A 72,089-nucleotide genomic window follows, 5' to 3' on the forward strand; every position below is an offset into this window, starting at 1 on the left:
ATATGTATACAAAAAGTTCACTTTAGGAAGATGTGCAAGATAATGTCCAAAATGTACAGTATATATATATATGTATTGGAAATAAACAAGGAGGAACTGAAGCCTACATAAATAGTATGTTGCACATCTCTTTTTTTGTACTGAATACAAGCTCCAATATTCCAACTACTCTTTTACTCATACAATGGTGTCACACATAGAATATAGGCGATCTTCAAGTTCACAGTGTGAGCTTGTAGATCAACTATTTTTGGCGCATGATACCTTTTTTATTCACAGAGACGTAGATTCATTGTTAAAAGAATCCATCCAAAGATATTACAATGATATCTTGGCACAAAGAGGTCAAGTTGATAAATACAAAGCAGTCGTTATTGCAATAATATAAGTTATTAATGCTCAGTTGCACAGCTTGTAGCCATGATGCAAATTGAGTTTTATTTGGAATTGGTATGCTTTGTGGAAGTTATACTCACCTTGTGAAGACTTTCATAGCCTAAGCCGTGAACCAGCAAACCAAAAATACCACTGCAATGCAGTGCAGTTGTATGTGACCTTGCACTACTTGGTCAACAGTCTGCAACTCTCCTACAAATTTGCATTACAGACAAAATAGAGATTCTATACTGATTTCATTGTGGTTGTCATTGCAATCCTATTTCTTTCCTTATCTTGTTGTAATTGAAGTCAGATCTACATTGAAGTATTTGCCAGAATGCAATGTGACAAGTGGGAATCTGTTCTGTAGGAGTTAAATAACTCCAGTAGGTGGCGGTAATGCAACGCTAAGGATGCAAGCTACTGGTGAAATCCATAGAAGAACAAGAACAACGTTGCCATGTCTGCGGCTTCTTTTGGGCTTGTTTTCAAAGACCTGGTTACTTATTTCTCTCACACAATCAGGCAACATTGAACAAGAAGAACAAGACAACACACGCTGTGGAACTTAGCCATAGCATGCTAGCAGCTGGCTAGCTAACTTTTACAGTCATTTAGTGTGTTTATTGTGTCGTAAGGAGTCAAAATGCCCATAGTCAATGGAAAACCGAGCGTCATGTTTGTAAGTTGTTTCATGTAGAACTTAGTTTGCTGCGTACCTGTTACATTTAGTTACGGTTAGTTACGACAGTGTCTTAAACGTTGAGGTAACGTTAAGGAAGCGAGTTAGCTCGGCTAACACGTATCATTCATTAAAAGTTGGATTTTTATTTTGGCACACAGTCACACACCGTCACTCTTAGCCAAGTTAACCACATTAGTGCCAAATTGATTGATTGAATACTTTATTAGACAGAAATGTAAACAGCACGGTACAGTCATACATTTGAGCTAAAAGAATAACATTAAAAGTCCTGGGGACTTGTTTCCAATGTGGTGTATTCATTTCAATTAGTCTACTTAGCATAAAAATAACATACAATATCATCAACAAATGTAAAACACTATATGAACAGAGTAGGGGGGGGGGAAAGGCCGTGAATGCCATCTCCGTTCTGTGGGAGAAGTGAGTTTGCCTCCTTTTCTTCCTGAGAGATGGATTTCTAGGCCTGATTTGAAGGAAGCCAGAGATCCACATTTTAAGGGATGGCGTCAGGGCATCACTTTGCACTGCCACACTTTGGTGGCAGTGCAGTAGAAGGAGAATTTACCCATGTTTGTTCTATAGGTGGGTGGTACCAGATCGTTGTTGTCGCTCCCTGAGTATTGTGGCTGTGGGTGTCACTCACGTTGGTGAGATAGTTAGTCAGATATGAGGGCAGAGCCCCATTGACTACTATCTTGACCATCAACCAATCCCATTTTTACTTGCTTATATAACGTAAAGTTGGTGAACTAAACTAAACAGTTATTAAACGTTGTTTTGCTTGTGCGCAATTAATATGGCGATTTGTTTGTCCCTTCCTCCACACAGGAGGAAGATGATCTTCCATATGAAGAGGAGATCATCAGGAACCCATACTCGGTCAAGTGTTGGATGCGATACATAGAGTTCAAACAGAATGGACTCAAAGCCACCCTGAACATGATCTACGAGCGGGCCCTCAAGGAGCTACCTGGAAGGTATGGCAATGATGGAAGAAGTAAAAGTATCAATACTGCAATGTGGATGTTCTCTGTTACAAGTGGAAGTCCCGTATTAAAAAGATTTCTTGAGTAAAAGTACAAAATTATTGGCATCAAAATATACTTAAAAGTACCAAAAGTGAAAGTACTCATTGTGTGGAATGATTTGCTCACTCTTTCCTTTTTATTTTCTGTTTTATTTGTACAGTTACAAGCTTTGGTACAACTACTTGAGAGAAAGACGGAAACAAGTTAAAGGGAAATGCATCTCAGAGCCTGTATACGAGGAGATCAACAACTGCCATGAAAGAGCACTGGTGTTCATGCATAAGGTGAGGTGATGCTCCTCACTTAATGGTCAGTAGACAAAGTACATTATATCTGGTCTGTGCATCTAACAGTCTGTCTTTCCCCCAATATTAGATGCCGAGAATATGGCTTGATTACTGCCAGTTCCTGGTGTCTCAGTGCAAAATCACACGGAGTCGGCGAACATTTGACCGTGCTCTCAGGGCCCTTCCGGTCACTCAGCATTTTCGCATCTGGCCCCTGTACCTCCGTTTTGCCAGGAATCTGCCTCTGCCGGAGACGGCTATCCGAGTCTATCGCAGGTACCTCAAGGTAAGAGAACGCTTTGAAGCTCAACCCCAGAGGTGTCTGTTGAGTTGGACACACGTTAGACTCATTTCTGTTGTCAGCATAATGACAGTCATACACAGAGATCACTCAATTGCATCTAATGAAAATGTATTAGATGTCACTGTTCTTAAGGTTTATGTTTGGATTTTTTTTGCTTCATTCATATAAAGTCAGTGTAGGAAACCAAGGGCAGAGGGAGAGGAAAGTCGTGTGAAACAAGACAGGGGTTGGATTCAAACCCGTGCACTAAGTAGTTGAGGCACCAAACACCTCAAGATGTCACTGTTTTAATTTTTATTCCATGAAAAAATAAACCCATGATCTCAATCACAATGGAGTGAGCCTGCAAACGACAGAAATTGAAGAGAAGACCAGATAAAAAATACAAACATAAGCAGAGAAGCAGAAGCAAACAGGAAGGACTGATGTACATAAGGAGAGAGGTAGATTTGAGAAAGTTGTGTAGGTGTGTATGCTTATGAGAGTGTTGCGTGTGTCATGTTGTGTGCTTATGGAAGGAAGTATTGTGCGAGTTGGGAGTTAGCTGAATAGAATCCCCCAGGCATCGTCATATGTTCTGGCCTAACCATTGCAAAATACAGCCTATCCTGTTGAACACTAATGTTGGTGCGAGTGAGACATGTAATGCATTCAACCGTGGTAATGCAAGTTGAAAATGCTTTAAGACAGTTGTGTAATTAGTTTAAGTCATTATGTTGAGCCTTTTGTTCCATGCCCTCCTCAGCTGTGTCCGGAGAATGCAGAGGAGTATATAGACTACCTACATTCTATTGGACGCTTGGATGAAGCTGCTGTGCGACTAGGAGCAGTTGTCAATGATGAAGGCTTTGTGTCTAAAGAGGGAAAGTCCAACTACCAGGTAAGATTTTTCTCCCAATCCCATGCCAAGTTTGTTTTAGTGGGGCCTTTCACGAAAAAGGCTGAACAGCCCATTATTAACTGTGTTACTCCTTGTTCATCAATCTCTTGTGACAGTTGTGGCACGAGTTATGTGACCTGATCTCCCAGAACCCTGATAAGGTCACCTCGCTGAATGTAGGGGCCATCATTCGAGGAGGCCTCACGCGCTTCACAGACCAACTTGGCAAACTTTGGTGCTCTCTGGCTGATTATTACATCCGCAGTGGACACTTTGAGAAGGTGGGTGTTCTTTGAATTCTGTCAGTTAGCATTCAGTCCATAAGCACAGGATGCAGCTATGTTTAATTAACCCATTAAGACCTGGAACTGTGTCATTTTTAGATTTGAGCTAAAAAGCATTATTTTACACTTTGGGCTATTCAAAAATAGCAGATATACAAGCTCATAGCGCGGCACCGAGTGCCGCGCTACGAGCTTGTAGATCTGCTATTTTTGGAAAAATCGTGAAAATGTGTGCAAATCTTTGAATATATATATTTTTAAAGTGAACATTTTTAACTCAAATCTTTGCTTCTGGGGGGTCCCTGGAACAAAATATTTTGATGGGGGTCCGCGGCCAAATACATATAATTCTGGGGGTCCTTGACATGAAAAAGATTGAGCACCACTGATATAGAAACATAGGTTTTTCAGAATACTGTTGAGATTTAGGAGACATGTAGAATCGGCTTCAGGTCTCAATGGGTTAAAGAGACATTTTGTACTCCATCAGGCTTGTAATTATGCATCCCTACATTTTGTTTGATTTGAATGATTGAAATAATGATATATTATCTCCCATCAGGCCCGTGATGTGTATGAAGAGGCCATTCTGACTGTGGTGACAGTAAGGGACTTCACCCAAGTGTTTGACAGCTATGCCCAGTTTGAGGAGAGCATGATCGCTGCCAAAATGGAGACCACATCTGAAATTGGGAAGGATGAAGATGGTATATAGGGAATGTTTTTTTTTGTACAAATGAGAAGCAAAATTATTTGCGTTTTTTTACCATGCTGTTGGTCGTTTTTTGACCTTTGGTTCCTCTTTTGTTCCAGAGGACATAGACCTGGAACTCAGGTTGGCCCGTTTTGAGCAGTTGATAACCCGGCGGCCACTGCTGTTGAACAGCGTACTACTGCGGCAGAATCCTCATAATGTTCACGAGTGGCATAAGAGGGTGAAGCTGTATGAGGGCAATGCCCGACAGGTGAGTTTCATGATGATTCAAGTAGTCTGTTTCTACCTGACAAGACCTGTCTATGCATCTCCTTGTGCAATCATAATTCTTTGTCCAAAATTTCTCTTACAGATCATCAATACATACACGGAGGCGGTGCAGACTGTCGATCCAATGAAAGCCACTGGGAAACCTCATTCCCTCTGGGTTTCTTTTGCTAAATTCTACGAGGAAAATGAACAACTGGATGATGTAAGTCAAAGGTGGCATCCATCTGTGACTCTACTAACTACTGTATGAGGACAAAAGTTGTATTTTCTTCTCGCATCTGTTAGTGACTTTTTTCTTATTGGTTTCTGTCCTTTTCTTCCTTTGCCACTCAGGCTCGGACCATCTTCGAAAAAGCCACCAAGGTCAACTACAAGCATGTGGATGACCTGGCGGGGGTGTGGTGTGAATATGGCGAGATGGAGCTACGCCATGAGAACTATGACCAGGCACTCCGCATACTGAGAGTAAGACAACTGCACACTAGAGCACCATTATTTTACATTTTAAATATAGTCTACATGCACCAAGTCGTTCTTTGCCTGTCTAAATGCTTTAGTGGATATAGCAATAAGATGTAAACCATTTCAAATGTGTTTTAATCTAGAAAGCTACAGCCATCCCATCCAAGAAGGCAGAGTACTTTGACGCATCCGAGCCAGTCCAGAACAGAGTCTACAAATCCCTCAAGGTTTGGTCGATGCTGGCTGACCTGGAGGAGAGTCTCGGAACATTCCAGGTATGTTGTTCTAGAGCTGTTTTATATGTTTCAATTCTAAGAAAATTGTGTGGTAACTGCCACCATTTATTACCACTCCCACTACTTCTTTGGTAGTTAAGCTTTTTAGCCAGGGATGTCACGGTTAATCACTGTATCCAACTTTGAAGCTCAGGTGACGGTTTGTTCCAAATAAAATTGATAAATACAAATGTTAATTTTATAATGATTCTTCAAGTCAGCTGACAGTTGCTCTTATGGCCTTGGCTATAAAGCTCTGTGGGAAACCCTGGTCTGGTGGTTCACAGTGTGTCCTGATAAATCAAAGTCTTTTGCTGTACACAGATTCTGTCTAATGCCTGCTTTTTATTTTCCCTTTACTCCTCAGTCTACGAAGGCAGTCTATGACCGTATTATTGACCTCCGCATCGCCACACCACAGATCATCATCAATTATGCCATGTTCCTGGAAGAACACACTTACTTTGAGGAGAGTTTCAAAGTAATTATACCCATATTTCACTACTACACAAGTCAATCTTGTATCTCATTGTGCAGTGTTGATTCTTGCCAAAACAATTGTGCACCAACTACATTGCTCCTGTTTATTCATTTCAACTCTCTTTAGGCATATGAGCGTGGCATCGCTCTCTTCAGGTGGCCCAATGTTTATGACATCTGGAACACATACCTCACCAAGTTCATTGACCGTTACGCAGGCAAGAAGTTGGAGAGAGCTCGAGATCTGTTTGAGCAAGCTTTGGATGGCTGCCCTGCCAAGTTTGCCAAGAGTAAGTAGCTTTGTTACAATGTCTTGGAGGTACCAGCCAACTTGGTTATATTCAGCCTTTATATTTATGTGTAATATGTTCCATAGCTGAGGCTGAAAATACTTTGTCTTGTGCTACATGTTTCTTTGAATGAGGATACTGGATTCCTATAATGTATTAACTACATGTACTAAAGCCTTGTTGTGTTATTGTGTTGTTGCTTTCTAGCCATTTACCTGTTGTACGCTAAACTGGAAGAGGAGTATGGCTTGGCCCGGCATGCCATGGCAGTCTATGAAAGGGCAACACAGGCAGTGGATGCTGGTGAAAGACATCACATGTTTAACATTTACATCAAGAGAGCTGCAGAAATCTATGGAGTTACCTACACCAGAGCCATTTATCAGAAGGCCATTGAGGTACAGGCTCTCAAAGCATAATTATACATTACACCCCACATCAATTCAGTTTAAGTTAACATTGGTGCCTGCAACATGGTATTTGTTAATAAGAACTGCACGCTAAGCTGTTCTAAACATTAGGGGTTCACAAATGGCGAGGTGCACAGCACTGGAACTTCAGAGGGGCAGAGAAACATTTGCATGCTACATATCATTTATTTGTATATTGAGAAGTAGTTATCTCATAATGAGACTGGACACTGATAGGTGAAGATGTAGCCACCTTCATTGCTATTTATTGCTACATTAACATTTACAGCTTTAGCACTTAAGGAGCTTGCCCACTGAGCCCAAAATGTTCATCCATCATAAAGGTTTTCGGAAAAGTATGATTTTCAGCGATTTTCCACATCATCTTGTCTATATGTTGCGTTGTTTTGAGTCTGTAACCTACGCTGAAGAATGAAGCCTGAAGGCTCATTGCCTTACTACACACTTTTCCGATGGAATGATACTCAAGTGTGTGTGTCTACTGTCAGCTGCTGTTCACGATCACGGAATTGGTGGTCTTTTTTTTATGTTGCCCCAGCATAGCAAAGCATCAAACTGGGCCATGAAATAAACTTTGAAACTATTGTGATAATTCTGCAGCTCTTTGATCAGCAGCAGGTGAAACTCTCCTTTGTTCTTAAGCGCTCTCACAATTATCTCAGTTTAGTTCTGCGGACTCTTGTGTGCAAGGTGGGTGTGCGTAACGATTTTAATCAGTTGGTGGATTTAAAAAACGCATACAAAAATACAGACTTCACTGGGCAAGATCCTTTATTCTGATATTTGCATTCATAACCTGGTTCAGAGGTAATGAACCACCTTAACCACATAGTAAACCATCACCACAATATTTGTATGTAAATGTCATCGTCTTTTATACGTGGTATCGGGTTCTAACAGTTCTGTTCTTTCAGGTCCTTCCAGATGAGCATGCCAGGGAGATGTGCCAGCGTTTTGCTGACATGGAGAGTAAACTGGGTGAGATTGACCGGGGCAGAGCAATCTACTCCTACTGCTCCCAGATCTGTGATCCTAGGGTAAGATATCCATGATGACAGGAACATAGGCATGAACCCATATTAGTCATGACAAAGTTACGCTTAGTCATAATTAATTCCCATTTTTCCATTATAGGCTATATACTGTATGGTATGTGTACATATGTGTATGTTCTTTCATATATATTCATGGTTGTGCCGTCTTTTCTTTCAGTCCACCGCCTCTTTCTGGCAGAACTGGAAGGAATTTGAGATCCGCCATGGAAATGAGGACACCATCAGAGAGATGCTGAGGATCAAGCGTAGTGTCCAGGCAACATACAACACACAGGTTAACTTCATGTCTGCTCAGATGATGAAGGCCATCGGCTCCAACTCCACAGGTACTGGTGAGAGAAAGGCTTCCAGCCCAGTAGCATGATTAGTGTCTTTCAGTTTGGACACGCATAAATGTTATTACAACAACTGGTCCTAATACAAGTGTCTTATTGGGACTGATATGTCTGCCAGAAGGCCCACTCTAAGCTTGTCTCAAACACCAAGCATGATGTAGTATGATGATGTTTCCCAAACAGTGGGTTTTTTATGGGTCGTGAGTAAATACCCCTTTCATTTGTTTCCTACATTTTGTTTTTAATATTGTTTCAAGATTTTCCAAAAAATCCCCAAAATGTTTCATAAGTTATAAACAAATTCAATAAAAGAAAAAAAAAGAATTCCATAAAAAATGCTTTTAAGAAATAGTGAAAATAGCCGATCTACAAGCTCTCAACACGTCACATCGCGGGCTTGTAGATCTGCCATTTTCACTAGTTTGGGTCCCGGGGAGACATCAAATTTCCCTTTTGGGCCTCAAGCTAAAGTTTGGGAACCACTGATGTAGTATACTGGTCCACATTTTTGGTTTGTCTGTTTCTGTTTGTGTGCAGTGTCAGACCTCACTCCAGGCCAGATGGGGCTAGATGACATGAAGATGCTTGAACAGAAGGCACAACAACTTGCTTCTGAAGCTGAAAAAGACAAACTCAAGCCCAAAGAAAAGATTCTCTTTGTCAGGTTAGTAGTTGATACTCAACCCATCTCATTGCACAAAGTACAGCTACAGATTTTGTTGTTGTTGTGCTTTTATTGGTATTTTCCGCTTGGAATAAACCTTATTTGCAATAGAAAATGAAGTCTGAACAAGCAACACCCCTTAAAAAAAAAAAGAAGGAGCACATGTGGCTTAACCTGTGTTATCTCTGTGTTTTGACGCGTGCAGGAGTGACACTTCTCGCAGTGAGCTAGCTGAGCTTGCCAAACAAGCCAATCCTGATGAGATTGACATCGATGACGATGAGGACGAGGACGAGGATGAAGGACAAGGGCCAGAGGGTGAGTGACAAACACAATGACACATTAAAAAAAAAGAATCGGTGCACAATGGAAAGTAGTCCCCAGGACATTTTTTGTGTCATCCTTTTAGCCTAAATGTCTGACTACCTCGTGTTTACATTTCTGACTAATAAAGTATTCAATCAAAAACTTTGCTCATTGTCTTTTGTTCTTCTGTCCACAGAGGTGCAGCTTGAACAGAAGAGTGTTCCAACAGCTGTATTTGGAGGGCTTAAAGAAGAAGAAGAAGGGCTTAAAGAAGAAGACTAAATATGGAAATCCTATAACCTGTTTGCATTTGAAAACCACACATACATGCAACTGAAATTTGTTTTACTGTCTTAGTCAAAGGACTCTATTCGTTTTCAAACCCATGTAAATGACTATATTTTCCACTCTATTTCTGTAGGTGATGTTGTATTTGTACACAATAAATAACCATAACAATAGTGAAAGAGTTAGACTTTCTTGGTACTGTGGTATGCATTACTCTTATTTGTATTGTAGACATGGAAGAAATTGTCTGTATTAACTTTGGCCACAAGGTGTCAATGTTTCTAAATTTTGAAGTAGACCACGGTTCTAAAACCACTGACCAGTTTAGGATTCCTTTTTAGGTTCAGTAACTTAAGTTTCTTGAATTGTGGTCCATTTCTGATATTTTATAGTTGTAAATGAATTAATAGTGAAACATATGTTGGACACCTGTGAAACTACAGAGACTGAAAGGAAGAAAGCTGTGCTCCAGAGATATTGGGGAGGATTAAGGGAGCCAGCCAGAAGGAAACGGGAGCTGGGGGAGTACCATGCAAGACTGGCCTGAACTTGTGTTTTGTATTCTCACAAAACTTCTGTTTGTTTTATTTAAAGACCACACCTGTCATTCAGTCATAACTAACTATAATTTGAGATAGTAATCCAGTTGTACTTACTGGCAAACAATTCTCAAAACAAAGAATAACGGATCTAAACTTAGATTTTTAAGGACTGTAAAATAAGGATGAGGAAAATTGTGTTCTTCCCATAATTAGATTAAAATAGTTCCATGGTAATCCTCTTACAAATTTACGGCTGTGGGGCACTAAGAGAGCTCTTGGAGCTGTCGGTGACATCATGTGATGGGAGGTACTTCCAGAATGTTTTCATTACGGTAGTACTGCAGGAAGCAAAACAACCCCCCACTTGGTGTAATGGCATTCCTAATTGAGCACTGAGACATTTAGCTTTAGGTTATGTATTTTATAAGTTGGGACTTGTTTACATTGTTGTCTGCTTGTATTTTTTTGTTAGAAATTCTACTAAAATATATGTACCTTTGCCAGGCTGTTGAGCCAGAATTACAATTATACTTACTGCCTGGCTCCTTAGAGGCCAAATATTTGAAGTCGGTTATAAATACGTTGTTTTTATACTAGAAACTACATTACAAGTTATTCTGGATGAATGCAGCTTTTGTTGGCTGTGGTGTGTGATTGTTTTAATTGAAGTGTTTATAGTAATATTGTTTGTTATGTAGTTATTACTTATAAGCTTATAAATGGTGCGCACACATTTAATCCAGAAGAATCAATAGCTTAAAACAAGCAGAAATTAAAGAAACACACAAGGACATGAAAGGTGATGAGATAAGAGCATGTGGTAAAAAAAGTAAGCATTGTTAATGCAGTTTGTGTCACAATTCCCTTTTAATTTACACAGATGAGATGATGTAAATGTGTTTGGGATTTTCCATGTAGCCTACCGTCCTGTGTCACACAAACCTTTGGCATTGTGTAATTATTTTATATTTATTGAAATAACTTCCACCCTTTTCAAAGATCCATGAGCGATACTGGCATGCATCAGGGTGGGAATACAATATTTTAATACTAAATATAGGACGGTTCACCTTGTCTAGTATGCATACACTGCACCATAAAAAAAACTTCAAGGTTAAAGGACCATAAAATGACTTATTTTCTATATTACGCACCCCATGAAGCCTTGTTGAATTCATGGAGATTTGTATTGGCATTCCTAAGCCAATAATTTGATCGGTAAATAGGAGACTCATCAAGTTATTGCCTTAGGAATGTGATCAAAACAAATTCTCCATGAATTTAAGGCTTCATGGTAGTGTGTAATTGATTGATAGAAAATAAGTATTTTTGGGGGTGGGACATTTTATACATTTGAAAACTTGTGAAATGGGATATTCTGCATAATGAATACTTTCTACTTTTGGTACTTCAAGTACGTTTGTACTTTTACTCAAGTAATTTTTGAATCCCAGACTTTCACTTGTAACAGAGTATTTCTACATTGCAGTATTGATACTTTTACTGAAGTAAAAAAAAATGAGTACTTTTTCCACCACTGTCCACCTGCCACTGCCAGCAGATGCACCTGTCCCACTAACATACCTCTATACCTGCTGTTTGCATTCACACGGCGTAGGTCCCGCCCTCCCTGCCTCACTGCTCCATTCCCATTGGCCAGCCCGCCGCATGAGTGATGTCCGTCTGGAGCACCTGGGAATCAGTCATCTCTCTGGGCTCTCTCTGGCTCTACACTGAGCTGTAGCAGCAATGCGGATGAACAGGGCAAAACGAGGAATATTACGGCTTTATGAGATAATCCGATGGTTTGGGGGCTTCGCTAGGTTCTAAGATACATCGTTTAAACCGTGATATTGCCTCCAAACCCGAAGGCAGAAAGGATATCTGGGACTGGAACTGGAAGCAGCTCCCAGCCGGGCGGATATTTTTCCTGACAAAACGCTTTACACCACATCCGTATTCCAGCCCTGGCTGTAATAATATGGAATAGAGACTAACGTTACTAAAAAAGGATGGTTGCTTGAATCCTAGGCTGCCTATAGTAGCCTCCTTGTCGCTTGAATTGCTCCTATTTTTTGTACAATTCCACAGACAGACTCGCTATGGTGGACTCCAGTGCCAGGAAGACTTTTGTAGTACCGGACATAAAGCCATTGGATTTGTATGATTGCACTAAGGCGAAGATATGCGCAAGTGTCGGATGGCTGTTGGCAAAATCCTACGGCAATGCAGGTAAGGTCAGTTTATTAGGCTATAGTATAGGCTCTATAGCTCTATGTGGGCCCGATAGCTTTAACAACCTATTGATTCAGTCTGGTTGAAACCACTATTGTTTGGACCAGTCCAGCATTTCTGCAGTATCCTAATGAAAAGCGTGTGTGTGTGTGTGTGTGTGTGTGTGTGTGTGTGTGTGTGTGTGTGTGTGTGTGTGTGTGTGTGTGTGTGTGTGTGTGTGTGTGTGTGTGTGTGTGTGTGTGTGTGTGTGTGTGTGTGTGTGTGTGTGTGTGTCAGTCTCTCTCTCTCTCACACACACACACACACACACACACACACACACACACACACACACACACACACACACACAGAGCTCAGCGGTTTTGAGGCACACAAAGAGCAGCACATGAAAGGTGGACCATGCACTCCTATAATAATAACTCCTATACATCTCATTCTCACTCAGATGATCACAGTTTTTTTTTGGACATATTTGTGTCAGAAAACAGGCCTCTCTGTTCGCCCAGGCGTTATCCATTAGGGGCTACTACAAAACGTCAAAACAATAATTATATGTATTCTAAATTCAGTGTAGTTTTAACATGAATGGATTTGCTAGCCTGTGGAGATGTTCTTTAAAACGCCTTTTGACCCCTGAGCGTGGACAGCTACTACTAAAAAGAATGTAAACATCCACCTCCCCCAGGCTGCAGAAAATGCCCAAATACCGTGCCTTTGTGTTCCTGTGTAACTCACTGTGTAAATACATTGTATAGGATATATAATTTGACTTTCCAGACACTATGCAGCCAACACAAAGCTCACTCACGAGCCAACCACCTGGCATGTCATGATGATGCGCAAACACACCCACATGAGGAGATCCTCCTTTGGATTGAAGACCATAAGCTAATATCATGGGACAGGTTTTGCCTCGGGTTTCAATAGTATATCCAGCAATATTGTCTGCTGCAAATTTGAAGGGACATCTAGTTATTAACTCTGTTCCCTCATTCATTTTGCATACTGTGGTGTGTGCCTACTGTATATCCCATGATAAAACAGCCACATAGGCCAATACAGACCTCATAATGCACTGGTTCTCAAAAAGTGGGGTCCGGGGATCCCCAGGGGATTAATGCAAGTTAATGCAAGCTATTTGATTGATTGGTTAGGAACCAAATGGACCGCTACATGACTGTAACTCCGAGTGTATGAATGGAACTACATTGTGGTTGGTTACATTTATACCCTGTCAGAGTTAAATGAACTCTTAAGTTAAGAAACATTGTGATAGAGAACAGGTTAAAGCATTCATGAGGTCAGGTGTACAAGTAAAAGTCCTGGATTACCCAGCCTCTCTGGCTCTCTAAGAGCTTTTAATCATATGCTACACTCAGCTTAAGTTCAGAATTGGGCGAGGTGAACTGGATTGTACTTTAAACAAAGTATGTGTTATGCAATCTCGGGCCATGGGTCCAGGACTCTAGGCTGCTGTTTGTCTACTCCCTCTCTCTCTGTGTGTGCTCTGTTTAGCACCTCAACCACGCCCACTAGTCAATGTCACCCTCCCTGTCAGTCCAAAGGACTCTGAGGGCTGAGAATGGCAGCAGGTTTTTGTGTTGGCGTGCCGTGCAGACAGTGTCCCTCCTGATCGTCAGCTTAATGGCCCTGCTGCTGAGCTCAGTCTCAGTTGATTTTTATTCCCGTTAAGGCAAAATGACATCATCATTCCCTTCCCAGAAACTCATCTGGTAGGACAACACAGCACATCAGGAGTCAGACCAGATTGCCTGCTCCTCAGGCCATCAGTGTCATTAATCCTCATCATGACACAGTTGCCAACAAGGTTAATCTCTGAATCACTGTATCAGAAACTGTGTTTTCATGTGTTCCAGATTTAGCTCAGATGTTTTTGGGGGGTATAGTGGAGTCGTGGACTGTACTGTATTCCTGCAACCATACGGTTGCTTGCAGGGAGGGCAGGCATTCTATTTAGTAGGTCAGGTTTCTGTATTCCTGTCCCAGAAAAAATGAATAGAGAAATAAGTATTCTGTTCAGCCTGACTAAGTCTACCAAAGCTAGAAACCAGAGTACTGTCAGACATCAAGAAACTAACTGAGCATTCCTCTGTTGACAGTTACTTCAAGAGTGGACTCATAAAATGCTACTTTTATGAGTCCACAGCTTACCTTTCCATCAAAATGTCCCCACAGCATCTTCATTCTGACATTATAGCCTTTGGGAGAAATGTATGAACCATACATGTGGATTCTGTTGTAGGATTCCCCTTTAGGGGCACTCTGGCCGGGTCCTTTGTGCTTGTTTGTGAAGTATCTGAGAGAGCAACCAACAATTATGAGTGAGTGGTGCTCATTTTACACCCCCCATTCTCCGGTCATGTAACTTTTTCCGGTCCCTTCCTGAGAACATTCTGGAGGTGAAATGGAAGTTCCATGTCTACGGGCGGGGGTTATAAAAAACGTGTGTTTGTTTTGCACAGCCGAAACCTGTTGCATTAGCTCCACCTGGCTACAAAGCTGCTTGGATCAGTGTGAAACCCTGTAGGAATAATTACTCATCCTTCCTCTCCCCATCAGTGTAGCTGAGAGTCAACATAATTATGACCAGGACCTGAGAAGGATGCTGGCCTGTAGGGCTGTCCTCGACTGAAGAAATTCTTAGTCTAATAATAGTCTTTAGGAATTTGTCGACTAATCGATTGTTGATATAGTCAGCAAATCTAAAATTGTGTTTGCTGAAAGCATACAATCTTGTAGGACCAGCCTTTTCAGGTTCTATTGTTGATTTTACGGTGGGTTCTGGCTATTGAAAGTATATAAAGGGTTTTAGAGATGTGCATGGAAAAAAGCACACAAAAAGCCCCAGGGGCTTGTTTCCATTGTGGTCCATTGTACTCAATTCATCAGTAATACATATATTACTGATTACTGACAAATATTATTAACTGACAAAGAGGGGATAGCCCACTGACTTGTTTGACTCTGTCTTATTGTCTTCTATTGGAAGGCTGGGGTGACTGGATTGCTGTTATCCCCATAATATGAAGCCATGTCATCTATTTCAATATGGTTGGTCTTAATTTGTAAAAGGACGTCCTATTCCCAGTTAATTAATGGGCTTAACTTGATTACTTCTCATCTTGGGATAATTTGGGAACGTTGGGAATCTTTCAAATGTTTAACTGTGCACATTAAATCTAATGTGTTTTTCTTTAACTGTCCCAAGTTAACTCTCACTGGAAACTGTAGGTGTGTCAAATTCAAGCTCAACTTGTACCCAGTTTAACAGATTAGCATACTTGTTTGACTAGGACAACAAATTACTACAAGAATGAGGCTTTTAGTAAGGCCTGCAGACACAGCAGACCTGAAGCACATCCCAGACAAAGGCAATCACTTAAGAACATTTAACTTAACATTTATTACCAAGGTTGATTTGGGGAAAGTGCTGCAACGTAGGATACTTTCACCTAGGGCTGGGAGATATGGATACAATCAAATATCACAATATTTTTGTCCTAATACTTCAATATCGATATTGTGACAATAATATCACTATTATTGTGGGGATGTCTATTGGTAGTATTTACGCAATGCCATGTTTTGATAAATAAGCATCAATAATGACCATATAATAACAAAGTGGGTTATAAGCTAATAAAAGAACAGCTATAGTAGAACAGTCACATAATTTAAGAAAATGTTATCACTTTACTGTAATGCAGCCTAAGGCTGCAACAACTAATCGATTAATCGATAAAAAATCGATTACTAAATTAATCGAATCGAATTACGAATTTGATAATCGATAATCGAAAAGATTTCAAATCAAGGAGTCAGAAGAAGATAAAAGTTACCATAAGGTTGCTTTTATTTATTTTGATATGTATTTTATGGGTAGTAGCTTAGTCAGCAGCTGAGCAAAATTGTATTACATGTACTTTTTAATTAATTATTCATCTGTATTGTCTTTATTGTTAGATAGAACATGCTAAAACAACCTAAAATCAAAATTATAAGGTAATTGCTAAATAAGTGCGATAATCCGATTAATCAATTAATCGTTAAAATAATCGACCGATTCATCGATTATGGAATTAATCGTTAGTTGCAGCCTTTAACCACTTAAAACCGGGGATCGCTATTATGTTGCATGTTATTATCGGAGAAAAATATTAGTATAAAATATTGACTAAAACCAGGAAAATACACTTATGCCATATCATGATATTACAATATACAAAAAGCTAAATCCCATCCCAACTATTGTTTGTGTTTTAAGTACATCTGAACAGAATGCAAATATTACGTGACGATAAATCGATCGATTCAGTTATTTTCATTGAGTGACTGTCATACAACAAAGTAATTAATTATCTCTATCATACTGCAGGCTGCTAGCAGATTAAAGGATCATCTAATCATTCATTTCAGTTGATGTAGATTCTAGGTCGGCTATGTTTGTTACTCAGTTTCCACCATTCTGTTCCACATTGGGCCAAAGGAAAAGGGAAAGCATTTTTATTATTTTTTACAATTAAATTAGTTTGACCAACATACTTTACTGGTTCACTCAAGATAATTATTCTATGAGGGCTAAATGACAATGCAGCCAAAGATATCCCATGTCACACCAGACGATATTTAAAAAACTGCTGAGCTTAGGAAATATTACAGTTCTACATAACGTAGAACATGCCTACAGTACACTATCATCTACTGCAGTCCCCCCCCCACCCTCCTTACATCTGACACAAGATGTGCACACACACACACACACACACACACACAAATACACGCACGCAAGCATGCACACACAGACACACAAAGAAACAAACATGTTAACCACTTAAGCCCTATTTACAAACTCACAATGCGTTTGTAGATTGCCTATTTTCGTTTGTTTTGAAACTTTTTTGAAACCTCTGAAAATACTATTTAACCCATTAAGATCTGGAACTGTGTCATTTTTTGATTTGAGCTAAAAAAGCATTATTTTACACTTTGGGCTATTCAAAAATAGCAGGTATACAAGCTCGACGAGCTTGTAGATCTGCTATTTTTGAAAATTCGTGAAAATGTGTGCAAATCTTTGAATATATATATTTTTAAAGCGAACATTTTTAACTCAAATCGTTGCTTCTGGGGGTCCCTGGAACTAAATATTTTGATGGGGGTCCGCGGCCAAATACATATAATTTTGGGGGTCCTTGACATGAAAAAGATTGAGCACCACTGATATAGAAACATACGTTTTTCAGAATACTGTTGAGATTTAGGAGACATGTAGAATCGGCTTCAGGTCTCAATGGGTTTAAAAAAAAAATAGGATTTTGTGCAACATGTTTACAATTTTGCACTACCTCCAAACAGACAAGGCCTCATTCCCCCCTGTGATCTTTGGAAGCATCCCACGGGGGGCCCGCACCCCAGGTTGGGAAACACTGATCTACTGTATATTATACCAGTGGTTCTCATCTCAACCTTTTCAGGCCGTGATCCCCCAAAATAATCATATTTGAACTGGGGACCCCCCCCACCCTGATAAGCACTTGGAATTGTAGTCAGTTGAGGCATAACATTTAGTTTGACTCGGTTCGACGAATAAATATTGTGAAAATAGCCGATCTACAAGCTCAAAACGCACGTTGTGAGCTTGTAGATCAACTATTTTTGCCTCATTCTTATAATATTTGACAATTTGGCCAATGTTTGACCAGTTTTATAGTATAGTTTGTTGATTACTTTTGATGCAGTAATGGTCTTTTTTCATTGAATATCTTTTATCTGTATCAAAAAATGTCTTAGGGTCATCAGGGGACCCCCCCCCAAAATCATGTGGGGACTCCCCTGGGGGTCCCGACCCACAGGTTGAGAACCACTGTATTATACTACAGAGAGTTGGTGTTCTCTGCCAGGCTTGTGGGTGTAGTCTTTGCTTTGTACTCTCTCGTATGCCTATTTTTTCATCAAGGTGCCTGGGATTAAGGACTTGAGGTCACATGTAGGCTAGAGAACGACACGCCTCCTCTCTCACTGCTGCCATTTTGGAGCATTATAACAAGACCTGGCTTTGTACTAAAACCAGAGCATATAATCGTCTCTGTTTGATACCTTTGGCCACGTGATGAAGCGTTTTGTAATTCCGTGTTCCAGGACATTCGCATAAGCTACAGCCAATAGGCATAAAACCAAAGGTAATTTTTAAAGTATTCCATCTGTAAAAGGTTTCCCAAAAAATGTTCAACGAGGGATAAAAACAACTCTTTCAGCAATCAGAAGTTTACAATAGTTTTCGGAGGACATTGTACAGGTTAACAAATGCCACTTAAGTGTAGAATAACCAAGCCTTAAGAATAAAAGGGACATTGTTTATTGCTAAGGATGACATTTGAGCCCCAGCTTCCTCTGTCTGGATGCTTAGTTTGCACACTTCTGCACATCTGAGCTCTTATGCATTATTGAATCCGCACCACCAGGGTTCCTGAAGGGGTTCTATCACACAGCCAGGCAACTCGCATTGTCATCAGCTCAGTTTTTGCAGACGGCGGTGCCACTTAATTAATACAAAGAGCTTCTTAATGTTCACTCAGTTACCATGGCGACCGGCTCAAAATCCAATGCTGCACGGTCAGTCCACTTGGATCTAAAGTGGAAGGAGGAGGAGGAGGGACAGGGGTTTTAACCTTACTGATTAGGGGTGAAACAGTTCAAAGAAAATAATACATTTTGGGGGAAACCAAAATTTGTAATTTGTATTTGGTTTGGGAAACCCTAACGCCAACCCTCCCCTAAAAAGAAAAAAATATCTGATCTAAAAGCTCACGATGCGTTCAGACGAATCGATTCAGTCAATTATGAATTTGATGATCAAAGCATGCGTCAAGAAGAAGCTTCATGCTAAGGAAATAATCAATAGTCGCAGGCAGCCCTATTACTGATTCTCCCCGAGGAGCTACAGTACAGGAGCCTGGTTCATCGCACACTGCAGTTGTTTTCAGCAGCTGACCCTTGTGTTTGGATGCGTTTGTTTCTTTGTGTCTGGTGACGGCTGCCAGACACGTGTGTGTATAATGTTTGTGACATGACCAGCATGCTATTGCTAACTCAATCAATCAATTAGGTAGAGGGACACAGCTATCTCCAGCTATCGGGCCTATCAGGCCTGCAGGTCAGCAGCGATAGATACTGTAAAAGCTTACACAGCTGAGCTCACTGAAGCAATGTTGGCAAATTGAACATGTTATCTGCATTAAATCCATTACCTACAGTAGTCTCTGTAGTAGTAGTTTTACAATACATACAGTAATCATCTTCATTTATTGTTATGTTTTAAGTCAGTCAGCAATTTCTATGTTGTGGTGTGGTCTGTGTTTTTTAACCACTCAAGCCCTTTGTGGTACGATGAATGGCTAAAAAAGCTCCAAATCATCACGATGCGTTGTGAACTTGAAGGCCTGGTATTTTTTGAGAATTTTTAAATCGTTAGACTTTCTTTCTTTTTTACTGTTATTACTTACTATTACTTACCTATTATAAAATGGGGATGGCAGGTTGCAAGTGGTTAATAATATGGCTGCAACAACCCACTCTCCAGAATTGTCTGCAAAGACACATTTAACCTTTGCCTTAAATGTTCCTTTAGCCCAACAGATAGACTCTGAACCTCTCAGACATGACTAGTAATAAGCAGGCTGCCTGCCGCTTCACTTAGCTAATTTCTGCACGCAGACACAAATGTTTGCTATCTAAATACAGTACGATCCTGTGGGTGTGTGGTGGTATAAACATTCAGGTGATGTTTTCTTTTCTTCTTATGCATAGATAGGCTATAGGCCTCCACCATCTGTCGTCGCTCTTGTCTTGCTCTATATTTCCTTGAGATATTTAATGAGAAAATGGTTTGGTCTGGATTTTCACCCTGTTTTGTTTTTGCGGTGCGGCTGACACACCAAAGTCATTCATAGCTCCACTTTCCTGTAGGGAAATGATGCTCCTATCAACCGCATTAATCTCTGAGCTGTGTCATTTGCATCCGGCTTTACATTTTCTTTTACTTTTCTTTTTCTATTTTAACACGTCATTATCGGTATGTGACAGTCATCAGTTTTTTTCCTCGTATGTGTTATTTTGTGTTGGCCACTTTCAACCTGTTAAAATGTTCAAAACATTTTGAAATAGGCCTTAAGTGGTACCTGAACCCTAGTGACTGAAAGTGTGAACATTTGTAAGGGTTTTTCCATGTGCCCCTAGCCTGCCCGTCGGAGTTGAAAGGCACACAATGGTGTGTCACAACAAAATGGGCCATGTGGCCTGTGTGAGTCACACAGTCGTTCTGCCACCTATAGTCATCAGGCAGCGAGAGGGAGTACGTGGACACTGTACTCTCTCTCTCTGCACACACTGAGCGTGTCATGCTTTTTGTCTTGTTGTATTGTCTGATGTCAATGGATACATTACAGGAATGTCATGAGGCAACAGCAGCATGGCCATATCTCACCTGTGGTGGTGATCCTTTAGTGTTCCCTCTCGGTAATGCACAAAACACAAACACAGTTGTTGAAGTGGTTAGTATTTCATCAACGTCAACGTTCGGCTGTAGGGCATTTCAAAAGAAGAGCAATGCTGAGTTCAGTGTGTTTGTTTGTTTACTCATGGCGGCTCCTACAGTGGTTCTCAACGTCGGTCCGGGGACAACCAGGGGACCCAAATGGACACTTGCAAGACAAGTCTGTACGGGTTCCATATTTGGTTCCATTTGTACACTCTCAGAGTTAAATAAACACTGAGGATTTTACAGTGCAGATTGGGGTCCCAGAGATAAAATCAAATCATATCAAATGGGGCTCTGTGATCTAAAAATCAGACCAAATGGGGGTTCGTGGTCTAATATGCATATCAAACTGAGGGTCCTTGAAATTCAGATGGTTGAGTATCAGTGGCCTATTGGATTTTGGTGCTGGCTTGGTTTTGTCAGCTCTGAATGCAGTGAAACCAGTTCCCCAGAGGGTGTGTCAGTCAGGTGTGTGTGTTTTCAGGAAAAATATTTATTCTGGTCTCATTTACTGGCAAAAAGAGAAGAAACAGTCCAACGTTTATTTAGCATACTAATAGCTTAATTAATTGCCTACTCCTCAGCTTGTTGCGAATTAAGCTACCACAGTGCATAGCATTGATATACATGTCCACTAGGCTATTCAGACATGGAATTCAAGTTTTCCCTGTTTTTACCCGGCTCCGGCTATGATTCACTCTGACTACCTCGCTTTTATTTAACAACACAAGTTACATGCAGGTTTTTACATTTGGTTCTTCTGTGGTGATCTGATGTCCCAAAACACAGCAGCAGATTATCACAGGCCTTGAAAAAACAAGTGGCATTGCATCTGGTAATCCTCAGACGCTAACCTTCTGGGCCACCATGCCTCGCTAGCCCTGACGCCTGCTGATTACTGGATGTGTTCACGATAGCTGTTGACTGGCTCTGGATAAACATGTGACCCTGATGGGTCCTGGAATGCACCGTGGCATCATATCTGTGAGAGGGAGAACTGTGTAGTTTGCAGACAGAGGGAAATACATAAGACTTTACTGTAAGGAAGGTGAAATTGGACCCAACTCGTCATCATATCCACTGACTGCCTTCAGGCCTTTTGACTTATTTACGGGTGATTTAAAACAACACACACACTGTATAGTTATACTCCTCTCACTAGCTCTTACGACCCCTTACCTTATCTCTCACTCTAGCGCACACACATACACAAACAAGCATGCTTCATTTAACCCCTGCTAGGCTCACTCACTCGGATGATTATAGCCCCAGGGTATAGACCAGTCACCAGTTGTCTCAATCTGCCTGTGTAGCGTGCTGGTTGCACACACAGCCATGGTGGTTCTTCCATCATTATAATTTGCAATTTAGGCATTTAGCAGATGCTCTCTTATCCAGAACCACTTACAAAGGGCAAGATCACAAGACGCCCTCCTCTGCTTTTCTTTGACTGAAGAGGTTAGTACTTGATGGTGTCATGTCGCCCGCTCCCTAATCTATCCTATTTACAGAACACTCAGAGATTCTGTTTATCATCTCCATTCTCCGCCCTTCAATTGTGTTTTGTTGCTTGCAGTACTAACAGTTATCTCTCTAGCAGTAACACTACTCCCAGGCATCTCTCTGACGACAAACATCTCTGTGTTTTGTCTCCGTGTAGAGAATGTCCCCGTGGAGCTGCGTGACCCCTTCTACTGCGACCAGTATGAGCAGGAACACCTCAAACCACCCGTCACGCGTCTCCTGCTGTCCTCCGAACTCTACTGCCGCACCTACAGCCTGCTGCTGGGGGCAAGCGGCGCCGATGCTCCCCCCAAGGACAACGCTGCCCTGCTGCAGCTCCTTGATAAGAGGGGCGTGGTCCCCGATGACCAGGGCACGCCGGTGACCGACGCAGACCTCCGGCACAAACCCATCAAAATGGTAAGGATGTGTGTGTGGTGTTTATTTGGAAACTTCCTTGGTTAGAGTAAACAAACAGGATTGAAGACTTACCGGTAACCTATTCCATACCAGTTTGGCAGCTGTGTGCTCGCTGACCATAATAAATTAATTTAAGGAACGGTTGATTTAGGTTGGCTGAGTCTCAGCATGCCATTGACTCGACTCATAGGGACCCATGTGCTGATCGTCCTCAGCCTTGAGAGCCGCTGACCAGGGGGGCTATACAAGAAGGGGTAGGATGGCATTAGTTGTGGATGTGTGAGGCCTGTTTATGCTTTGATTTGTGGGATTAAAGAACATCAAAAAGACCCCCACCCCCCACCCCCATCTCATCCCAACACCCAGAATCCCCACCCCACCCCCGCTGCCCCAGCTGATCCCTGAAGCTGAGTGGATGGCTGCTGGGAGGGTCGCGGCAGTCTGGTCTGGGTGACATGGGATGAATGCCGCCTTTAATACTCACAAGTGAGGTGGGAGGGAGGGAGAGCCTGGACGGGGAACACAATAGGTGGTCCAGATCAGGTGGGGAACAATGGCGGAACAGTTCCTAGTGAAACTGGAGATGCTGTGTCGAGAGAGCACTCTGCTCCCTGTCTTATGTTCTTATTATGCTCTTGCAGGCTGTGAACAAGAGAAACTGGTTTTTCATCCTAGCTTTTGACATGAATATGTGTGTCTCTCTCTCTCTCTCTTTCTTTCTTTCTCTCTTCCTCTTTCTTTTCTTATTTTTTTTTGGGGGGGAGGGGGATTTTTTGGGAGGATTACGTTTGATGCAGTGGTAGTAGTCGCATTGGTTGCAGGTGATGGTAAAGGTCTGAGAAAGAGCTACCAGGCTAGGGAAACCATATATTCAGCCCCTCAAACCGGGACCCTTAAATCAATGCGCACGTTCGTCGTGCACGCGCGCGCCCATTCATGCACGCGCACATGTATACGCACCATAGGTGTTGCATACCGGCAAGGACTGATTGACAAACATCAGTCTCAGCGTTGAATTCAGACACGCAAACGCAATGCATTTGTTCATGTTTTCTGAATTGGTTAGGTGAGCATGTTTGCATGAAAAGAACATGATAATTTTTTTTTGTGAATGTTGAAAACCAGGACATGAGATATTTGTCGCAGCTTGAAATCGGGACAATCCTGGCCAAACCGGGACTTCTGATCACCCTATCCACAAGTTTCCTAGGGCATTGTGGGCGTCACTTCCTGTCGATTTGATCCCTGATCAAATCGACAGGAAGTGATGCCCACAATGCCCTAGGAAACTTGTGGATACCAGGCACAAAATGTCCAGTGTGCGGACTATTCTTTTGTGATGTTTGCTTCGGCCCAGCAGCTGGCTTTTTAAAATTGGATGTGCTTGCTTTATTCACTTTAATTCATTTAATGGGAAAGGGGAGAATGGGAAACGCTGGTGGTTCAGACCGAGAAACGACTACATTTCTGACCTACTTGTCAAGGCAGGCAAGTTCACTGTAACCCAGTTTTTAACCAAGCATTTTGTAGAAATCCTTCCTTCATCCAATACATTGTCTTCATTATGCGACGGCAAAGCCCTGCAAAGCCCAGCCATCTTCATGCACACACAGGTTGTGTTTTGAAAGCCAGAGAGGAAATCTCTTGGGATCTGTAGAGCCGGAGTTCCCCTTGCAGTCAGTTGAAAGCTGTTCTCTCCATATGCTCTCTAGTGGCCATTGAAGCAGGTCAGGTGTGTTCCTGCCAGTGCCATGGTGATGATGAGCTTAACCCATTATAACCGGGAAAGCATCTGTGTCATGTTTATAATTTAGCTTTTAAAAAATGGCAGATATACAAGCTCATAGCACGTCACTTCGTGAACTTGTAGATCTGCTATTTTTGTAAAATCGTCGCATTTGAATATATATATTTCTTTAAAGTAATTTTTTTTAACTCAAATCTTTGCCCCCATCTCAAATATTTTGAGATGGGGGTGTCCGTGGCCAAATACATAATTTTGGGGGTCCTTGACATGAAAAGGTTTTGAGCACCACTGATATAGCAACATAGGTTTTTCAGAAAACTAAGAAGACATTTGTAGAATCGGCCTCAGGTCTTAATGGGTTAATGGTGCATGTGCTTCTGCTGTGTGTGTGTATGATGATGTAAACAAATATAAAAAAAGAAGAAGAAAAAATAGCTTAGTATCGCAGTTTGTAGGGCTATTATCTGAGAGCTACTCAATCTGTTAAACAATTTCCCCTCGCTTTGGATATGACTAATACATTGCTTTGGATGATTAAATCAATTTGTACACCATAGCCCGCATGTTGTTGAGGTTAATTTTATTCACCTTATTGTCTAATAAACAGTCAGCAGAGCTTCTGTTGCCTTTGATCATAAATGTTCACGTTTTGTAAGAAGTAATTATGTAAATAATTACAGATTTTAGATTTTATAAGAAACGGCAGTCTTAATTTTTGGAACTGTAGGGCAAAGGTAGCGACTTGTATAACATAACATAGAAATCGTAGTATAGTTTCACCTGCTGAATGCTGCTGCTACCTGTACTGTGCAATACATGTCTCGGCTCAAGGTAGAATTTATTTGCTGGTAAAACCACTAAGTGGTTACAACATTGTGGCTATGTATCCCACAGTATGCCATTAGCATGGTATGGCAGTAATGTGATAGGCAAATTGTTCAAGCTTTTTGTCTGTGCATGACAGTACATATACTATACTCTATGTGCATGTGTGCTTGTGTGTTTGTGTGTGTACATGTCATGACTCATGAGTGTGTATTTTGTCTCGGCTATGGGTGATGCTATCAGGTCAGACTACTTCAAGCTTTTGGCTGTCAAAGGCCTTGCACTAAACTCCAAACTTGCCTATTAGCAGCAGCAGCTGCATTTGCAGTGCTATGTAGGCCTGTCGCAATGATTACATAATCGTCTGATTGCAATTATTTTATTTTGCATAATTGTCAAATTGGCTGTCACTGATGCTGCAGCTGCATTTGCAGTTGGTTGCAGTGCTATGTGAGCATACCAGCTAACCCCCTCAAGGGTCCTTGAGGTTCCAGGCGGTCCTCCTGCTATAAAATTGTTAATATTAACATCATAAACATCTTGAACATTTAAAAAAAATAATTAACACAAATCTTGTATGGCGATCCCTGGCACAAATTATTTTCAGATGGGGGTCCGCGGCCAAATACGTATTCATTTGGGGGTCCTTGACATTTGAGAATCAGTGAGCTAACAGCCTGGACCTAATGCGTGTGTGTGCTGGTGATTGGCAGTGTGGCAGGCCAGGGCAGAAAAGTGGGTCATGCGGCAGCAGAAGCATTAGGCGGATGGACCATCAATGTGGGCCTTGGCCAGTAAACCGCTTTACTTTGCAGCAGCAGGAATCTGCTGCAGCGCTGCTTTACTGTATATATCAAAGCTCAAATTCCAATGTATCGTCGCCGTCGGATGGAAACCTTGCATGTCCAAAACGGTTACTTTTCAGGAACTGGGAGAAAGAACCTGTGTTTCAGTTGATCCAATGTAGTTATAGTCATGAGCTCTTGTTAATGCTTTCCATTGGTTAATATTATTTATAAAAACCCAACGACACACTTAACCACTTTCACTTTCAAAACTATTGAAAATAAATCAAATTGAAATATGGAGACACAAGTTTTCTGCCTGACAGAAATTATATCAAACAAGGGAAACAGTAGTTATGACACAGTGCACACATAACAGACATCAACACGAGTTGTGCCTGTTCAATCACTCTTAACAGCATTTCATGTGTCATGCCATGCACATGCACTGTGTTGACCTTGGCTTTGGTATACTATCGTTTGATAACTGGCAAATCTCACGTCGTCGTTAGTCTGGCTCAGCTAAACTTCAGCCAATGCTGCACCAGACATGCAAATCCATAAGGTGTCTAGTTATCCTGAAAGGAACGCTGTATAGATGGCACACCCTGAGGCCTCTCTGAAGGCTGGCAGTCTTTCCCTGGTAGCTCTCTCTCTCTCTCCGATGGTGGCCCAGCCCCCCATCACTCCTCAGATTGAGGATAAAGATCTGACAGTGAAGATTAGGGATAATCTGCCGTCCAGACGGGAGTGCCATGTCATCCGCATATGACCCATCAGCGAGGACCACTAATGTACAGTATCTAGCATCTCTGGAAACGTCAAACCTACATGTCACGTCATTGTGTCTAGAGAGCTTCTATATAAAGTTGTGTTAAAATGTAATGGTTTTAATTATACTACGGAAAACCCTAGCTATTGGGGTCATGCTTCCATATTTGCTCCCACCGTTACGAAGTCAGTTGTGTAGCCGTAGCATTGCTAACGCTCTCTGAACACTTGGTCTCAAACCATACTGCTGTGTCGGCAGGTTTTCGGTCAAGCGAGCATCAATCAAAAGCTCAGTTGAAATTAGCACTGGCACGCTCTTATCCCTGGATCAGTAATGGTAAACATTGTCTCGCAACATTTGCTCTGTTACGGAAAAATAGCGTGGGCTAGCAATTATGCCTTTTCTTTTTTAGAGTGGAGACAATAAAAGCTTGTTGCCAGACCTCATAATGTGCTGGCCTTATCCAGATGGGGATTGGAATAATGCTAACCTAGTTTTTCTTGCTTAAGCAGTTAGGCATGTCAGTGCTGATAGAACCGTGGACCGTGGGAGTCAGCTTGGTAATGTTCTACCCAACATCCCAAATCGGGCCCCAGACCTGCCTGATCCCCATGTCTCAATCTGTCCCCGTAATAGGCATCAGTCGCTATACTCACTAGACTGCGGGGGGGGGGGGTGTTAAGTCATATTTCACACATAATCAGATTTAGCCTTCATTATAATCACACGTAATGACCAGCAAGTGCCTTTACTTCTGCCTTGGTTGTGTTGTTATTGACATACAGTATGCAGACATGGCATTAATGATGATTTCTGCTGGTTGATGTTCATTTTCCTCTGCCTGTCAGGTTGGTTCTTAGCATCTTTCCTTGCATCGTGGCTACGAGTGTGCGACTGCGTTCCTTCACACTTGTATCTTCTCTATAGTCGGCACCTCTCCGACACCGGTGTGTATGTTCCTGCCCCTATCCTGTATTGCTTGCTGCTAGCGGCTAGACATTTCCAAATGGCAAGCCGGAGTTGTTAAGCTGGGAGTACTACTGTGTGCAGGCTTGTGTTAAGGTGCATTGTGGGTCAGATGGCTGGTTGTTATGGTGATCCGACTGGCAGGCGGTGTGCTGTGTGTTCCAGAGTTGCTCCTCGCTCCTCTCTCATTAGGGAAACTTGTGATTTGGCTTAGCGAGCTCTCCAGCGTTGGCAACAGGGAATCCACGAGGCCCCCCTGCTTCTCCCCTTTCATTCCTCTCTTTGGTAATGAATTACCCTCTCCACTCCCTCCAGAATAATTACTGTACAGCATAACAACAACATTCTCACTGAGACCATCATTCTTCTCTGCTTAATGCTCATCCTCTCTAGAGCCCCGACCCGACCGATGCCATATCTTTGGGTTTGATGCTGAACCCGCTATCGGAGAGTCCTAGACCACAGTTTAATGATGTTTTGACCGATATGTTGTGAAATAGAGTGCAACATTTTGAAATAAGTTTGAAAAACATCAACAAATTTGTGAAAACTTTCGCCCAAAATAGGTACGGCAGGTGTAACTGGTGGTTACAAATCGGGACACATCGAACTATGCCGTATAATTGCCAATACCAATGCCGCCAAAAAAGTCAAATAAATTGCAGAATTTGTACCTGTAGCATGCATATTTAGAAAAATAGGGTTTAAAATAAAATAAGGGTTTCAGTATGAGAAAAAGTTAACTTTACACCTGTGGTTTAAATGGGCTGGTTATCGAGATATGACTTAACTTGAGTGCGCCGCAGACAGCGTTTTGGACCATGTTTTGTCATTCATTAATTTAGGTTGTGCAATGGAATGCCAGAATGGGACATAATCTGTTACAAGTCTAACGAAGCATCTGTCAGGCTCTAATCCTCTCCTCTCTTTCTTCTCTCGCTTTTCACAAGGTCCCAACTGTTTTATCGTCTGCTTCTTTCATGTTGTAGAAATTGCTAGTCTAGCCTATATATTTCAGTTTGTTTTGATTGATTGATTGATGTACTTTATTTAGTAAGACATGAGAACAACAGTACATGGAAGTACAAATTCACAATACAAGGTCTACTAAACTGGAAGACTCATTAAGCACTGAGCTTGTTTAAGATGAGATCCCCATGCACACAAATCATGATGACATGTAAGAGACAGACAGATATACACACTACTATACAGAACGTCATACAATCAGCTTACAGGTTACTGGTATGAAGAGTGAAAAATATGTACAAGAGAAGAAAAAATGGGGAGGGGGGGTTGGGGGGGGGGGGGTAGGTTAAGACTTAGACAGGGGCCATTTTCGAATTGCAGCCTCCTGAAGGTGTATCTTCAGGGCAGTTTTGAAAGTGAGTAGGGTTTTACACTCCTTTACTCCTTTTGGTAGGGCATTCCACATTTTTGTTGAATAGCATGAGAACGAGTTCATTCCCTTTGTTGAGCCAAATCTGGGTTGAACATGATTCGTGGAGCTGCCTCTGGTGTTATGATCGTGTTGCTTGGATGAGTTGAGATTAATTGTTTTGGCTGCTGTTAAAGTAACAGCAGGCTTAAGCTCAGCCTCCTTGTCTAATCCCATAACCTTTGGACACCACAGCTGGAAAAGCATCTTTCTTTGGCCTCACCCCAGGACCAATTAGACAACAGCAATACAAGGCAATGCAGGAGCATCCCAGATGACAAGCACAGTACATGATAATTACACATTGCAGTTGATACAGTTCTAGTGCTCATCTAGTCTTAATTCACCATGTAGAAAGCCTGGTTTTCGTTCCCAATTGACTAGTGTGATCCGGTCTAGAGCCTGCCTACTAATATCTGTATCTGGTTGGCGTGCACAATGTTATTGTTCCTCCACATAATTGCCAAAACGAGTAGCCTAGTCTCGCCAGTTGCTACGAGTTTGAATACAAGTAAGACGCGCGAACGCGGGAAGCGAACGCGGGAAGCGAACGCAAAAAAATATAAAATAATTAATGAAAAAAAATTAATGAAAAAAAAGTAAAAGAATAATAATAATAATAATAATAATACAAACAAAATCTTCGAATGTTTTTGAACAATTCAACAAAGTGTTTGAAGTGCCTGTTTCACCCACTTCCGGGGGGCGGAGCCAAAATCCGAGCCCGAAGTATTTGTTCGTAGACCCCCACTTAGGGGGGGTAGAAAAAGTTTCGGAGCGATTCGGGCACTTTTCATTTAACATGGGGTTTCAATGGGGAGTTTTTAGGAGCCTTCTCCGGGGCGTGGCTTCCGGGGGAAGAGGCGGGCTTAAACGCAACCTTGACAGGTGTGTTCAGTTTTCAAAGACCTTTCATTTGATGTATGGTACGTCTAAATTGGACATTTACTTATCTCAGAGGGGCTGCACACAGGCAGTGCACACAGAGACACAGAGACACAGACACACACACAAGCCGAGCAGGGTTTCATAGTAAGCTCCACTTGCGCGGAGGCGCGCCTCCTTCCGCTGCGTTCGCAAAAACATGGACATACCAAACAAAGTATTCCAAGAAGTACTTGAAGAAACTTGGCGGATTCCTAATATTTCACATTTTTATGGGTTGACCCTACCACTATGACGGCTGGCGCCCCTGGTTTCCGAGGGGAATTGTTTTTGGGAGCACAGACCTTATATTCATATCCGCCGATTCTCTCTTGACCAGATCAAAAAACTGCTAAATGAGTTGATCCGAGTCTAGCCTTATTTAGCAGGTCAACTGCAGAGAGAGAGATGACTAGTATTGTACGTTTTGTATAGTGTGGTCTTTGTGACAGCTACTGAGTGAGTTACATACATTTAGCATGCTCTGCCTACCGGGTTAAACAGCCTTTATGCCATGTGGTGAAGGGTGCCATGTGGTGAAGGCTATTCCCTCGTCAGTCATTGTCAATGTTTCAACTAATCCAGTAATTTTGCAAGCGTGACTTTGAGCCAGACTACAAGGCTTCACCTTTCAGAGAGTGGTGGCTGCATCAGAGGAGTGCATGCATCACATGAAATGTGACCGGGCAAGCATGTCAGATAATTGTAAAAATTATGATCATTGGCTGGAACGATAATCATTTGACCCGTATATTGGTTTTCTGAACCGGTCACTTCCTGGTAGAGACGGTGGTTCCCTGGCATTCCTCAGTCTACAGACAGAACCTCTGTCCCTCAGCTGTCCCTGTATCTGCCCAATTGTCTCCGTCTGTACTGCAGACTTTTTCCCACTAACTGGACAAGACATGTCTCACAGGCATACTGGGAGAAACTCTCCCCTCTAGGCCAGGCTGTTTGCAGGGTTAGAGTGTCCAGGCCCCACAGTTCTGACTGCCTGACTGCAGTCATCTAGAGAGCCAGATCCAATGCTATCTGACAGGCCTTTGCTAGCATCGCCCTGTCCTGCCTCCGCCTGCTCTGACGGGTCAGCGCTTTACAACAAGGTTGAGTGGACAGACGTGCAGACAGGCCTGATCTGATGTGAGAAACTGCATAGCCGTCCACCCTCATATGGGGCACTATAAAGCCAAAATAATGTGTTATCGACTGATGTGTCCACACTTCTTTTTCCCAGTTACGTTATTTTTTGCTAAGCAACACATCGCACTCCATGCAGTTATGACATTTGTCACAAAGCATAAATCCAGCTTTAGGGGTTCTAATAAGAATGCCTCAGCTCTAACATGGAATTTGTAAAGTAGTAAAAGGTATCAGGCACTGGTTTACACAGATTAGGCTCAGACTTGGAGGTTAAGGGATAGGCCCCTGTGATAAGAATTCTTTGGTGGCCTGCCTGTCCTCCCCATCGGCAAGAGTTAATTATTATAACTGGGACTCTGGGAGCTTCTTGCACTTAGCCAATAGTGAAGAGGGAGGGTCCCCACAGTACTGCTGGTGAATATTATGTAGAACACAAATAGAGTTGGTGAAATAATTTTACATTTTCAGGGTAGAGACAGAAGGAAAGAATCGTCGCTGCTGGGCAGAAAACCTTGTATTTCCATAGTTCATCTTTTTATGTTTTTGATCACTTAATGCTATTGGTCATTGAACCCCTTAAGTCCTATTTCATACTTTTTCGTATCGTATGACATTAAAACAGCCGATCCACAAGCTCAGATCAATAGGCAATATTTTGCTATTTTTATGGCGTTACGTAGCAGCTCTGCAATAGGCTAGCCGTGTGTGTGTGTGTTTGTGTCTGGACTGGAGCTAATCTCAAACCGCTGGATTGATCAGGGCCAGACTTTGTATGCCTGATGCCATTGACAACTGATGTCATAGGCTGGCCACATGAAGTCTGAGATCCACAATGGAGCCACGGCTGAGAGAGCCACACTGTTCCCATGTGGATCCCTAGATCCACATGATTTGATTTTTGAAACATCTTTGAAATAGTTTGAAAATCTTCGCTTATAATCACATGCAATATGTCTGTGGGTTCTATAAATATTTAACCACTGAACGTACTAACAACAACAAATAACTACGTTCGATCCATTAGAACACATGTTCTTTTTTTTCCATTTCCTGAAAAGTAATGTTTTTTGGGACAGGTTTTTTGACCGACAGCGATGATATAAAATAATATAATATGCCTAACATTAAACCCTACTGCAGTGCCATGGATTTGTGTAAGCCCAGTGAGCTTTAGGCTAGTGGAGGCCAATGCATTCAGCATTACTTGCCAAGTACTATAAAATGCACAACGTTTTTGCCTCGGAGTTGGTGGCGCATGAGTAAGCACTTTCACAGCGACATTCCCAAGGTACAATGCAAGGATATGCATATGCCAAAGTCACTTAACTGTATACTGCAAAGAAAGGGATACTGCAAAACAAGTGCTGATGCATCTTGAGCTGCACTGTGAAACAGGCTTGAGTTGAGAGTCATCCTGTTGTGCAAATGAAGATGTACAGTACAGTACACTGCATGGTTTGAGTATCAAAGACAGGGTACAGGCGTTCCTGGGCTTCTGCAAGTAAAGCTGGGTGTTCAAATGATCTGGGTAACTGGAGTGGGGATAGGTGTCCAATACCTGCAGATGGTGTCCAGTGTCTCTGATGCTCTAGGGGGTCGCTGCATGACTGCCAGAGGAAGCCTCTCCTGAAGCCCCTTCAACGTGAGATACACACCCTCTTCTGTTATTCTTTCCACCTCTTTGCCTGCCTGGTATTTATGTAGAGTCGCTGTAGCTGTTATAAGACAATAAATCCACTCTGAATTTTTGGTCAATGGTGGGTTGGTGACTAACTGCAGCCAACTTAAACTAAATAAATACATGTGAATATTAGACAAACGGGGAGGACTGGAGTGTTTGATTTGTTTTAATTTGCAGGTGACTGTTCCTCTTTCATGCACAGTATACTCTACGTCTGCTGCTATGCTCACGCACCTTTATCTTATCTCAGGTACCATGTGTAAATATGTACATAACTTTTTTTGTTCTCTTGTTTGATCTCCTTTCCCCCTTGCCCCCTCCCGCCCCTCTTCTTATTCCCTTTCTTTTTTCTATGGAAATGACGATATGATGGGAACTATGCGAAAACGAATTTCACCCACTTGTTTTACTACTGTAAACCCGTGATGTGATAATAATGCTTAAATGGACATAAATGTGTTTAATTATAAATCAGGTGCTCTTCAGCTAGCTCAAATATTTGAAACAAATGGATAACCTATGCTGACTTGAAGGCAGCAATAGATCAATATGGTCAAGAGTACATGTTCTGTGTAGCTTGAGGCCCCGTAGCGTGAATGGAACATGGTGGTTAATGAGCTAACCATCTTATGGGACTTAAGGCGCTCTTTCTAACTGAGCTGATAATGTTGGTAGTGTGTTTTAATGGGCTCTGGCCATTGGTAAAAGGCTGCGTAATGGATTATCGCTTCTGAGAAAAAAGGCAGTAATGTATTGCATGTTGATTGGGATGGAAAGGTTGGAGACATTGACCTCTGTAACATTTACAATCTTACATTTACAATCTTATGCCTGTGATGTTAAAATGTTCTGTGATTGTTGTGTTGGTCTTGCATACTGTGCTTCCTGTGCATGCAAACACACACACACACAAACTGGAAAACAGTTGTGGAATTCTTATTTCTGGAAGAGAATACTGTTCTTTTTCTAATGCTTCCTGGTGAGTCAGTTACAGCGCTCACTCTATTCTGCAGTCTGTCCCACGTGAGTCATACGGACATAATTTACTGCACAGCAGAGGAGGTAGAAGGAGACAGGGGAAGCCAGAGAGAAGGTACATCCACAAAGGGAAAGGAATGTTATCAAATCCTATATTGGCAAAATGTTTCACTGATAGTAGAAATGTCCATCCAAAGTTCTCGCACACACAACACACAACACACATACATACACACACACACACACACACACACACACACACACACACACACAACACACAACACACAACACGTGCTCACTGTGGACTCTCATACCAGCTTCCATGTTGTCAATGTTTCTGCTGACTCAGATGCAACCCCGTGGAGACCCCTGGTGGCTTTAGATGGTAAATACCCTCATGGCACCGAAAGCCCTGAGTGATCCCTTGGCCTTTACTGCATTATCTCCGGGCCGTTCCCCTGCCAGACCAGTAGAGCTGCCACAGGCCAGCGTTTATCCCATTAGCCACAATTGATTAAGGCCGTAAAGGCCGTCTGGCTTTCTCTGCATCTCCACCCCACCCCTGACTGTTGTTCTTCTTCTTCTTCTTCTTCTCCTCCTTTCTCCCATGCGATTGGTGCAGAGTGCTCACCTGGCAGTGATGGACGCCCTGATGGCAGTGGGAGCCATGGAGACGTTGGCAGTGGTGAAGACGGGCGGGGCCACAGAGCGGCTGGGTGGAGGCTCCAGCTGGGAGGAGACTCTACTTCATTGGGTTAACGGGGTAAGGAGGAGCGGAAGGAGCGGAGATTACCGTCTGCCTGTTTGTGGCATGATCTCTATGCATATCGTCGCTGTCGGGCAGAAACCTCTTATCTCCATATTTGACATTTTTTTGTGTTTTTTTTCGTAAATTAACGCCCTACTTGATCGTACTACAGCGTCACACGAAAGCCTAAAAAGTAGCACATCTGCAAGCTCGAGCTGGCAGATCTGCTACTTTTTGCTATTTTTGAATTGAAATCCTGAAAAGTAACAGTTCTGGACGTACAGTGTGAGGTTTTCACCGGACAGAGACGATATTCTCTCTATGCTGTCAGGTCATCTTGGTCTCTTCACATGTTTTCATCTTTGTACGCCCACAGTATAGCTGGCACGATAACCAGCTATCCATCCGGCTACACAAAACGAAAACACAACACTATAACACACTGATACTCTGTACTTAAATAATGGAACATTGTGTACTTACCAACGGTAATGTAAGTACATTAGGAAGGACACTGTTTTGCCAAAAACCTCTAGGATACATTCCAGCAGCTGTTAAAACAACAGCAAAACAAGGGCATCTGAAGCATCTAGGAGCCATGTTTAAGTCTGGGAATTAGTGTGCTATTATAGAATGGAGTGCATGTAAAATCAGCATTAGTACATTATGATTACACTATATTACATAGGATTTACCAGCTTCGGTAGGGTACATCTATCCATTTGAAAGCTCTAATGCTTGTGAAAATAAGAGATCGACAAGCTCACAGCGTGTCGCAGCTCACAGCGGGTCGCATCCGTGACTTGTTGTGAGCTTGTAGATCAGCTGTTTTTGGCGCGTGACACCGCCGTTTCGAAGCATAAATTAGGCGCAAGAGATTCAAGTCTGGGAATAATTATGCTATAACACAAAGGAGGAACTGTTGTTGGGATGGGTTTTTGTAAGTACATTACAACAATTATACAACAAACCACCCTGCAGATGCACTTTAGTTTAACTAACTCCCCATACTGGACTAATTACTGTGCTCCATTGTGTAATAGTACACTGCAGGCTTGAATCTCTTAGAGCAGGGGTCTTCAAAGGGGGTCCGGGACCCCTAGAGGACATCAGAGTTATTACAGGGGGTGCCGCCAAATCTTTGTGTAATATGATATTAGCCACTTGAACCCTAGCATCCCTTTTATGAGGAGAACTTCAGCCAGAGCTAGCAGAAGCGCGAGGCGTTGTGAGCTTGTAGATCGGCTCTTTTTGGCAAAGAGGGTTGGTGTAGAAAAAAACAGAGCAGACCAAGGAGTTTAATCTGCAGCACAATGTTATACAATATAGAGGGGGTCCCTGCTTCATCTCTCTCTCTTCTAGGGGTTCCTTGGCCTGAAACGTTGTCTTAGAGCTTTCAAACTGATAGATGTGTTGTTGGAATGGGTAATGACTGAGGTTTGTACATAATACTTACAATAAAGTATGCTAAGCAGATACACGTTACTTTATCTATGCATAGACTGTCATGTCAGGATGTATGGCTGATAAGGTTTGTATGACATTGAACTTGATAAATTATCTGTAATATAGTATTGTATGTACAGTATGTACTCATCTATGTGTTGGATATACTCCATTGTATAATAGTATAACACTTATTCCCAGACTTAAACATGGCTCCTAGAAGCTTCAGTTTCACTTGTGTTGTTATTTAAAGAGCTACTTGAATCCTAGTTGTTTTTGGTGAAACATAGTCTGAAGAGTGTTGTAACACGCGTTCCTTACATATGTGTACGTGCATTAGGTAAGTACACAGAGTACAGAGGATCAGTGTGTCGTTTACGCAATATTGTACTGTACTTAACCCATCAATGACCAAAATATTGGTCATATTTAGCATGGTATGGTTGCACTGCAAAAATTGTGCTGTAATCTAAAGTGTTACCAAATACAATAATGTAATGTTTCTGAATTTTGGATACAGTTAAACCAGAAGTTGCGAGAACGTACTGAAGGAACCCAGTTTGAACCATCTCAGGCCAGTACGGAGCCCCAGTCCGTGCAACCCTCAGTAAGTTTTCAATTATGTACCCAGGGTATTTCTGCAAGCTAAATGTTGTACTTGTCTCACACATGATAATCTACTGTAACCACGCTTATGTACAGCAGTCTTTCAACAAATATTTTACATTGAACACGTGCATTATGTACAGTCTGAAGTCTGGAGGCTATCAAGTAATGTTGATTCTGCTAATGCTCCTGCCTCTCACACACACACACACACACACACACACACACACACACACACACACACACACACACACACACACACGCACACAACTAGCAAGGATAAAGTTTAGCACAAAAAGGTGTGGAATCTTTTAACCACATGAACCCTAGCATCCCTATTCTGGGTATGTCATAATAGGTGAACATTCTACAAATAACAGGCACACAATTGGTGAAAATAGCAGATCTACAAGCTTGTGACTGATCTTGTAGATCTGCTATTTGCGAAGTATATAGGATTCAAGGAGTTAATGTGTAAACAAGAGATTGTTTTGCTAATTCTGAGCGATGCTGTCATTATCAACGCTTTGCCTGGATTTTCCAGTTCTCTCATGTAGCTCTAATACCTGTCCCTATCCATCTTATTCTGTTTATCTGTCTCGTTTCTCGTTCCTCTCTACCTTCTCTCGCTCCTTTCTCTGACAGTGTCCTACACGCTGGTATTGGAAACTTGTTCCTGTAAGTTCCTTCCTGCTTTCCTCCTGTCCCTCCTTCCTTCCGCTGCTCGTTCGTAAAACGCAACCTAATTTTCTTTCTCTGACGGTCAGGTCTGTTTTCCCCATTCTCCATTTCCCCCCCCCCATCTGCTGATGTGCCTCAAGTGTCCTCATCTGCATTGAACTGCACGGTTGCTGAGGTCATGGGGTTTTGGGAGGGGGGGGGGGTGTTGTTGTTTACACTTGAATGGTTCTTGAATCACCATCGATACACTTACATACGCAGGTCTGCGCATGACATTTGCATCCTGTCCCTCCGGTCCTACCTGAGGGACAGAGGGGTGTGTGTATACAGTGTGCGTGTTGACAGTAAGCTCTTTGTGTTCAGTTCTACCTGTTGGAGAAGTTTGGTATTTTCTTTCTCTCTGTCTGTACCTCTTGCTCTCTCTTTCTGTCTATCTATCTGTCTGTCTGTCTGTCTGTCTGTCTGTCTTTCTCTCTCTGGCTGTCTCTCTGCCTCCTGAGACTCCACTTGTCCCACTTTCTACTGACACCGACATGGCTGCCTCTGCTCTGATTAGGTCCCTCTCCTTCTGTCATTTGCCTGCCTAGTACCTACCTCTCCTTTCGTTTCATTTCATTTCTGTTCCTTTCCTTGTGCATTAGCATGTTTTTCTTCTCCCCCATTCCCTCGACCTCTGGAATTCTTTTGAACGTTTTCATGACTCGGAGGCCGTTCATTTGAATATCCACCCATGTTTGAAGAGTCCGGGCTGTAACGTTTGTTTGGATTGACCTAATACAACAACAAACCCTTAAAGAAGACAAAAAGCAAACATTAGCTGTATTGCACTGAGCTCACCTACAGTGAAGGACTAAAGAACTTACACTCTCTCGCTCTCTCTCTCCCAGCTACGCTACAGGAAGGATAAGATGGCATCCAAACAGAGGCCTACCTTCCCAGTAGTGAATGAGGTGAAAGACCTGTCCAGTGGTTGTGCTGTCGCTGCTGTCATTCACTACTATTGCCCCGGCCTGCTTAGACTTGAAGGTAATGGCAAAAGCTGACCAAGACAATATAATGAAGTGTGTGCACAGCAAAATGCCATTTAAAAATGGCTCTTATGGGCCCTGTGCAGCTCTGCCTTTTCCTTTTTTCCCCTATTCTTATTTTCGTTATTGGCATTTTAGAAATCAACAAGCAAATAATACAATGACATGAAATACTCCTACAATGGATCCATCCCCCATTAACCCCACCACTAAACTATCTTAACCAAACCTGGGATGAGGAATTATGCAGACGGTAATAACAATAACGACAAAAACACATAGAAGTTAACAACAGCAACAATAATCCAGGGTCCAGCACTGCCTTTTTCTGTGTGTGTTTCATGCGTTAATGATAACATTAGTGTTACTGACTGTAATTGTTTTTCTTATCTCCATGTCAGATGTTTGTATGAAGGAGACGATGAGCGTGGCAGACAGTTTGTACAACCTGCAGTTTATCCGGGAGTTCTGTGACAGCTGTCTGAAGTGCTGCTGTGCTCTGTCTCTGGAAGATGTACTGTATGCTCCACGGGAGCTTCAGGTACATGCACGCCCACACACACACACACACAGACACAGACACAGACGCACACGCACACGCATACGCATACGCACACACATACGCACACACCACTACCTGTCCTATAGTATGTAAGACCGCTGGATGACTCATGTTTATGTGCTGCTGTCGTCATGTTTAACCCATTAAGACCTGAGGCGATTCTTAAAAATGTTTTCTAAATCCTAACAGTTTTTTGAAAAGAAATCTGAAAAATATTTTTTCACGATTTTTCAAAAATAGCAGATCTACAAGCTCATAGCGCGGCACTCGGTGCCGCGCTATGAGCTTGTATATCTGCTATTTTTGAATAGCCAAATAAATCTAATGTGACACAGATGCGTTCCAGGTATTAATGGGTTAAGTCTCAAGTCTTAAACTTTGTGTGTTTTGATGTGTTTAGCCAAACCTGCTGAGCTTCCTAGCAGAGCTGCTCAACTGGTTTGAGGTGCGAAGGCCAGAGTTTGTTCAACCAATAGACACGGCTGGTAAGTAAGACCTTAATCATCGTCACTGTCCCCTGTGACAGCAGTTCTGCAAGTAGCACCACCAACCAACACGACCAATAACCATGATCTTCTGTTTCTCTAGATGGCTCCAAACCAGTAACGCCAAGTATGAACAGTAACAGGTAGCTTTTCCTATTTTCCCATCTGTACAGTAAGTCTGATGTCATTCGGTTGAAAGAATCCCATGTCTGAACTGGGAGTATTTTCTCTCTCTGTGTTTTCCAGTGGCTCTCCGTCTATTTTCAAGAAGCCTTTCCTCCCCATCTCCTCGGGGTTACCGACAGGTATGTTAAAGGCGGTCACAGGCGTGTTATGTGATTTAAAAATAACCCTGATTGTCACCGTTTTTCTTTTTATACCATCTGTTGTTCCCCCCCCCAGTTGTCTGTGTCTGTGGTTTATGTCAGCATGTTGTTGTTGTTGTTTTTGTCTATGTTTGAAAATGTCTATGTATAATTTATTTATTTGTTTTCTTTGTGTGTTGTTTTTTTGAGTTGTGATTCGTGCTTTGTGGCGTGCATGCCTTTACTTGTGTTTGTGTGTGTGTCTCAATGCACTCAGGATCTTTGACTCAGTCTACCTCAATGTCTCATATAGAAGTAGCCGGAAAGACTTGGGGCAAGAAACCTCTCAGGTAGGCTAACGCATCTTTGCCATCACACATGTGCTGTGTGTTTAGTTTTTTATATATTTCTGTGTGTACTTGGTACTCATTTGTCTCCTTGTCCTTAGCCGTCCCCTGTCAGCAGTGTCCTTCAGCATTCCCTTTGGTCTGGACAGTGACGTGGACATTGTCATGGGAAACCCCATCACACGCTCCATGAGCTCAGACCAGCTCAACCCAGCAGGCCAAACCATGACTCGAGTGCCCTACACTCCTCCCGAGGACCTGAGCCACCTGCTCAGCAAGTCCCCTGGTCCCCACAGTCCCCAGAGAGCCTCGTGGTCTACCCAGTCCTCCGGTGAACCCCAGATGGCAGAGGAGAATGGCCTCGAGGAAAGTGAGACGGGAGAGCTGCCTACCATTGAGGAAGCTCTGCAGATAATCCACAACGAGAACAAGATGGAGCCTCGCCTCCACCCAGACGGAGCTCCCGATGGTTTCTACTTGCACTCCCCCGATGACCCCTCCAGTTCCAGAAACAACTTCAGCCCTGCCCCCATGAGCTGCTCCGCCCCCTCCCGCTCAGGAATGATGTACCGCCCCTCTGGAGATTCCAGAGAGCCTAAACGGACTCGAAACGCATCTGAATGTTCACGGGACGATGATTCAGTCCTCAGAGACGGCAGCGTAGACTCGGATGCCTCAGAAGACCTCCCTAAGACCCAGTCCACTCCTGCAACACCCGCTGCTGGCATTCACTCTGTGAGAGGCTCGGGCAACGAGGCACCCGATAGCGGCGTGAAGATGACCAGCTTTGTGGAGCGCAAGAAGAAACACATTTTGGATTCGCCCAAGTCCAGCGAGCCTCCTGGTCCTCCGATGACCTCGTGGGCACAGAAATCTGAGGAAAGCCCCAGCAAGAACCCTCAGCTGACCACTGAGATGTCTGATCTGGGGGCTCGGCTTGAAGAGAAGCGCAAGGCCATCGAGGCCCAGAAGAAGCGCATCGAGGCCATCTTCGCCAAGCATCGCCAGCGGCTTGGGAAGAGCGCTTTCTTGCAGCTGAAGAAGGACCAGGATGGAGAAGGCGAAGAAGCGGACGGTCAGATGAGCACCTCGTCCACTGAAGATGACCTCACTCGCCTAACGCTGGAGGAGAGGCTGGCTCGAATGGAGGAGGAAGAGCAGCGTGAACAAGACAAACGGCGCCCCTCAGTGGAGGAGGATGGTAATGCCAAAGCAGGGCTGGGGCCCGACAAGCAGGTCACCCTCTCCAAGGGCAAAGCAGGCGCACCGGGAGAGAAGGGGTCCGGGACCCCAAGTGAGAAAGGGGCTGCTCCACTAGGAGACTATAACAACGCTGTGTCCAAGCTGACGGCAGCGCTGAGCTCACTGCAGAGTGACATGCAGCGTCTCTCTAACCAGCAGAATCAGCTGATCAGGAAAAAAGCGCCGGTCCCCGGCAAATCCTGGGTCATTCCGCCCAGCCCGAAGACATCGACCCCGGTCCCTTCTTCAGCACGTCTTTCCCGAGAATCCACCCGCGATCTGAACTCGGCATCGTCCTCCCCGTCGCCGTCCCGCAGACTCTCGAACCACGCCACCGCCCCCAAATCTCCTCAAGTTGCCCACCGCAGAACCCAGTCCGTGCCTCCGAAAAGCCCTAAACACCACCACCACGTTCGTCTCATGGAAGGCAAAGTCCCCGCCGTATCGCGGATCCTCACCCCTCCGCAGAACGTGGACCGCATCCCGCGTCTGGGCCGCGTCAACCCCTGGCAGTGCCAGGTCCAGACCTCCTCCTCCTTCACCATTGGCTCCTCGGACGGCGTGGATGAGCTGCGCTCGTCCGCGTCCACGCCGGTCCACAGCCCCGTCGCCACGCCTCTCCCCCGTCCGTCGACAGATGACGCTCTGTCAGACGCAGGCTCCAACGATGACCAGAGTATGTTCAGCATGGACCTGGAGGGCGGCCCTTCGCAAACTCTGACCAGAAAGGAGCACCTCGCCAGCGGGGGTGGCAGCTCCGGGGCCCCCTCCGAGTGCTCCTTCGAGAGTGACGTCCCCGCGGCGGTGCTGAACGGCAAAAGCAGCAGCCTGATCGAGATCTCCCTGTCGGCCCTGAGAGGGGACGGGGCGGAGGAGGAGGAGCAAGGGCCGGACATGTTCTCTGATAGCATGAGTGACATGACAGAGGCTGACATGAAGGGAGGGGTCGGCTTCTTCTTCAAGGCGAGTTATTTTTAGAATGTTCTTCTTGTTCCGAAAAGCATTTAGCCTGAGTTATACTAAAAATAGCCCATCTACAACTTCAAAACACGTCGCAGCGTGACATGTTGTGAGCTTGTAGGTCTGATATTTGTGGTGTATGACGAGCTGTGCAACTAAATAAATAAATCAGGCTTTTGTGTTTGTGAGCTGAATCGTCATCGGTCTCATCACTGTGTCTGTGCATCATATCTTGAAACAGGATGATAAGATGAAGCCAGAGGATGAGATGGCCCAGCGGAAAGCAGCCCTGCTGGAGAAGCAGCAGAAGAGAGCAGAGGAGATGAAGAGACGCAAGCAGGAGCAGGAGAAAGAAAAAGAATCCAAGTAAGACTTTTGTTTTTGAAAAGGAAATAATGGGTGGATAGCGTGTGCAGATGTTTTTGGTTTAATTTAGTTGGTTTAATTATACCGATTTCTTTCAAAGGGTTGGCATTGGGTCCCCAGGGAATTGAACCCCAATCTCCTAATCTCAGGTCGAACACTTTAACCACAATGCCACTGAGCTGGTGTCAGGTTAATGAACTTAGCTTTAAATTTAGAATTTGAATTCACAGATTGTACCTGAATTGGGAAATTAAGTGATTTCACAGTTAGGAATATAGATAAAATAAAGTGTATTTTAGTTAGTTTTCCTATACCAACCAAACTGTACATGCTATATATTGATTCCAGAGGTACCAATTTCTGACGAATAAGTGCATTTTGAGTCCTTAGAATGGAAAGTTATTTGACAAAAATGTACATACCATTATCGTTACACACCCACTTTGATTCAACTTGCTCTGCCTGGTTGCCGTAGCCCAGGGGTCGGCAACAAATAATATTGGCCAGTTTTTTTCAAGCCCAATAGATGGCAGGCCGGAACAAAACATCATAACATCTATCAATTTAATAAATTGATCATCAATTTCAGTTTTCAATTGATTATCAATTTAAATGTAATAAATCGATTCAATCAAAGAATGTTGCTGTTGAGATTAGTTGGGCCATTCTGAGGTGTGTGGGTATTTTAGTTTTTAGTTTCCCTTCCCATGTTGTGGATAATACATGTGTGTAATTTTGAAAAGTACTGACTGCTTCTCTTCACAACGCCTGGACTGTAGGGGAGCCTAACTTGTTCTAATAGTTGATATATTTTAATTCTCAGAATTATTCCTTGGCATCAGTGACTGACAGAAATTTAGGGAGCAAACGGGAAGTAAATTTCATTGGGGGGGGACTTTGGGCCTAAATGTCAGGGACATAAACATCTCTATCTCCTTCAACATCAGTAAGCCTCAGTGGATGATCCTTGAAGGCTGGGCGGATAAAAGCGAGGACAGACCACGGACCCCTGGCACCCCCGAAGCACCACGCACCCCACCACCAGAGGGCACTCCCCAACGCCGAGGAGAGTTCACCAGGCAGGAGTACGAGAGGAGACACCAACTCAAGATCATGGAAGACCTGGACAAAGTCCTGAGGCAGAAACCCACCACTGTCCGTGGGGTTAAGAAGCAGAGGCCCAAGACTGTCTTCCACGACGACTCGGCCCTCTCCCGCAGTCCTGCCAAAGGCTTTATGGGTAAATGGTTGCATGATATACTACACTGCTGTACTTTCTACTATTTTGTCTTTTAATTGAGTATTTTACTTGAGCCCGTACTTGTGGTAAATATTGGAGAATCGGGCAATGTTTATTACACCATGTTCCCACGGCGGCCATATTGAGGATACATCATACTTGGCTCCCCCTATAAGAGCAAAATGGCTTGCATGTCAATATGGATAATTGGGGGAGTAGCAGTGAAAATAATTATTTGTATCTACTGTACTTCCTCTTATCTACTCTCTGTGCCTTATTCTTATACCTACACAGGCACAAAGTTGAACAAGATATACTCTCACTCCACTATGAACCTGTCTTCCATGGCTAATGACTCTGGAAACTTGACTGTCAGGAAATCTCCCAGGTAACCTTCCAAGTGTTATAATTTTTTTTTTGAGGTTTGCATTTAAAAAATGGATGAGATAAGAACAGAACCTTCATTCTCCAGCTTGAAAAAGGACCAGGGTTATTCATATTTCTTTTTTCTTTTCTTTTTTCTTTTTAAACAAGTGACATGTCTGGTATTTTGGTTAAATTCTTAACTACATTACCTGTGACTGTAGCTCATTATCAGTTTGCCCTCATTACAAACCTATTGTCGCTGTGTTTTTTTTTAAACTTTTTTTTTTACTTCATAGTGCCAAAATAGGAAAAATGGCTCATGAGATTGTAGATCTGCTGAAAATGTTGTTTGTTTTGTTTTTTGGGTGACGATTATTGAAAATCTTCACCTATAATGACATGCCCCAGATAGTGGTTAAGACTGTCTGTGGGTTTTATAAATAATTAACCAAGGAAAAGTATTAAACAACTCGTGACTAAATAAATAATAGCTACATTTGACCCTTTGGAACACAGGTTATGTTTTCCATTTCCTGAAAAGGAAATGGAAAGTTCCTGAAAAGTCGGGCAGAAACCTTGTACTGTTTGTCCAAAACAGGACATACAGTACAAGGTTTCTACCCGACTGTGATGATATGGAATATTGAAGCTATCTAATCTGCTCAATATAATAATAACTCTGTATACAGCAGACTTTACTCACTTGGCTCCCTTTTCTTTTGCCCATCTAGCCGCTCTCATTCCCCCGCCAGACTCATGTCACCAGGGAGAATGAGCAATCACAATGGAGACAACTGGGAGACTGGCTCCGATATATCGTCTCCTGCCTCAATCCCGGAATACACAGGTGAGGTATTAGTTGAGCTCGATTAGTCGCCTACCAGGTGCTGTTTTGTTCACATGTGACATCTCTAAATATGATTTGTTTGTTTTTTGTCTTGCAGGACCAAAGTTGTACAAGGAGCCTAGCTTTAAGTCCAATAAGTTCATCATCCACAACGCTATCTCTCGATGCTGCCTGGCCGGCAAGGTCAATGAACCACAGAAAAACAAGATTGTAGAGGTGAGCCGATACAGAGTCCACACGGGAACCTTGACACTTAATTTATACACTGTTGTACGACAAAATATAAATCGGGCTTTATGAGGTTGTAGGTCACTGTGATTGCTGCATGTTTACAATCCCACGCATGGTATGATATCTCCCTATGTCTTTCTCTCTCTCTCTTTGTTTCTCCCTCTTAAGGAAATGGAGACGAGCACAGCCAACCACTTCCTTATCCTGTTCAGAGACGCCGGTTGCCAATTCCGCGCTGTGTACACCATGAACCCTGAGACGGAGGAGATGGTGCGTCTCACTGGCATTGGCCCCCGCGTCATCACGCCTGAGATGGTAGAGTCCATCTACAAGTACAGCTCCGATCGCAAACAGTTCACCACCATCCCGTCCAAAACCATGTCCATGAGCGTGGACGCCTTCACCATCCCCGGTCTCTTTTGGCAGAAACGCCCAGGAACCCCCAAAAAGCTTGGCACCATGAAATAGAGACCTCTCAAATCTGGTAAAGACGGTTGATTCCTGGTTGATTTCCCGCCCCCCCCCCCCCCACACACACACACACACAGATGTACTTTCTGACAGTAAAGAGACCAATTCCCTATGCCAAGAGACAAAGGGCCAATCTGTCACTACTACAGCCATTTATATATCTCCAGCAGCAATTCACTCTTCACTTAATGATCGGCTCAGTCAGTTCTACCTAGATTGTAAAATAATGTTATTAGAATGTTTTCTTTCTCCTCTACCGTAGACCCTGCCTACCCTTCCTTCTCACAGAGTCCTCTAGGGCTGTGGTTTTAAAATGTTTTCAAATTAAAACACACACACCTATTTGGCCCTCCACAGGACATGGGTTTGTCCTAAGGACCATCTTTCTTATCACTGGTTATTAGGTATGATATTGTCTAAATGTCTGCACCTTATAGTGGATGACGCTAGTGGTTAGAGTTAAGTTTTTATACTCATTTTGCTGAGGTGACTAGGGATGGGACCAAAATAATTGCGATTTACGATATTAACGCGATAATCAAAATATGCTTAAAATATGTTTAACTTCACTTAGAGAGTGAAAAAAATACTATAAATTACCCTCTTTACTGGTGCGTTTTACCAATTCTAGAGGGTTTAAGTGGTACCGGATATGCAGCTCGGCAAAGGTGAATTGATCCCAGTGTATGACGGAGGACAATTTCACGATCAATTAAAATCTCTGCGATGCGATTATTGTGAGCGTTTTTCAACGCGATAAACAATAATAACGATTATTGTCCCATCCCTAGAGGTAACCCCTGGAAACCCCTTTAAGGAGTTTGAAAACCACTGCTCTATGGGACTCATGGTGAGGGGACAGCCAGAACAGACTGGTCCTACCCCTCTATTCCTCTTGCTATACCCTCTGCTGCCTTTTCTTCTTCCAGGAACCTCTCTCTCTGTCTGTCTGTCTATCCGTTTGCCTGTCTCCCTCTCTCTCTGTCTCTCTTCCTCTCCCTCCCTCCCTCTCTCATCTGAGAGAGGTGACTCAGCTGTCTGTTCAGATCGGAGATCTCAGCTGGAAAGTGGCAGGTAAAACTGCTCTCTAATGAATGTAGGGCACCATTCACTAACCACTCATCATTCCCTTTCAGGGGTGATTTTATTGGTTAGTCAGAACTATTAAATGCTCTATTGGGGGTGTGGGGGGGGGGGGGTGGGACGGCTCCACATGGAGTGTGGCGTTATGAATGGCTGCCGTGGACTTCTGCACCTACAAACTGCCTGTGCCTCTGTAGGAGCGAGCTTCACTCAGCTCCGACTTTACTTCAGCTGTAGACATCTGGATGTTTTTTTGATACTAATTTTGACATGTGTTTTGCTGGACAAATCGCTTCAGCCTTTGGGAGCTGAAATTCATCAGACCGTTTCCCCCTTAGTTGGTTTATTTCCCATTTTTTGATATGTATATGTAATTAATAGAAATGTTACCTGAGCTCATCTCGAGAAGAAAAAAAATACTGGAACATGAAGGAGGGCTTTATATTATGTTGAACAATACCTGGCTCAATTTCTGTGTGAAAAAGATAATCAATGCTGATTTAATATATAATGAATGCCGTTTATTGCCGATTCTTTTCATTTTGACAATTATTTGTATAAAGTAAGTTGACCTTTGTAAGCTACAAATAAGCTAGCCTGCTGCTTACTCATTTAGTGAGATGTACGTATGTTTGCTTGAGAGGAGAATGAGCGAGTGAGAATGAATTGAAATTGTCCAACAGCTGAGACTTGCTGAACTATTCTCAAGCAAGGGATTAATAAACCCTGTAGTTCATGAAGAAGCTGTGTCATTGTGTGTATAAGCATATGTGTTCAGACACAAAACTGCATTTGTTCTTGATGAAGGATTATTCAGGACTGTATCAGCCCTTTCCTACCCCACAACGTGGGGCTTGTGTAGGCAGACTGATGAAATAAAATAGGCCAAATGCTTTTTTTTTTTACTTGTCCATGCTGTGGACATTTGGCCTGCTCCTGTCCCCCTTGCCTCCTTAAGCACTACAGCAGACACATAAGACTGCCTCCAACCAATGTGTTGTGTTTCACCGATTCCAATGCAGATGTGTGGAAAAATGATGCGTATTAAAGCAGTTGCAGAGAAATTGGTAAGACGATTGATTCAAAGCGCACGTGGGGAAAGTGGATGAAAATTGTGGGAGTTTGTATATACCGTATCTGTTAAGAAAATGTGGTAGCTGAACAGTATGTAAGTTGATCCTGTGCAATTCTCTAGAAATCCTGTCACCTGGAGGTGTATTTATTGGGTATGGATTAGATGGTGCATTTGATGTTTAGTTTCAGATTTTATTATTTATGTCCTTTTTTGGTTTAAGGTGGTTATTCACTCATTCATTTCATAAATGTCATGTCTAACATGGATGTCCTTTTCTTTTTGCTCTGTTATCTCTGTGGTGGCAGAGTATCTGTGTTTGTTTCATAGACTGTTTGATTACCAATTTCTCCCTGGCAAGTGGACCAGAGGAACAAAAATAAAAATCATTTTTAAATCATGCTCATCTTTGATTTTTGTCACTTCCATGCTAAGTTTCTTTGCCTCTTTGTTTTGTTTCCCATGTTAAATGTTTGTGTTTTCAGTTCACCATTAATGTCAGTGGCAATAGGCCAGATCCTGGGTGTTGTGGAAATCAGTATAATCCATATGTTAACATGTTAACACATTGTGAACATGGGTGCACGTTAAGAGATTAGGTTAGGGACATTTAAAAACTTTTTTTTATTTTATTTCAAACATATATCTGGTACAGTAGCAGTCAGCAACTTGGGACTTGTTTTAGGGATACTAATAAAATGTACTTTATTGTCTTACCATCCATAAAATAAGTCCCAAGTGTACATGCTGTGCAGTGTTGGATCTAAAATCGATCCACACTAAATACAGAAAAAAGGAAGAAAATAAAATCCCTGGCTGCATAGGTTAATACTGTTACTGATAATGGCTTCTTGGGTGATGATGTGCTGCACATTCAGAAAGTCTCCTCTTCGATGTTGATCCAGGGTCAGATGTTTTCCTTCACCTCAGGGAATCTAAATAGGTATTTATTAACTTAAGTTAAGGGCTGCTCTGATCAGTAGAACTGTCTCAAAGGGTCAAGGAAAGAGAAATGTAGAGGAAGAAGGGTAGATGTAAAGGGCAGATGCACTCTCATATTCAGGAGTGAACGATGAGGGCACGATGGCGGTGGGTGTTCTGACTGTTCTCAGATGTGCTTGGTGTTCAGCATCTCGGTCAGCAGGGAGTTGCAGGGCAGGTCTCCCAGTAGGTGGCGCTGGTACAAATACTCCTCCACCTGCAAGCTGATGCTGCGAACCTCAGGCAGCCGGAGCAGCAGCTGGCCGAACTTGTCCGAGTGTCCCGGGTGAGTCCTCTGGGTGTGCTCCATCAGGGCCCTGTTCACCCGCTCCTGGGTGTGCTCCACTTGCCTGCGGCTCCGCACAGACTTCACGTCTGTAGTGCACAGAGGACCAGTGGTGGAACGTGAGTAAGTAGCCTACCTTTACTCAAGTACTGTACTTAAGCACAATGTTTTTTAAATAACATTTTTTGATACTTTACTCTTCTACTCCACTACTACATCACAGACGCAAATATTGTACTTTTTTACTCCACTACAATTATTTGACAAGCTTTAGTTACTAGTTACTTTGCAGATTTAGATTTTAAAACATACATTATTCAGTTAAGCCTTATTTTATACTTGGGCTATTTGAAAATAGCCGCTCTACAAGCTGATGTTGTGAGCTTGTAGATCTGCTATTTTCGAAACATTTTGAAAAAAGAGAAATTGTGAAATGAGACATTCTGCATAATGAGTACTTTTAGGTACCTCATGTATATTTTGATTTTAACTTTTAACTTTTTAATACAGGACTTTTACTGAAGTAAAAAATCTGTACTTCTTGTACCACTGGCACAGAGAACGCATGCAGCCTTAAAGGTAGGGTAAGTGATTTGCAATTATTCAAATAATTGCAAAATGGGTCTATGTTCTGATAGTGCTCGTTACTATAGAGTGTCCTGTCCATGTAAGGAGTCTCCATGTCTCTCCAGCTCTTTATAAAACAGAAAATGCATTTTTGTTTCAGTTTCAGTTTCATTTCCAATTTTATCCAATCAGGATAGAGAAATCAATCAGGATATAGATTAAACAAGTGAAATTGGAAGTGATGACACTAAGAAATGAGCAGGCAAAATTGGAACTGGAACACTATAAAAATGAAGCTTAAAAATGGGTACTTTCTCCTGATTGGCTGAGATTTTGACACCTACCAGAAAATGTATTTTCTGTTTATTAAAGAGCTGGAGAGACGGGGAGACTCCTGTTACTGAACAAACACTCTATAGCAATGATTACTATCAGACTATAGTGCTTTAACATTTTAACAAAATACTTTTTGTTTTAACCCAAAAATATCACTTACCCTACCTTTAATGACAACACACAGGACACTTCCATGGCAATGACAAATGACATACTGCTTTAGGTTACAAGATTACAGAGCTTCATTTGAAGAGTTCCTTCGAGTGTCTCTAGAGGTAAAAACTCACCGGGGTTGAACAGAACCAGGTATTTGAGACAGACAAACTCCTGTCTATCAAACTGGAGTGCTTTCAATTTGTATACCAGGTCTTGAGTCCGCGACACCAGGCTGCTCAGTGTCACTCCAGCTTGGGACAGAATGTTCGACACCTCGATCTATGCCATGGAAGGAAGGTTGATCAGAATTACATTATTAGGACCCTGAAAAATGCATGTGCAGCCAGTAATATCACACAGGGCATTTTCCAGCTGAAAATCTGTTATTTTCTTTAAGTGACACAGACAGTCATGCGACAAAGTATTAAGTAGGCTTTACTTGCTGATTAGATATACTAGTCCATACCCGGTCGACGCATCCGTGGGGGGATATGCGCACATGATCTGGCAACCCGGGAGGCAGTTCGTCCCATAGCTCGCGGGGCCATCCCACAGCTGGGCAGCCCCGTAACCATGGCGACATTCTTTTACACAAAAACGCGAATAAACAGCTGACAGTTGGGGAAATAAAAAAACGGGCTTCGCTGTTAGGTGCACATGGTAATGGTCAATGGCTGTGCGCAAATCGGTCAGATCAATTGCTCCAGCCACTGAGGAGAACCGGGCAGAACAATTTTGGCCTCACCACCCTACCTACCTACCTACCTACCTAACACTACAGAGCATTAGCAAATTATAGGAGGATGCAGCATAGTAATATTCTGACAGTGTATATAGCAAAACCCTTAGCGTTAAATCTGATTAGACTGTGTGTATAGGTCTACTGTATCTCACCTGTTGTCCAGTGACCAGATAGATGCAGCCCTCACAGCCATACGTGACCTGCCTACAGAGGTGGTCGAGGACCAGCAGTTCACTCCAGCAGCTCTGCAGCAGCACCATCTGGTCCTCCACCTGTAAGGAGCACCAGGACATCTCCAAGTAGTTTCATGCTAGAACCATCACACTGAAACGTTTTCAACCTGACGTCCCGAAATATTGTAAAATGTTCAAAAAGTGTGTTAACAATAAGCAGAAAATTATTGCGATGACAATGCGTAGCCGGCAGCCGCGTGATGCATCAATCAGTGTGTTCAGTTATCGATACACAACATTGGCTGTGTTATTGCGTGGGTGAAACAGGCTCTCTGTCTCGCTCTGTCTCTCTATCTGTATCTCTGTCTCTCTCTTTCGCTGATCAAGCTCTAGTCTGACGAGGCCCACAGACAGACAGACAACTTAAATTTGTATTTTATATTGAAGATAGCAAATCCACAAGCTCACAGCTTGTAGATCTCACAGCAATGCGACAAAGTATAAAATAAACACACAGATCTACCTGGGAAAAACTAGCCTTTGTTTCAGTACCTTGAGCTCCTTGAAGATGGCACTATTCCTCGCCCACTCCACCAGTCCGAACAGAGTCTGGTCAGCCATTTTGCACATGATGCTGAAGGTGTTGAGGCGGTCGTGTTTGCCCCGGTTGGCCTGTTCCCTCTGCAGGCTGGCCAGGACCTTGGCACACAGCTGGCTCTCGTCTGGCTCTCCCTCCAGGAGCTGTGTTAGAAGGTTGGCCGGAGCAGCGGACACCGGGGTGAGGACCGGGAGTAGGGTTGGAGTTGAAGATGGTGTCAGAGAAGGAGTTGAACTTGGCGTCAAGCTGTACGGTGGCGTTGGTGCGCTAAGTGGTGGGAATAAACTGCTGGGTGTCGGGTGGGTCAGAGGGGTTGTAGAAGCATACGACATCTCTCTCTTCTCCTGGGGCAATTCAGGGTAGGTCCGGTGGTACAGTCGGGGGCATGGTAGAGATGGAGATGCTAGCTCCCTCTCTGTGTTCACAGTGTAGTCCAGAGGCATGGAGACATTTGATTGGCCCATGCCAGAGCAGGCATAGACTTGGGATTGGTGAAAATGGTCAGAGGACAATGGGACCATGGTGTGACTGGACATGTGGTGGATGTCATTTGGAGCTGTGGGTCGGTATGTTTGTGTAGTTTCCATCTTGATCCTGTAGGAGGCAGTGTTTGTAGGGTGATATGCCCTCAGCAGTTTCAGCTGCCTGTCCCGCCGGTAGAGAGGGCCAAACTTGTTCCGGCCGCCTCTCATACGGTCTGCTCTCACAGCTGGAGACGGACCAATTTAATTCATTAGTGCATCAGAAAATGTAAATGAGTGATTCTCTAGCAGATGGTCTCTATTGTAAAATACTGTACCGTATGCATGATGTAATACAAAGTCAGGATGTTTTATGTAGGTCATATATGGCCTACGCTACACAAGCACTGGTTTATGAGTTCACAGATAAGTCATATGGGTTAACTGGAACAGGGATATCAATGGAACACTGTAGTGCATGTTGCAATACAGCAGAGTTGATTTCCAGAAGCAGACCAGCCATTGGTTTAATACAAAGCCTTACGGGTCAGTTTATTTATACATTCTGGGTTAAGAGTTGTGAACACAACTCTCTTGTCGTTTACACAAACTTTGGCTGATCTGTGAGGGACTGTGCTTTGTATTTGAGAAGGACAGAAGAAGCAGAGGGAATATTGCTGCTTGCCGAGTTTAGGAAATTGCTCAGGCTGATTAGGTTACAGAAGCTGTCACTTTGATCATCAACTTCATGTTCAAATGTGTTTACTATAGTCTACAGGTAAACACATGATCTATTCTACAGGCTGTAGACCATATGTCACACTAAACAACAATGGTGCTAAATAGTGCTAAAAGTGGTTCTTTGAATCGTGATTATGTTCTACTAGACTCAGGTTCTGGCCACTACGCTACCCTCACACCTACGTGGCACCGCCGATCCAACCAATATGTCTGAGTCTGTGCTCAGGAATGTGTCAAAAACAAAACAATCTCCATGAATTCAAGGCTTCATGGAGTGTGTAATTGATCGATTTTTTTTGGGTGAACTATTCTTTTAATAAAGTCTTATATTCCTATATTAACTGTAATCTGTACACACGGTTAAACATATGACCAAAGACCAAAAATAAATATTCACCGGGACCAAGATTCAAACCCACAGTCTTCTGATTATGGAACCTCAGCTTTTCTCTTGCACCACCAGACATTTCAAGTAATATACAGTAGATGTTTAAACTTAACCCCTCTCACCTTGACAGGTTGACTGAATCTCCAAATACATCCACTAACTAATTTCTTAGTTTTATGACCAAAACTATAGCAGTTTTAATCAACCAGAACTATACTAGTTTTTTGTACAGTGGCTGTTATTGTCACTTTGGAAACATTTGGTGGCTATAGAGTTTTCAACTAGTTTCTCAAACAGTGTTGTATTTAAATAGTTTAGAAACATTTTAAAAACACAAATCTTGTATGGGGGTCCACATCCACGGCCAAATACATTAATTCGGGGGTCCTTGACATAAAACAAGGCATTGATTTTTTTCAGCCAGCAGGTGTCGTGGCAACAACATGAGACCACTTACTGAGGTCTGACCTAGACGTCGTGTTGACGTCGTAGGCACGGCGTATCGGCGTTGTGTAAAATGTCTGGTTGTTTCTTTTTTTTTTGGGTGGTTACTGAGGTCTGACCTGGACGTCGTATAGACGTCGTATGAACGGCGTGTCGGCGTTGTTGTATGGATGTCTTTTTGATGGTTACAGTGGAACGTCATATCGACGTCGTCTGACTCGGACGTCAGTGTTGCCATATTTTGTGACAGAAATAAGCAACCAGGTCTAGGAAAACAAGACCACAATTATAAGCAACCTACCTGCATATGCAGCGCCTATTATCTACAAGCTCACAACGCGTCGCTTGTAGATGTGCTATTTTCAAACACTCTTGCAATAAAATGTGCAATATAATATTGAACTTTTTACTTTGACCAAAAATAAATATTCACCAGGACCAAGATTCACACCCACAATCTTCTAGTTGAGGAACCTCAGCTTTTCTCTTGCACCACCAGGCATTTCTGATAATATAGATGTTTGAAGTTAACACCTCTCACCTTGACAGAATGATTGAATCTGCAAATACAGCCACTCACGATCAGGGTTCATTATGAGGGTTCATTATTTTTGGAATCCCTTGAAAACCAGATGCTGCATGATCTCAAGGGGCTTACCAAACTGCTTCCGGTCTCCTAAAAAGGCGTCCGCCTACTTCACGCAGATAGCTACGCGAGACGCGAGACTATGCAAATACGGGAAGTAAACCGGAGATGGTGTGTCTTGCCGATTTCTGTTGCGCGAGTCTTTTTTCAGGACTTTCAAAAAGCGTTAAGCATTGGTTCTCAAAGTGGGGTCCTTGGGGGGGTTCCAGGGGGTCCCCAGCTAAATGTTATTATTTAATATGGCTCTTTTATTGCTACTTTTAACTTTTTAATGGATCCTATGTAAGTAAAGCCTGATAAAAGTGTCAAACTCCCCAAACCCCCAGCGTGGTCAAGAGTGTGTGTGTGTGTGTGTGTGTGTGTGTGTGTGTGTGTGTGTGTGTGTGTGTGTGTGTGTGTGTGCGCATGTGCGAGTGCGAGAGCGAGTGAGTGAGCGAGTGAGTGTGAGTGAGTGAGTGAGTGTGAGTGTGTGTGTGTGTGTACATGATGTACCTTCTCTTTTCATGCCCACTGCCAAGCACTTCTGGAAGCGACAGTAAGGGCAGCGTTTCCTCTGTGAAGGGTTCATTGGGCAGCTCTGTCTCTCAGCACAGGTGTAGTGCTTGTTGTTCTGCACAGAGCGCTTAAAGAAGCCCTGCAGAGAGACAGACAGAGACCCAGACACAGAAAAAGAGCAACATGGAGAGAAAAACATAAATAGAAATGAGAGAATGACACTTTAAACTCATTCAGCCAAGCTGTATACTTTGTTCTGAGCAGTAATGGACAAAGAACTCAGCCACAGACAATACTTGAGTCAAGTATACAGCAGTAGGTAGGCCTACTCCTGGTCAAATATTACTCAACTACAAATGAAGGTGAAAATAACCTATTTTCAGACGTGTTGTGAGCTTGTAGATCAGCTTTTTCACTTTTTGTGAAATAATTCATAATGCATTTTTGTAAGTTTGGGTACAATCTTTGTCTTTCAAATGTACAACAACAACAAATACTCACATAAATTACAGACAGATAAATGTACTTAAGTACAAGTAAATGTACTTTGTTAATGTCCACCACTGGTTCTGAACGTGGCACAGCTTACTTTGCAGCTCTCACAGGTGAGCAGTCCATAGTGGTAACCAGACACTCTGTCTCCACAGACTGGACAGCCCTCCTCGGGCTCTGGCCTCGTCTCCAACTCCGTTTTCAGATCCTGACCTACAGTAGGAAGCATCAACACAGTGATTCTCAACCTTTTTTAACCCCAGCAGCATTTAAACCCCCAGCATCCGTATTGTGTGCTTGTTGATCGGCTATTTTCAGCAACAGCTTTCCCCACAATAACAGAAAACAGAAAAGACACTAGTATAGAGCCCTGAGGGGTTTAAGTTGTTAACCCGAAGTTTGATTTACATCAATAGGTCACGGATCTCCATTTGATACGATTTCTATCTCCGGGAACCCAATCTATATCGTAAAATGCTCAATGATCATTTACTCAGTGTGGTTTTTTATCATTTAGCTGGGGACCCCCCGGAAGCCCCTCAAGGACCCCGAACCCCATATTGGCTTAATGGAACGACATCAAACACAAGGCATGACATAGACTTTACTATACATGTTATTCTGTCTTTCAGCCAATAAACTCCTCAGCAAGCTGTTAACAAGCAATGAGTATGAATTTAAAGCCTTAACAATGGCACTGAACAAAGTAATGAAGCATCTTGTTTGCTCTGAGAAGAAACGCATATAAGTAAGTAAGTACATTTTATTTATAAAGCACCTTTCGAAACAATGTTACAAAGTGCTGCGCAATGGAACACAATATAAATAAGATTAAAACAAGTTCAAAACAGGGTTTAATAACAAAATAGAGTAATAATGCAATACAACAAGGATTAAAGCAAAACATTGACCTGTACAAGTGAGTCAGGTAAACATTTCGTGACATAACATAAACACACAACTTCACTGTAAAACCATGAACGTGTGAAAGTGTGTAGAAACACTGCTACAATTATGTTGTTAAGTGAAAATCATAAATACGTCTGAGATTAGTTCGTTTTTTGGTTAAAACAAAACGTTTTTCTTTAAAAGTTAAAGCTTTATATTCTGATAGTAATCATTACTATAGTGTTTGTTCAATAACAGGGGTCTCCCTGACTCTCTTTAGTAAACAGAAAATACATCATCATGCACACACACACACACACACACACACACACACACACACACACACACACACACACACACACACACACACACACACAATGTATATTCTATCAACAAATAATGTACAACAAATAATGTACAATCTATCACTGCTTAATAATTAGCATAATAGATATAATAGCTTTATAATATAAGCATGAACATACATCTATTGTCTCATATTATATCCACTATCAACAGTGGATATGAGACTGATATACTGTATGTAGTGTCAGCTGGCCCAGTGGGTATGGATTATGTAGATTCACACTTTATTTCAGACTCAAAATCCATATAAAATCTATCAGCAGTGAATCTAAATATACAATCGATATATATCAAGATGGATAGGTAGATAGATATAGTAGACTCCAAGTGGTTTGACGGAATGAAAGCGCTCGATTGACATGTAAGTGGGTCATGTGATCAGGTTTATAGCGGAGTTAATGACACAACAGTTATATAGCACTACCATCTAGTATCTTATCAGTCAGATTGATTGGCTAAACTGTAAATCTCAGATATGACTCTTACATAATTCTCCATGATGCGCATAGTTTATGAATTGAACCTTCATAGGAAAAGGTCTGCCAATGGAAACATTTAAAAAATATATATTTTTTGTTTATACATCTAGAATTTGATATGCAACAAAATTCTAAACGATTGCAATTCACATTGGACAACAGTTTAAAGTAGATGAGATGTCAAACATCTTTCACAAGTCCAGAAGCAATCACATTATGAACAGATTGTGTTTCTGTGTCAAGCAATTACTTCTGCCCTATTGAGTCGATCAGAGAGAGCACTACCTCGGAGTGCTACCTCAGGCCAGTACTCACATGTTGAAGAGCCTTCTAAAGTCAACAGATCCTGGGCGTATTCAGTGGGACAGTGGGCCAGAGGCTGGTGCTGCTCTGTGTGGTGATGATAAGGTAATTCCATTCTGGTTGATGGGGTGAGGGGCCCGTATCAGCCCAGTTTGTTCATCATGTTCAAAGAGAACAGGAGCCCGGGACAGAGACAGCAGGAGAGACAGAGAAAGAGAAAGGCAGGCAGGCAGGCCGGTCAGCCCTGGTGGACTGATGCTTGGATGAGGCCCCACACATGGACTTTGATCCATAGTGAGTGTCATAAAACCTCTCCTGACAGGCACTCCTACACAGTCCGTCAGTCAGTCAAGTCAGTCAGTCAAGTCAGTCAGTCAGTCAGTCAGTCAGTCAAGTCAGTCAGTCAGTCATTCTCAACCTGTGGGCTGGGGCCCATTGGTGGTCCATGAGGACATTGCAAGTAGCCCCCAAATAATTGGTAAACACTTAGATTTACCCAAATAATTGGCAAACACTTAGATTTGAAGGCTAATATAACATTCATAATTTAAAAAATATTTAAATCATTAACATAAACATGCCCTGAAAATGCATGTGGCCTTGAAGCGTGGGCCGCAAGCGCTTTCGAGCTTTTAAAATGGGCCCTGATCCATAAAAGGTTGAGAACCACTGAGTCACTTTACTGTGCGTGTGGAGAGACTGTCTATGAATTGGCTACAGTGGCAACCAGCCATCCCGGAGTAACGTACCGCACCGCTGATAAGATAAGAATCCAACACAGAGTCAAGTACATTCATCCTATTTACCACTCCACCATGGTTGGCACGGCACCATGGCTGTAATGTCATAACTGTAGTACTTTGTAGCATGATTCATGTACTGAAGCAGTTATGGGTGTTCAAAAAATCAGCTAAGCTCAAATAAACATAGGCTATTTAACTTTTTTAAGAATGTAAGAAACTATATTTATGCTCTTGTTTACTGTATTAGGCTTAACGCATTAAGAACAGTCATATGAGAATGTGTGATTTTACAGTTGTTCCACATTTCCGATTCTGCGATGGGAGACAAGATAAGGACATGCTGTAACAACCATCCGCCTAAACTGCACAGGTAGCCTCAATTAAACTCACACTGACGTCAAAGAGATAAGGCAGTTCAAGGATGGTTGGTTATGACACATCTTCAATTAGTCAAGACTTTTCTTCAATAAACCTGTAAATATATGTTTTTCAAATCACCAATTTCATCGTCTTTTTATTTTCAACCCATAGGACCAGGGCTGCCAACCTTTCAGAAAACGTTGTGGGGAGATTTGAATTTCTTGGTGGCCTGTTCTGGAAGACATTTATTTGTATTCATTTTTGTACTTTTTGTAAGTAAATGCATGACTATTAAAAAACCCCAACCATTAAAAAAGAAACATAGAAATGAAAAAATGTTGGCAACCAGAGGGATCAGTGACCTGGTGGCCAATGACCGCAACCTCAGTATTTTCAACAATGTGGACAGTGAATAACATTCACTTCTCCCCTAGCTACACCAGCCTGGGGGTTTTCAAACTTTTGTTTATGTCATAGATGCCCAAATTGACTTTGATTAGGTCATAGACTCCAATATCAAATAATTGTGAACACTTACAATATTTACATTTGGCTTAAATGAAATGAAAGGAAATTAAAATAAATGAAATTGCCTAAATGTCATAATTACACATGGGGAATATATTAAGAGTGGCGATATTGCGATATTGAAAGATGATAAGAATAGTCACTAATTAATTTGTGATCTTTTCAAGTTAGAGGGATATTTCACTTGGTCATTTTATCGTCTACTCAGGCTTTTGTTAGCACCCCGGACAGTTTTTAAGTTGCTTGATTCAGTATTTAGATATTTGATATTCATTTTATCAGACACGCCCCCTTCCTATACAAACCCAGTGTAACTTCAAACTCCATTTTAACTCCATGTTAGATTCATCAGAAACACTCGTCCTTGGTTCTGGTGACTGATATTGTCCTTCTAATACATGAGGAGACCGTGTTTTTTCAATTACTTTTTTCATTTATTTTCAATAATTGTTTTAGAAAAAAAAAAAAAAATACATTATTGAAAAAAATAATCGAAAAAACCTGTGGACATGTTTGCCTGAAAATGAATCTTTGAAATGTTTCATGGTTTTAGAAATATACTTCTTTGAAAGTTCAGAAAATTATAATGGAGGTCAATGGGAGATTTTGGCACCTCAAAAAAACACTTTCACCTAGAAACTCCATTCACACTTTTTACAATACTAATATACAAAACAACGCTTCAACAATAAAAGAGACATTAACAGAGAGAGACTGAACGACAGTGTAGTGGTCCAATCATCAGACTCAGCACAGAAATGCCATGTTCAAATCCCAGTCCTCCTATAGTTCATTGCTTTTCAACTTTACGTAACTGAAGGCTAATATACAAAAGAGCGCTCCAACAGTGCAAAGAGACATTTGCATAAATCAGTGAGAGATGCCCTAGTGAGCTAGTGATCCGAACTCCCAGTACAGAGGTTCCATGTTCGAATCCCAGTCTTTCTATTGTTCATTACATTTCAACTTTACTAACTGAAGGCTAACACAAAAGAACACTAGTGAGCCGACTCCCAGTACAGAGGTTCCAAGTTCAAATACCAGTTTTTCATTACTTTACTAACTGAAGGCTAACATACAAATGAGCGCTTCAAGAATACAAAGAAACATATGATGGGAGTAGCTGAGACATGGTGTAGTGGTCTAAAGAACAGACTCTCAGTATGGAGATACCATGTTCGAGTCCCAGTCCTTCTATGGTTCATTGCTTTTCACCTTTACTAACTGACTGAAGGCTGACATATAAAAGAACACTTCAAGAGTACTAAGAGACATCAGTGAGAGATGGTAATTGTATAGTGATCAGACTCTCAGCACAGAAGTTCCATGTTCAAATCACAGTTGTTTGCCTAAAAACAAATCTTTGAAATGTTTCATAGTTTTAGAAATATACTCCTTTAAAAGTTCAGAAATTTATAATGGAGGTCGATGGAGGATTCTGGCACCTAAAAAAAAACTCCATTCACACTTTTTATAATTCAGCTTACTGTGGACTCACATGCTTGAACTTTTTACTTTGAAATGTTTTGTAGTTTTTGAGATATTTAACTTTTAAAACTTATATCTGAAAACATTGGCACCTCGCTGTTCCTTCATACTTTAACCTATAAACTTGATTCACAATTTTAAAATTCCACCTTAGTGTGGACATGCATGCTTGAGATTTTTACTTTGAAATCATTTGTAGTTTTGGAAATATTTAACTTTAAGCGCCCAATGCATTGTCAATGCGGCAATGGCCATAGTAGGGCGGGAAATTGATACGATAGTGCACTTGGTGATACAAGCGTGAAATTTGGCACAGATGACCTTCATATGACCCTAATTGATAATCAACCTCTGGCCACGCAGAATTCCTAAGATTTCAAGATGGCCACCACCAGTTTTCAAAATGGCTGCAACTGGGCCAATGTTTTGGACTATATCACTTTACTGGGGCTTATTTTAATATATGAGAATATGTTCTGGAGGTATTTCTACCAAGTACGATAAAAAATAACATTAGGTTCCAATATGGCGGCATGTTTTCCAATATGGCTGCCGATAAATTGCAGAAATGTGCATCTCCTTATGGTTTATCCACATGAGCTTGTAGTACATGTATTTGTATTAATTACCATACACAGAATCCATTTATGGAACATTTTAAAGTGATTTATTAGCTTGGTAAAGCTTAGTGCTTACTTTTTGTATCGTTATTAAGTCATTATAAACACATTCTCATTTACAATGGTGGCTGGGCAAGTGACAGGCAAGTGTATTAGCAACTGCAACCACAGAGGGGTGTGCAGATAAGTCCAAACTTAAAGCATTTGCAGTGGCCAGAAGTTAGAACTTTCTACATCCACATCGTGTCAGCTCCTGGCATGATTTGGCAAACAGGACTGCACAAGAGTGACTGGCCCCGTATATATGTCCTGCTTGGAATGCACTTCACTTGCATTCACTTCCTTGTAGGAACTACTTCTATCGTACATGAGTACTACGAACTCCTCAATGACTTGCATATTATGTTTATCATTTACTGCAACAGGTGTTGAACCTAATTTGGAGAAGTTGCATGTCTGCCATGCTGATCCCTTTTCCCTTTCCATGGAAGGAGGAAACTGTATGGCATCCGCTGAATGCATGTAAAGAAGCAAAGACCTGATGACTTTGATTCAATAGCTGATGCAATTTCATGAACAGGGATCCATCTGAGGTCCTTCCCTCCTTCCAAAGGCAATCCACAGCTAATTCAAGCCAAGTCTTTGAACAAGTGAAACTGTTATGTCAACAATGTCAGTATCTGAGGCAGAGCTGCAGAGGATAGCATCAGACACACCATGATTCACAGCTCAGATACTGACTTGTCATAGCAGTTGCACTTGTTCATATTAAGTAAGTCTGAGAGACTTATTGTCAGTATCAGCTGAGAACGCAGGAGTCTTATAGACCCCTGGTATTGCTGAGGTGGAGCGCCACACTCACCGTACTTTCTACTCATACACTGATCCTGATCGAACCCATGTGATCCGAAGGTGAAAGCTCTATCGACTGAGCTACCCAGACACAAAGACTTGGCTTGAAAAAGCTGTCGAAGGACCTCAGATGGATCCTCCTTCATGAAAATGCATCAGCTATAGGGCATAGCAGTGGCGGCCATTTTCTGGTTCCACTTCAAAATAATCAATGCATTTTTCCCATTGACATTTCCAAAAATATTTATATCAATTATTTTAAGCCTAGAATCAAGCCATCCAGGGTCCTGGTGAATCATGACCATAAAACGTTTGATTCTGTGAAAAAACATTTTTGAAAACGGCAAAACAAAGGGTATTTATTAAATATAGTATATCATATAATTAAATATATATATTTTTTAAATCACAGATTTCTTTTTTAATGGTCATGATTCAGTAGTAAAGTACTTCAGTCCACACGGAACTGTGATGCTATAGGTCAGGTTCTGACATTAATGCAAAACATTATCAAAGGTTTTTGCTTTTGTGTACAATGAATACTGATACTGATACTAATACTGAAGATTGAAGATTTCAATTGCAGCATAAGGTTATTAGTTAGTATTTTGAAACATCCATGTAGCTGTTTTTTGTTTTCTAGTACCTCACGCTTGGTTGAGAATGTATTGCTGGGTTTATTGGGCTTCTGTCAGTGTGAGCATCACAAAATGATTTCCTCATTAATTATGATAAATACCTCATTTACACAGATGACTTCCTTCTTCGGTTCTCCCACCACAATTGCATAATGTTCTGATTGAAAGTTTGAGTTTCATCAACAGTTTGCATCAAAATTCTAATGAATAACACCATGATTTTTTCTTTACCTTTACCAGGTTGTCGCCCAAACCGATGACTCTTATCGGACACTTGTTTGCTGTGGCCTTGTATGCTATTTACTTCAACTTCAAGTCTGAGTCCTGGAACACAAAACCTTGAGCCTTACAAGAGCGGAGCCATCCTGTACCGTGATTTCACAGCCATGCTCCCCCTCATCTACTCTGAACTTAAGTACGTGGTGGTGTACTGAGAAGTGCTCTTTGAGAGACCCAGATGGACAGGAGTAATTCTTTGTGCTAAGATGAGTGAGACAACAAGTCAACTCCAACATCGTGTTTATAGGTTTTATAGTCATTGGTTTGGGCAATACCCACACTGGCCACATGGTGGCACACTACATCTTTCAACCCCTGGTAAAACTCTGATTTCAGAATTCTTAAGATCTGGTCCTGTTTCCTTGAGGTTTGGGGCATGTGACAGTTGATAATCTGATTCCTCTGAAACGTTTCCACTCTCTAGCCAGCATGGGATGCTTTGCAAAAGGCTACAAGCCCTGAATAAATTAAAATGCTAGTATATTTTATATATAATATTTTATAGAGTAAGTTTATTTTGTGGCAGTTTGTATTTCTCACATATTATGTGATAGCTTTAAGTCCTTGCAAGGTAAAGATGTTCAAAAATAGACCTTTTTCACAGCAGCCTTATTGTTATTATTATTATATTATAAGTACTTGCTACTCATTGATTGATTGATGCTGATTGATATTTTGATGTTTAATAAAAAGTATGTTTTACACCATCTAGTCAATGTTGAATAGTCGAAATACACCACAATGTGTTGTGAATGAGAAATAAGATAATGAGTTGGATAATTTTTATCAGCATGTTGTACCCGTTTTCCTTTTGACCCAATGTTTTTTTCATTCTCCCTCTAAGTTCTAGACTAATGTATGTAAAATCACACAATATTCCAAAATGTAGCTTAACTACATTTTATTATTTCAACAATGCTCTTGTCATTTTGATGCTTTTAATGTGGCTGAGGCTTGGGTTGGACACCTGTTAAACATCATAGAACTCTCTTTCACAGTAGCTGAAACCTTATGAGGACAACAGACAAACTGTGAGTGGTTAACACTACAGCAGTGGTGGAAAGTAACTAAGGTATGCATATTTAGTACTCCAATTTTGAGGTACTTTTACTTAACCAGAGTATTTACATTTTTGATACTTTATACTTCTATTCTAGTATATCTCAGAGGCAAATAATGTACCTTTTTACGCCAATACAATTATTTGACAGCTTTACTAGTTGCTCTGAAGATTGAAAATATAATTACACAATATACCCAATTAAATTCAGGATTTTAGTGTGTAGTCTGGCAAGTTCACTAAACTTGGTTTATTTACTACTGTCACCACAGGTAATAACTATATACAATAATACAATAACTGATCACAGGATAATAACATTAATTAACTATAAGATGAAAATATTAATCACAGATAATAAGAACATATAGGCATAATATTGTGATGCCCCACTCCCTTATGTGGAGTAGGGGAGTGTGCTCTAGTAATGCTGTCCTTCTAGGTGAACAGGGTGTGGCAGTCAATGTACTAATGGCTCATTGGAGAGCACCTGGGGCCGGTGCCTCCAGGAGGCTATAAAAACCAGCCCATGAGCAGTCCACAGTGAGATCCAGAGGAGAGAGGACTGCCGTCCTCTTCAGCTGCTCCCCATGCTTTTGTTCTGTTCTATTTGACTATTCTTTCCATCCACACACCCTGCACTACACCATGTTCCACGCATCCACACTTACACCACTGATTTACTGACTCCACACCTCATTGGATCCTTTTACTGTTATGATGTCTCTTTATGTTCAGTTATTTATAAGTTGCTTATGTTAGTTTAGTAGTCAATAAATATCTTTGTTACACTTTCTGTTGGTCTCCCTCCCCTATTATTTGTCGTGGCAAGAGCCAGCCATGACAATATAATAAAACAATAATCAAAGGTAATAATATATACAATATATACAATAGTGTTTCAGTCATTGCAATTCAGTCAGGTCATTGCTAATTCCGCCTGATACTGCGGCTGGTCAGCCATTTCCACAGTGCGTTGCCAGAAAGTTTCTGAGCTGGACGGCTGGACTGCAGCAAGCAGAGCAAGGCCTGTAGATTGGCTGTCTGTCCTGTACTGTTCCTGTGGGGTTTGGACAGTGCTGGTGTTGCAGGTGAACCCTGCCAGACCTGACCCTTGCGGTTGAGAGACATGAGACCTTTACGGATGATGGACTTTGGGTTCCAGGCCTGGAAACGGTCGTGAAGGATTAAGTCCCCCTGGGCATCAAGGTTCTTTTCACAACCCTCCAACGTGGCAATGTTCATGGCATCATTTGCTTTCTTGGGAAAACTCAACATCACCTCCAAAGCAGCCTTAATGTCTCCTCCCTCTCCCTCCTCACAGCAAGACAGTAAGTCCTTAAGCAGGAGCTGGTACTTTGTGAGTCTCTGTACTGGCTTGATGAGGTAGGAGTCAATAGAACTGGCCAGGCCCAGACCATGTCTTTGACGGATGTGGTCAAAGTAGCTTCCATGTCTTTAATTCAGCGGTTCTCAAACTTTTTCATGTCAAGGACCCCCAAATTGACACTTATTAGCCCGCGGACCCCCATTTGAAAAGATATGCCAGCTATGACCCCATAAGAGAAGATTTTTACGGCTCTAGCAGTGATTCTCAACCATTTTAATTTCAAGGACCCCCAGTTTGACATGCATTAGGTTAAGGAGCCCCATTGAATGGCATTTCTATCTCTGGGACTCCAATTTATATTGTAAAATCAATGTTAATTTAATCAAATGGCATTTGATTCCATTTGTACACTCTCAGAGTTACAGACCCATAAGGGTCCATATGGTTAACTATCCATCATTTAGCTGGGGACCCCCTGGAACTCCCTCAAGTACCCCTGGGGGTCCCCGGACCCCACTTTGAGAACCAATGCTTTAATTGACGGATGTGGTCAAAGTAGCTTCCACCCTGTTCCAGAATAAGTTGACTGGAGACAGGTTTGTTCTTGCTGTAACTCGCATACATGCTGAACTTATCAGTCAGGTCACAAAGCACTGTCCCACATCTTCTGGTAGCTGACAGTGGACCAACTGTCAGCTACCGACAGTCTGCGTAACGACTCGTTACTAACGAGTACTTTTACTTTTGATGCTTTAAGTACATTTTGATACCAATACTTTTGTACTTTTACTCAAGTAAATTTTGAGTATTTCTACATTGCAGTTTTTTATACTTTTATTTTAGCCTACTTTTGTCACCAGTGCACTGCAATGCTCCCTCCTCCTATCTAAGGACCTAGACCTCCACTCCAGCCCCTCCCCAGCTCCCCTCCCTCCACACTGAAACCAGTGTTGCCAGATTGAAAGAGAAATAAGCAACCATGTCTAGGAAGACAAGCCAAAAATAAGCGGCCACAAGAGCACTTTAAACATGGGCTATACATGGGCTATTTAAAAATCTTCAGCCTACTAATATTTACAAGCAATTTAACGGGAAAAGCCTTTAAAATAAGTCCCTTATAATAAACGGACATGGCAACACTGAATGAAACCTCCCATGATTAATGCTTTAAAAAAACTCGAGGATTACACCGAAGCAGTGATGCTTCGACGTAAGGAACTTTTGCCTGCCATGAAAGCTACCCGTGGTGCTCGTGGGGACATTGCATACCTGCGACTTGATAAGCTTCTTGTCCACCCTCCTCCTGCCCACAAGCAGTCCACGAAAGGTGCCCATTCTACACGAGAAATGGTCAGTGGTGTAAAGTAACTAAGAACATTTACTCAAGTACTGTACTTAAGTAACATTTTGAGGTATTTTTACTTTACTGGAATATTTTACATTTTCAGTACTTACATTTTACTTCTACACCACTACATCTCGAGGCAAATATTGTACTTTTACTCCACTACCGTTCTGCAGAACATTCAAACGTTGTTGGTTGACACGTGGTCTCTTGTGACGTACGTACCACGTCCACCAGGTGTTGAACCAGGTGAGTGATCTTCAAAGGCTCTGGGTGACCTTGCTACGCTGACGGAGCTCGCTGTAACCATGGTAACGCGTTATTTGGACCAGCGCGAGCGTCGCGTGTTGGTTGTCACGTGGTGTCTTGTGACGTAGCGGTAGCGGTGCCGGTGTGACGTTGCTGCGTTGACAGAGGGTGGAGCTTGCTGTAACCATGGTAGCAGCAATGGCGCGCTTTGTTGAAGTTGGACCAGATTTGGACTATAAAAGGCTGGCACAGACAGACAGCTGCCAGAAACTGGAAATCGTGACTACTAGTTCTAGAGAGAAGAATAGTGTCATTAGGAGTTTTACCAACACCTGCCTAACAGATGTCCACCTCAGAGAAAACTCCTAGGAGGTTTGCAGAAAATAGGATAGCCTGCAACATCAGTATCCCTGCATTCCTGCATCTGGTGAACAGATGCAGGCATGATGCTGCTGGATGGAGGAGAGGGCACATTGCAAGAGAAAATGCGTTCAGTGGTGAGGAAGAAGTATCCAAGCGCACTGTATCAGCTCATGCAACAACCGACCCGTGGGAGGAGATGAGAGTCGAAATGTTCCTCTTTTCACCTCAATATACCCAGACTTTTATAAATATCAATGAAGAGGAGAGACTCCGACTGATCATCAGAGAAAAGGAGGTGTTGTCACGAACGTCTTTCTCTACAGAGCAGCATCAGAAGCACAAAATGAGAAACAACAACGAGATAAAGGCAACAGAGCTTTCTCAACCAAAGAAAGCCCTGGAGAAAGCTGCAAGCCATGGAAACCAAGCCATGGTAACCCTACAAGCTGAGAAAATGGTGTGTCAGATGTGGAAGGAGTGCATCGCAGTGGCCGAGAGGCAGAAGTAGGATCTGAGACAGAACACATTTTGTGTGTCAGATGCAGCAGCTCTACACCACAGTGGAGAATCAGAGAAGAGCAGCAGCTGCAAGACTTCATACACAACTTCAACCAGGCAATGATCTGCTGGTCAATAAATCTAATCTATTTGTCTTACCACTTTTATATTGTTATAAATCATCTTAACTTTGTATATATAATGCTATTTCATGATGTTTGAATTATAAAATAAATTGTTGAGTTTTATTCACGTCTATTTTCTTCATTTTTAGTCTTTGCACTCTTTGACTTTGTATGAAAGATATTTTATTCCAATTGCCACTTGCAGCTATAATGTGACTTATTATTGCCTCCACCAATGCACCCTGCATTAAATTCAATATTATGGTCTTATCCATCTCAGTGAACATATTTTAATGGTAGCTAGTGTTCAGAATTGTTTATTATATTAAAATGCCCAGACCAAGGAGTCGGTTGGTTGTATAACGTTACAAATACATTTTACAAATGGCCCCAATCTTTGCCTACAGTGTAAAATTGTATCCAATTTTACACTCAGATCTTATTCAACATTTTACTGTGTGTGCAGCCTAATCTTAACAGACTTGACTGCATCCTTTACTGCATCCACATAATGCAGAAGGTGTCTTGTCAGCAAGACGATGAAAAGAAACTATATATAGATTTCAGACAGACTAACTACCAATCTGTTCACACTTTTAAACAGTAAAGTGTTCATATTGTCCCTGTAGGAAATTGTAAGATCTGTATTTGTTTCATTCAAATAGTCTCCTATACCTACAGTATATACATTATGTCTCACTGTCAAAGGCCGAATGAGCACAATAGTAGCTTGATAATCTTTCCTTCCTAGACTCAAACTGTTATTCATGAGCAAAAACCTGAAGACTGGAATGGCTTCATTCACACACGTTTGGGTCAGTAAAGTACTGAATGAATGAATCATCATCATCACTAGATGGCAGTATAATGCTTACATGAACTATATATCCTACCACAGGTTAATAGGTGCATGTTGCAGGGCTGGTCAACAATCCAGCAGAATGTCATGACGGTAGAATAAGCCCTAACTCAAGATGAAGATAAATGAAGAAACGTTAATGCTATTGTACACTGATATATGTATGCATCAAATTTACAATGTCATAAACTGGGCTTAGAAACTACACGCAGATTTCATAGTGTATGAATAGGTCAGTCTGCAAGAAATCAAATGGTCAGTGTTGAATTTAATTACTTTACAGTCTGCTCAAGTGGAAGTTGATGCCACAAAGTAGATACACGTTTTAAAAGACTTTGTTTAGACCAATTACCACCTGTCACACGTTCCAAGCAAACATTATTTGAAACTTTAGTTACTAGTTACTTGGCAAATATAAATTAATTTATTATATTATAAAACATACTGTAACCACTTTAGCCCTATATTATAGGCTATTTTAAAATAGCCGATCTACAAGCTCACTGTGAGCTTATAGATCTTTTGGTACTTTAAGTATATTTTGTTGCCAATACTTTTGTACTTTACTCAAGTAACATTTTGAACACAGGCCTTTTACTTGTAAGTTACAAGTAAAAGGCCTGTGTTCAAAACTGTACAAGTTGTAATAGAGTAATTCTACATTGCAGTATTGATACTTTTAATTAAGTAGAACATGTGAGTACTTCTTCCACCACTGGTTATAGTTGCTGCTTTGATGCTGACTCGAATTTTTTTAATCAAGCCCTAAATGGGTCTATAAACTGAATACTATAATGAGTCAATTTTATTCATTCTGTAGTTCTTTTCCTCTTTTCACCTCAATATACCCAGTCTCCCCCAAAACCATGGGAAATTAAATATATATTTTTTATTATATATCCAATAAACAACATTTGTTTATTTGATTTTGACTGAAGCATTTCTTGCATGCATATCAAAAACATATACCATTGCATTGCCTCATATATAGCCCGATCAAGAAAAGAGAAAAGGTTAGTTTAGTTTTCCCCCCCAAATGAAAACACAAAGGACAAGAGTCTTACAAGACTTACAAGAAATAGGATAGGGAAATTAAATATTTGTGTTGACTTGACACATAACTTCCTATTGCACTTACTGAAACCTGGCTGGCTGCCCAAAGAACTAGAGTCCCTCTATACACCGAATAACTATAATGGTGTTCACTTTCATAGGGAGAAAAGAGGTGGTGTATCCCTTTTTTTTGTTGTTTTTACATAATAATAGTATTCAATTCACTAATAGAGCGGATCTTTTATCTCATTTGGAGCAGGCTAGTATAGAGTCTGTCTTTGTGGAACTCTCATCTTGCTTTTATTTTGGTGGTAAAAATGTGATTATTGGTTGTGTGTTGTCCCCTGCTACTGACATTGATAACTTCTCTGATGCCTTATCTGTCATGTTAGATCTAATCACCAAGGAGGGTAAATTATGTTATCTGCATGGAGACAATGTACATTTATTTGTGAGTGAGAAGCACATACAAACAGAAAAGTTTGTTCATACTATGTATTCCAATTGTTTTTATCCTTTAATCTATATAACAAATACTTCAGCTACTCTAATTGATAACATTTTTACTAACTCAAGGGGGTTATGTGATTCAGAGTGGTGTCTTTTATACAGACATCTCAGACCACTTTCCAGTGTTTCAGTTTACCCGTACCGATGCACTTAAACAGTCATCTGGTGACTACAAATGTAGAGTTTTCAACAAAAGAAACACGGATCGTTCCAAAGCATTGATTGGTGATGTTTCCTAGGAAAATGTATTTAAGGAGTCTGATGTTGAAACGGCAGAAAAATCTTCATAGAGACTCAAATCAGTCTTCTGTGAAATAAAAGCTTCCCTCTGGTCAAACGTAAAAAAAAAAAAAGATGGATAGTGATTACAGTAAACCCCGGTTTACCAATGGTTTAAAGAAATCCTCAATAAATAAATAAAATTACTTCACCCAAAAATTTCAAGAATCTGCTAATAATATCCGCTCAACCTGGAACATCATCAATCAACTTCTTAATAAAAAGAAGGCAACCTCTGCACTCCCTTCACATTTTGTGAGTGACAGTAAAAGTTTGAATGATCCGTATGACATCTCATGTGGTTTTAATGAACAGTATTGGACTAGTTCAGAATCAGAATCAACTTTAATGTCACATCACAGGTTTACAGGTGTGAAACAGTGGGTGAAGCGTTTAGTTTCAAACCTTTAGTGCCCGAGGCAACACCAAAGGGCAAGTCAGCCTCTCAAGGCATATCCATACAAAATCAATTTAAGTGCCAAACTCTTATAGAGTAAAATAAGTCATATTCCATCGCTATAAAATCTGAAATATTAATATGAGTGTTAAATGCCTCTAGTCATCTTCCATGTTTTTCTTTTTGTCTTTATGCCTCAACTTCAATGTTTTCTGAATGAACATTGTGAAGCAGATGTTTTCTTCAGGTACGGTGGAGGTTCTGGATGCCCACCTAGTGAACGAGTCTGAGAGTCCACTCCCTACCCTCAGGAAGACAAACACCTCCGGTGTGGAGTGTGGACATCACGGATGCTTTGAGGAGAGCTGCTCTAGCTGAACCAAAGTGAAGGTGATGATTTAGAGGAAGATGTCTCATGAACTGACAGGTAAGTATTGCTTTCATATTGAGTGGAAAGTTGGTCCATAGACTGACATCACTGTGGTTAAATGCCATATATTACAATTAGATATCTGTTATCTGTTTCCCTTTGGAAACCTTCTCCAATAAGGGGGAATATTCCTTACTATAGCGCTTTACTCCCACCTAGTGTCAGTAGAAGGCATCGTGACCAGCTTAGAGGAGGAGGATGGGTGACCGTAGTCCAGTGCAAGGATAAGGAAGGTGGTATTGCGGTTATCGTCCCCAGCCCTAATCATGATGCTGCTGTGCTGTGTGTTGTATGTACACTACAGCCTTTGGTGTACATACTATAGTTGGTTCAGCCATTCAATAAATATATATCTTAAATATCACAGCCACAACATCAAATTCATACTTTATTCATACCAAATCAAAGAAGCCAATGTGCTCTGCATGCTCTGAATCCTATTTATCCCCTGTTGCTGACTGGCTGACCTGTTTGTGTTTTATTTCTCTTTGTCTTTCTCTCTAT

The 72,089-nt window shown here is 41.9% G+C and overlaps 3 protein-coding genes across 5 annotated transcripts; 2 read left to right on the top strand and 1 right to left on the bottom strand.

The window, feature by feature from the left end:
* The first annotated feature begins 914 nt into the window (after positions 1-914).
* Positions 915-9,611, top strand: xab2 (XPA binding protein 2). Of its 2 annotated transcripts, none has more exons than XM_080447821.1 (19): positions 915-1,060; positions 1,913-2,061; positions 2,273-2,396; positions 2,488-2,685; positions 3,449-3,583; positions 3,700-3,864; positions 4,430-4,574; positions 4,681-4,832; positions 4,935-5,054; positions 5,186-5,317; positions 5,458-5,589; positions 5,957-6,070; positions 6,197-6,359; positions 6,567-6,757; positions 7,705-7,827; positions 8,003-8,177; positions 8,718-8,844; positions 9,050-9,162; positions 9,347-9,611. In XM_080447821.1, the coding sequence occupies exons 1-19, from the start codon at positions 1,025-1,027 to the stop codon at positions 9,430-9,432; spliced, it is 2,580 nt and encodes an 859-aa protein (XP_080303947.1). In that variant the 5' UTR covers positions 915-1,024; the 3' UTR covers positions 9,433-9,611. The 2 variants fall into 2 exon arrangements, with proteins under 2 accessions (XP_080303947.1, XP_080303948.1); XM_080447822.1 differs by having other exon boundaries at positions 8,003-8,171.
* Positions 9,612-11,681: 2,070 nt separating this feature from the next.
* camsap3 (calmodulin regulated spectrin-associated protein family, member 3) lies at positions 11,682-48,443 on the top strand. 2 transcript variants are annotated; one of them, XM_080447806.1, is made up of 17 exons: positions 11,682-12,212; positions 22,433-22,695; positions 34,574-34,714; positions 36,666-36,752; positions 38,320-38,458; positions 38,862-39,001; positions 39,423-39,507; positions 39,611-39,650; positions 39,754-39,812; positions 40,090-40,162; positions 40,261-42,364; positions 42,603-42,727; positions 43,675-43,967; positions 44,262-44,355; positions 45,065-45,180; positions 45,278-45,396; positions 45,580-48,443. In XM_080447806.1, exons 1-17 carry the CDS (start codon positions 12,083-12,085, stop codon positions 45,877-45,879), a joined length of 4,308 nt encoding a protein of 1,435 aa, XP_080303932.1. In that variant the 5' UTR covers positions 11,682-12,082; the 3' UTR covers positions 45,880-48,443. The 2 variants fall into 2 exon arrangements, with proteins under 2 accessions (XP_080303932.1, XP_080303933.1); XM_080447807.1 differs by having other exon boundaries at positions 40,126-40,162.
* Positions 48,444-49,145: 702 nt separating this feature from the next.
* nr5a5 (nuclear receptor subfamily 5, group A, member 5) lies at positions 49,146-57,694 on the bottom strand (the record flags this gene model as incomplete). Its single annotated transcript, XM_080448177.1, has 7 exons — positions 49,146-49,393; positions 50,495-50,642; positions 51,258-51,377; positions 51,831-52,585; positions 55,049-55,190; positions 55,641-55,756; positions 57,562-57,694. The coding sequence occupies 7 exons, from the start codon at positions 57,692-57,694 to the stop codon at positions 49,146-49,148; spliced, it is 1,662 nt and encodes a 553-aa protein (XP_080304303.1).
* Positions 57,695-72,089: the final 14,395 nt, after the last annotated feature.

Source organism: Gymnoscopelus braueri, assembly GCF_963280865.1.
Source record: "Gymnoscopelus braueri genome assembly, chromosome: 13".
NCBI lineage: Eukaryota > Metazoa > Chordata > Actinopteri > Myctophiformes > Myctophidae > Gymnoscopelus > Gymnoscopelus braueri.

Excerpts from the sequence above, each read along its gene's own strand:
- xab2 (XM_080447821.1), top strand. The coding sequence starts at position 1,025 with ATGCCCATAGTCAATGGAAAACCGAGCGTCATGTTT. Across the intron at positions 4,833-4,934 it reads ATGAGGGCAATGCCCGACAG|ATCATCAATACATACACGGA; the intron begins GTGAGTTTCATG and ends TTTCTCTTACAG. Across the intron at positions 5,055-5,185 it reads AAAATGAACAACTGGATGAT|GCTCGGACCATCTTCGAAAA; the intron begins GTAAGTCAAAGG and ends TTTGCCACTCAG.
- camsap3 (XM_080447806.1), top strand. The coding sequence starts at position 12,083 with ATGGTGGACTCCAGTGCCAGGAAGACTTTTGTAGTACCGGACATAAAG. Across the intron at positions 39,002-39,422 it reads ATGCTCCACGGGAGCTTCAG|CCAAACCTGCTGAGCTTCCT; the intron begins GTACATGCACGC and ends TGATGTGTTTAG. Across the intron at positions 43,968-44,261 it reads TCCTGCCAAAGGCTTTATGG|GCACAAAGTTGAACAAGATA; the intron begins GTAAATGGTTGC and ends ATACCTACACAG.